Source organism: Phragmites australis, chromosome 2 (assembly GCF_958298935.1).
Source record: "Phragmites australis chromosome 2, lpPhrAust1.1, whole genome shotgun sequence".
Classification (NCBI taxonomy): Eukaryota; Viridiplantae; Streptophyta; class Magnoliopsida; order Poales; family Poaceae; genus Phragmites; species Phragmites australis.
Genome location: NC_084922.1, coordinates 14,602,079 through 14,673,348, shown reverse-complemented (window position 1 = coordinate 14,673,348; position 71,270 = coordinate 14,602,079). Strand labels below are relative to the sequence as shown.

The 71,270-nt window shown below is 46.8% G+C and overlaps 3 protein-coding genes and 1 pseudogene across 3 annotated transcripts; 3 read left to right on the top strand and 1 right to left on the bottom strand.

Moving 5' to 3' along the window:
* The first annotated feature begins 29,953 nt into the window (after positions 1-29,953).
* LOC133900515 (uncharacterized) lies at positions 29,954-45,700 on the top strand. Its single transcript, XM_062341677.1, has 2 exons — positions 29,954-30,665; positions 45,170-45,700. Exons 1-2 carry the CDS (start codon positions 29,993-29,995, stop codon positions 45,277-45,279), a joined length of 783 nt encoding a protein of 260 aa, XP_062197661.1. The 5' UTR covers positions 29,954-29,992; the 3' UTR covers positions 45,280-45,700.
* Positions 45,701-47,450: 1,750 nt separating this feature from the next.
* Positions 47,451-48,722, top strand: LOC133903159 (probable sarcosine oxidase; annotated as a pseudogene).
* Positions 48,723-52,550: 3,828 nt separating this feature from the next.
* LOC133900495 (UDP-glucuronic acid decarboxylase 2-like) lies at positions 52,551-56,745 on the top strand. Its single transcript, XM_062341656.1, has 6 exons — positions 52,551-53,258; positions 54,421-54,567; positions 55,299-55,378; positions 55,471-55,554; positions 55,655-55,729; positions 56,117-56,745. Exons 1-6 carry the CDS (start codon positions 52,670-52,672, stop codon positions 56,432-56,434), a joined length of 1,293 nt encoding a protein of 430 aa, XP_062197640.1. The 5' UTR covers positions 52,551-52,669; the 3' UTR covers positions 56,435-56,745.
* Positions 56,746-56,776: 31 nt separating this feature from the next.
* LOC133900505 (caffeoylshikimate esterase-like) lies at positions 56,777-62,456 on the bottom strand. Its single transcript, XM_062341666.1, has 8 exons — positions 62,253-62,456; positions 62,026-62,119; positions 61,835-61,867; positions 58,166-58,312; positions 57,921-58,051; positions 57,663-57,800; positions 57,443-57,541; positions 56,777-57,332 (listed from the first exon to the last, which is right to left on the bottom strand). Exons 1-8 carry the CDS (start codon positions 62,271-62,273, stop codon positions 56,955-56,957), a joined length of 1,041 nt encoding a protein of 346 aa, XP_062197650.1. The 5' UTR covers positions 62,274-62,456; the 3' UTR covers positions 56,777-56,954.
* Positions 62,457-71,270: the final 8,814 nt, after the last annotated feature.

Here is a 71,270-nt window from a genome sequence, read left to right as displayed (position 1 = left end):
ACTCGAGGCTGAGCTCTAGTCATGGTCGTAGTCGAGGTCGTGGTCGTGGTCGAGTCCCAGGACAGCACGTCAGTAAAACAGACATAACTCTCTCATACGAAGTCTGTTTTAGGCTATCTTAGACATTCTGGAAAGCTTACGACGAGGACTTTCCAATGGATATGAGCTTGACCAAATATTCCTTATGGTGTAGTTAGAGTTAAAGGAATAAGGTGTTGTGCCACTGTTTTGGACCTAGTTGGGTCTTGTAATCGTGTCGGAGTCGAAGTCCAGGTTGTGTACGCCTATTTTCATGGCTGCACAACTCTAGGTCGACCTCCTCATGTCCCCCCCTATATATACATAGTAGCCGTCGTAATTTAGGCTCGGGTTTTAGCTTAGATTATTCTGTTTTAGACAGCTTCACCGTTTATCAGTTTGGTGAACCCCAACTCGAGTACTTCATTGGTAATTAGCAATATTTTGATTGCATCTACCTATTCTTGCTTGTGTTCTCAATTTGCTTGCAGGAAAAGCCTTCTTGGCGAGGTTTATTGCGTCTTGGTATGGTTGATAACCACAGAGTAGTGGTATAGTGGTTGCGAGGGTTCTCGATTTGTTCTGTTCGAAGCCTTTGGATCATTAACGTCGAAGCTCCACCAATCGACTTACCATATTACCTTTCGGAAGATCGGGCAAACGCGCATTAGTATGTATTGTCCACATCTAATCAGGCTGCGATTCCTCCAACTCCTTTGCTCCAGGTGTCCAGCCGATGATGAAGTCAACTAAAGCTTGTGATTTTATGGTTGTACGGGCAGCAAAGGTGACACACAGTGGAGAGAGTTTGGCTACCCATTTACTAATGTGCCCGGTGGACTCGCGGTTGGAGAAGGCCTCCCTAAGGTGTATGCTGTTGGAACTATTATAGGGTGAGCTGTGAAATAATGTTTGAGTTTTATAGAGGCCATGACCACTGCATAAGCCATCTTTTCAACTTCAGAGTACCGCTCCTTCGCGCCATTGAGCGCTTCGGAGACAAAGTAGACCGATATCTACCGAAGCCCTCCATCGTCCTTCTTTTCCTGAACCAAAATGGCACTTACTGTTGATGGTGATGCAACTACATACAACATCAATCCACTTCCTAGATCTGGGCTGGCCATGGTGGTCAACTTCACCAAATAGCTCTTTAGGGATTCGAAGGCCCGTTGCTGTTCATCCCTCCATCTGAAAGGATCTACCCCTTGAAGAATTCGAATGATGGGCATGCTTTTTCTACAGATATTGTGATGAAACAATTGAGTGAAGTCATTCTTCCTACCAAATGTTGTATGTCCTTAATTGACTTTGGAGGTTTCATGTCGATGATGGTTTGAATCTTCTCTGAGTTTGCTTTGATCCCTCTTCTAGATACCAAGCATCCCAACAATTGACCCGAGCAGATGCCAAAAACACACTTTTGGGTTCAACCTCAGGCCTACCTTTCAGAGGTTGACACATTTTTCCTCCAAGTTAGGCCCATGATCTCCTTCGCATTTGCTTTGAACCACAATGTCATCCAAATATACAGCTACATTTACGGTCCAGTTGTGCTTTGAGGACATTACTTGCTAGCCTTGCGAAGGTGGCTCCTACGTTACATAGACCGAAGGGCATCCAGACATAGCAATAGGTTCAGGAGGGTCCAATGAAGCTGGTCTTTGCCTCGTCTTCTTAGGCTATCCAAACTTGATGATATCATGAGTAAGCGTCGAGAAAGCTCATGAATTCTGATCTTGTAGTGGCATCGTCCAGCTAGTCTATCCTGACCAATGGTAAGTCATCCTTTGGGCACGACTTGTTCAGATCTATGGAATCAGCGCACATGCGCCATTTGCCATTGTGCTTCTTCACTAAAACAGGGGTCGCTAGCCATTATGGGTGCATGACTCCATGAATCAACCCTGCCTCTAGCAGCTTCTTTATTTCGTCCTTTGTAGCCTCCTAACAGTCAGTGGACATCTTTCGAAGCTTCTGCTTTCTTGCTTTTATTTCCAGAGTGACATTCAAGTGATGATCTATCAGCTCTCTCAGCACCCCTAGGAGATCCTTCAGTGACCATGCAAATATGTCTTCATTGGCCATAAGGGTAGCCAATAACCCAAGCTCTTGTTCTGGCGGCAACTCTGCACCAACGTGCACACATTTATCCTCGTCCTTCGAGCACAGCTAGATTTGCTTGATGTTACCTTCGGGCCTAGCTCTTGGTGGTGGTCTATCTTGTCCGTTCGCGTTTGCCTTAAACAGTGTGTGCACCTTTGGATGACTTAGGGCGTAGCAGCATTCTATCTGGCAAGCTGTGCTTTGGTCTCCCCAAACAAATATTACACCCTCCGAGCCAGGCATGTTCATACACAGGTAGCCGTGATGCACTACCGCGTCAAACTTGGATAGCACCCCTCTTCCAAAAATGGCATTTTACTGGTAAGGGACATCAACCACATCAAATGGAATGTCTTCTGTTCGGAGTCCTCCTCCTTCGCCGAAAGATACTATGAGTGATACCCTTCCGATAGCTTCAATGGGAATCCCCCTGAAGCCTTGCAATGGGGTACCCGCCGGTCACAGATGGCTTCTAGGAATTCCCATCTGATTGAATGCTTCCACAAACAGGAGATAACGAAACTTCCTTCGTCAATTAGGACCTGGTGTATCTTGCCAGACACCTCCGTAGAGATAACAAAGGCATCCGTATGTGAGTAATCATGGACCTAAAGATCCTCCTATGAAAAGGTTATTGGTTGATGTGACCATCGAGATCTGACCATCAGTGAGCTTGTTCCCACATGATTAACTCTATGTACATATTCCCTTCGCTGCCTCTTGGACTCAAAATTGTAGAGGGCGCCCCGGAGATGGCGATAATTACACTGCGAGGTCCCTTCGCATTCTGGATGGACCTCGCTCCAGTTGGAGGGGCTTCAATAGCCATTCTTGATGAAGGCAACAATAACTCTAGAGCCTATAGCTGATGTACCAGAGGGTGGTTATATGCAGGAGTTAATCCGAAACTGGGTCCTCCCCATGGCTCAACATGGTGCACTATCCGAGGATCATGCGAAGACCCCAAACCTGAAGACCCAGACGACTATTAGCTTTGCCCTTCCTCCAGGGCCATGACATGAGGGCACAACTTGGTGGTGTGACCTGCATCTTTTCCATGTATTGCACAATACAGTGGCCTAGGCCTTCCGGAGCCGCGCCCTCAACCCCTCATTGAGTCTCCACATCTCTACTTGCCCCTTTCTAAACATTCCTCGATGTTGTGCACTCCTTGCTTATGGCCCCTCGGCTGGTGAGAGTGATGATGATGACTTATGTGTCTATCCGAGGATCTATAAGCTTCCCTCAGACGCTCTTCCTTGTCCCTTCCTTGAGGTGTCATTCTGTCGCTTGCCCTATCGTTCTTAGTTTCTAGGGTTGGCTTGTCTGTGTGCCTCTAGAGCTCGTCTTTCTTAACCCTTGAGTATTCTTCCATCTTAGTGAATAGCTCATCCACGTCCTGTACTGGCTTCCATTCCACGTCTATAACGGTATCATCACTAAGGCCATCCACTTGACATTTTACTCGTATAAAGCGTCGAGTGAACTCCTTTAGGATTTCACCTTCCTTCTACTTAACTGCGAATAGATCTTCCACAGTAACCGGAGCTGCATAGTTGCCCTAAAAATGTGATAAGAGTGCCTTCTGATGCTACTCATAGGAGAATATCATTCTTGCTGGGAGGGATGTGTACCATGAGAGAGCAATCCTCCTGATGGCGAGGACAAAAGCCTTTGCAATAGTAGCTTTGTCTCCACCCATGGACTCTATCCCGACCTCGAAGCTCATTACAAACTCCTTTGGGTCAGTTTTGTCGTTATAGAAGTGCAATCAAGGCATCTTGAACCCCGGTGGCCACGATCGCATTTGCAAACTTGTGGCTAGTAGGGAAGCTTGATCTACCATCCACGGCCAGAGCTTTGATGCTAGCTCCGGGTATTTCGACCCTGGGAGCCTCGACCAAAGCCTCGGCCCCCTCGGTCATCGCCGCTCTCTCCTATTGCGAAGGGATCTACAAGCCCCCCCCCCTCACTTTTCGTGGACGCTTATGCCTTTTCTTTCCTGGTCTTTGGTGGCATGGGACCACTACATGGTCGTGGATTCAGTTCCCATGGACAGCGCTAAATGTTGTAATCGTAATCGCAACACGATGAATAGTACAATAATTATTGATGTAATAATTGTTCCTCCCTTTTTATATGGGGTGAGTGGGGGTATTTATAGGCATACCTCGATCACTCTTGTTTTCATTACACAGTTGCCCCGAGAATATTTCTACTAATGGTGGAGAATATTCTAGGGTATCTTCAAGGGCATTATGCTCATTGTCTACATACATTGCCCTAAGTAAAATAATCTTGACACATGTCTTCGAGGTCCCACATTGGACCCTTAGCATCGGGACTGCTAGTGATCTTCCCTTGAGCCACCCCCTCATCGGGTTCCAGCTAGCTTGCGGGTCCCTCTCTAAGCTAGCCTTTGCACCATTACCAAAGGACCTCACGTCGCCTCCCTTCGATCTCAGGACTCATGCCAGATCCTTCATCCTTCGGCCCTCATCACAACCCTTCGACCTTGGGGCTTCATTATATTCTTTACCCTTCGGGCTTCGTCACACCCTTTGGCCTCAGGGCTTTGCTACGCACTTCACCCTTCGGGCTTCGTCTCACCCCTCCGTTCTCTTAGGCTTCGCCTCCAAGCTTCATTCCTTGGGTTGCTACACTTTATCAATCCTAATTCCTGCAAAACATGAAGGGATTTGTCCCTACCTTGATGTTAGTTTCTTTATTTTGTTTTTGGGATTTGACCATTTTGGCCTAAGTCAATGAACGGGAGCCCACGTGGTACCATTCCCCCAACGCCTGCACAACAAAGATGCAATTGGCCAAATCGCCAAGTGGTCCATTGAACTCGGGGAATTCGATGCCCGCTTCATGCCTCGAACAGTAATCAAGTCACAAGTACTCACCGACTTCGTGGCCAAATGGACAAAACCCAATCAACCCCAGGATGACCGCGACAATTTATTAGATGTATGGACTCTATTATTCGACGGATCGCTCACACTTCAAGCTGTTGGGGCTGGGATTATACTGATCTCTCCAATGGGAGAAAGTCTATAATATGCTTTGCAGATCAATTTTTCAGCCACGAATAACGTAGCCGAATATGAGGGTTTGCTCGTTGGACTTCGAGTAGCTTCTGCTCTTGGCATCCGTTGCCTACTTGTGAAAGAGGAATCACAGTTTGTGGTGAAGCAAGTTAGTAAGGAGTATAAAACCTTGGATAAGATTATGACAGATTACCTTGTGGAGGTCAGGACGCTGAAAAAGAAATTCGTCGAACTTGAGGTCAAGTATATCTCAAGAAAGGATAATTGACTCGCTGATAGTCTTGCACGTGCCTAGTATCCTCACGATCTCCAGGACAACCTGGGATTTTCATAGAGAAACTCTCGAAGCTATTTGTAAAATCATCAGAGGACAAAGCCGAATGAGTGATGGTCTACGAGACCTATAACTAGCTCAGGGGCTCACCAGGGACTGACGCCCCCCAAAAGGAGTCATTGGGTGTCACACCCGGTTTTAACGGCCAAAACCAGATGCAGCTTATGTGTGCCCAGGATGTTCAACACACATAATGATATCACAGGTGAAGTAACAAAAGCAACACTTTTATAGAATAAATGTTAACCTCTTACAACAATTGACATATATTGTCTTCTATGAAGATAATTGTAGCGGAACAAATACACCGGTGCCCAACAACACCGGGGGATACGCGCCTAGAACGTCACAACCTTATCTTCATAATCTTCAACATCTTCACTCACTGAGTAGCACCACACATGTCGCATGCCATAGGGAAAATAGAAAGTGTGAGCACAAGTGTGGGAAATATATGACATGCAAACTTGATTAAAGGAATAGGCTATAACAGGTAAATTTGCATAAATATCAACTATGCTATCGTAAAAAGACTTATAAAAGCAACCTATTTATCAATGTGAACCATCACTAAACTCCCAACTCCTAGGAATATGTCCACATGTTTTCCAACTACCTGAATTTCACATCAGATTCCCAAACCAACCAACTTGATACTCATCACAGGTAACCAAGAACCATCTACTGATATTTACCCATCCCAGGTAACCAACCAAAACAACTAAACCAAACCAACTAATCATGTGAGGATCCAAGTCTCTCATGACCGTGAGCATGACTGATATATCAGATTGTACACTCTGCAGAGGTTGTCCAGCTTTCCCCACGAGTCATGATTTCCTTATTGCCGTGTTGTGCAAACACTTAACGCACGTCAGCGGTGTGTCGCCTGGAGATCACTACAAAACTGTTACAAAGCATCCTCCCAAGAAGAATAAGCCCGCTAAGGTTTCACCACAGTCAAAGTGGAGTCACACCACCCAAAAGCCACCTCATGTGCCTTGTAGCTCCGGAAAGAATCACTCTTCCCTTCTGTTGGGATCGAAGTCCCAAACAAGATGGGCCTTCGGGGGTGGAACTAGCGAAGCCTCCTTATGGTGACGTGTACTGGAAGTAGAACAGTCTCGGTTACCCTTCATGTTTACACTATGGCTCTATTTATAGCCCGTACCCAGCGATCACGGACCCGGTTTACACATATTACCCCCTAACCTGCTACATTCCCGGAATATCCAGGGGCAATATAGTACAAATAAGCAGGATCCCATAATTACAACAGTGCCCATGACAATTGGGCCCACTGTCCAGCTATTTTTCCAACCGAAGGGTATCGAAGCCCTCTCCGTCCGACCTCTTGACGAGCTGCCTTCGCCACCTCCTGGCGAAGGCCTGGTCTTGTCTTCGCACCGAGTGAAGGGCGCGGGACGCAAATTGGAGCTTCGCCCGACAGTCGAGGCAGATCAGTTTTTGCATACGCCAATTCGGTTATGGAAGATGTAACCAACACAGCGGTTGTCCCGTAGTACCTCCAACTAACTTCGCAGTTGCCTTCGACTTGATATGAATTTCACTCCTGCTTTGTACAGATCTTCGTCTATAACTTTATAATTTCTTACTCTCTAAGCCATGCGCTTTTCTTCGACGTGATCTTCGATATCCCTTTGACCCCGCAGATATGTCATTATCGGAAAACGCCAGTCTTCGCTCCCAACTGATGCGACCAGTCGTGTTTGGCTGGACTTGTCATCGCAGGCCGGTTTACTTAGTTTCTGATAGAAGACATCTGGAGGCATGGGCATGTTCTGCGAAGCTGCTTTGGCTAGCTCATCTGCTTCGTTGTTATCATTCCTTGATACACTTTTCACCGTGAATCCGACGAAGTATTTTTTCCATCCTTCGCACTACTGCTCTGTACTTGATCAGCTCTGGTTCCTTTGCCTGGAATGTTTTTTCAATCTGGCTTGCTACAACCTTCGAGTTTGTTTTGACAAGTATTCTTCGAGCTCCCAAAGCCTTCGCATTGCGAAGTGCCAAGAGTACAGCTTCGTATTCCGCCGTATTGTTTGTGGATCGGAACTCCAACCTGACGACGTATCGCAGCTTCGCCCCTGACGGTGAAAATATTACTGCCGAGACTCCTGCTCCTGCAGCTCCCCAAGCTCCGTCACAGTACGCGGTCCAGATTGGTTCTGCTACTTCGTCATCCCAAGCCTCAGATGAAGGTGTCCATTCTGCCACGAAATCCGCCAGCGCTTGTGATTTTAACGATGTTCGTGCCACGAAGACAATCATGAATGGAGTTATCTCCGTTGCCCACTTCGCTATTCTTCCGATGGCTTCTTTGTTTTCGAACATGTCGCGAAGGGGTAGGGAAGTTGGCACTGTAATCTTGTGAGAAGTAAAATAGTGGCGAAGCTTGCGGGATGCCATTACAAGTGCATACTCCACTTTTTCCAACTCTGTGTATGACTTCTTCGGTCCTGCTAGTACTTCGGATACGTAATACACTGGTGCTTGCAGTAGTCTGGTATCTTCGGTTTTTTCCTGCACGAGAACAGCGCTGACTGCTGATGGGGAAGCTGCTATGTATAACAGCAAATCTGCGCCCGGATCCGGGCTGGTCAATGCTGTAAGCTTCGTCAAGTATACTTTTAACTCATCGAAAGAAGCCTGCTGCTCGGCACCCCATTTGAAAGGTTCAGAACTTCTTAACACCTTGAAGAGTGGTAGACTTCGCTCAGCGGACTTCGCAATGAACCTGTTCAATGCTGCTAGTCTTCCTGTCAAGCGTTGGGCTTGCTTTCTGTTATGTGGTGGTTTCATATCCAAAAGCGCTTGTATCTTCTGAGGATCCGCTTCTATTCCTCTCTTTGACACTAGAAACCCCAGGAGTCTTCCGGATTGCACTCCGAAGACGCATTTCTCCGGGTTTAATTTTAAACCTGCTCTTCGCAGATTATCGAATGTTTCCCGGAGGTCTTCGATGTGTTGACTTTTCCTGGTACTTTTTACTACTATGTCATCAACATAGGCCAATACATTTTGTCCCAGCTGCGGCTTTAACGTGGCTTGTACCAATCTTGTAAAGGTTGCTCCAGCATTGCGAAGTCCAAAAGGCATTCTTACGAAACAGTATGTTCCGAAGGAGGTTCTGAAACTTGTTTTTTCTTCGTCTTCCTTTGCCATCCATATTTGATGGTACCCAGCATAGGCATCGAGGAAGCTTAACATCTCGCAGCTGGCTGCGGAGTCTATAAGCTGGTCAATTCTAGGCAATGGAAAGTCATTTTTTGGGCAAGCTTTGTTTAAATCTGTGAAATCGATGCATATTCTCCATTTTCCATTGCTTTTTCTTACTAATACTGGGTTGACCAGCCATTCTGAGTGTATAACTTCGCGTATTACTCCGGCATCGAGCAATTTTTCTACTTTGACTTTTGCTGCTTCTTCTCTTTCCCCCGAAGCCTTTCTAAGCTTCTGTTTCCTTGGCTTCGCTTTGAGGTCCACATTTAACTTGTGTTGAATGATGCTTCGACTCACTCCTTGCAGGTCCCTAGGGGACCATGCGAAGATGTCGCTATTTCTGCGAAGGAACATGACAAGTTGTTGCTGATCTTCTTCCGGGGCCTCTGCCCCTATTGTAATCTTCTTATCTTCTTCATGATTTAGCAGCACTATTCTGGTAGGTCCTTCTGGTGCAGCCTTCGTGCATTTCTCTATGATTTTCCTGCTTTGCCCTGCTTCGGCCCCCGTCGAAGGGTCTTCGATGTTATGGACATTTCTTCTCCCTGGGGCTATGCCTACTTCGATTCGCCTAGCAACTCGCTGATCTCCTAACACCTTTATGACTCCTTCTGGGCCAGGCATCTTCATGCACAAATAAGCGTGGTGCGGTATTGCTCCGAATTTATTGAGGAAACCCCTCCCAAATATCGCATTGTATGGGTAATTAATGTCCACCACGTCGAAGGTAATTTCCTCTGTGCGGAAATTTGTCTATTCGCCGAATGACATTGGGATTGTTGATTTCCCCAGGGTGTTGATTGCGCTTCCGCCGAAGCCCAGCAACGGTGACCCAGCTTGTTTCAAGTCATCTCTTCGCAGCCCCATCTTATCGAAGGCATCAGCGAAGATAATGTATGCAGAACTTCCTCCATCGATCAATATCCTGTGTCCTTCGTTTCCCGAGATGTTCGCAGTAATGACTAGGGCATCTGTGTGCGGATAATCTAATACCCTCATATCCTCTTGCGAGAATGTAATGGGAATGTTAGACCATCTTGAATTGACTAACGTTGGTCCCACTCCAACGTGGTTAACCCTTCGTACGTATTCTTTTCGCTGTCTCTTGGATTCTGTTTGCTGGTTGGACCCCCCTGAAATAGCCAGCACCACATTGTACCCATTGTTTATGGTATTGACTGATTTGCTACTTTCTGGTGGTGCCTCGATTGCTAGTCTTGGTGGAGGCGGGGGTAGATCACCCCGAATGTTCAGTTGCCTAGTTTGATCAAATTGGACTGGAGGTGCGGGTGCAAATTGTGGTGCTGGAACTTGATGCCATTGGTTCGGAAACATCATGTTTTGATTGTGGTTCTGCCACCCTTCGCCTCTTGCGAAGCTTGTTGCATGGTGAACCGCTCGTGGACAATGTTTAGTCCGGTGGCCTGCTCCTTCGCCGTGCAGTTCACAGTAAAAGGTTGCTGGGTCATGCGAAGGTCGACCTCCTCTACCTCCGCGGCCTCTTCCCCTGCCCGCCAAGCCCCCTCTATTGGACGAGTTGTAGGCTTCGCACGAGCTTTGGACTGCTTTGGGCGGGCCAGGGTTGATCTGGTTGATTTTTTTTTTGGCATGGATAATCAGGACCTTCGGGTTTTCTTGGTCGCTGAGGTCTGTCTCTCGGATTGCCACCAACTGCCTCCTTATGTGGTGCATGCTTTGCTCTTGAGGCCGTAAACTCGTTTTTCCTTCGTAGATGATCTAGTTCAGATCTTGAGTATTCTTCCATCTTGTTTAGTAGCTCTTGGACGCTTGTGGGTCTTTTTCTAGTGAGCTTCCCTGCCAAAAGGCCCCCTCTGATGCCCTGTATTGCAGCATCGATGATGGTATCTTCGCTCAATCCCTTCGCCTGACATTGTATGTGTACGAATCGGCGCATATAGCTTTGTAAAGTTTATGTTGGTTGTTGCTTCAGCGCGAAGAGGTCGGTTGCGATGATGTTATCCGCCCAGTTCCCTTGGAAGTTGTTGTATAGGGCAGTGCGCAGCTGTTCCCATGAATATATGGACCCCGAGGGCAGAGCGGAGTACCACGACCTTGCTATTCCCTTGATTGCCAATACAAAAGCCTTCGCCAAGGTTACACCGTCTCCACCAGCTGACTCCACGGCTGCCTCGAAGCTCATGACAAATTCCCTCAGATCCGATTCTCCATCGAACATAACCACCCTGGGCATTTTGAATCCTATCGGCCATGGCTGATTTTGTAGGTCCATTGCTAGGGGTGACTCAGGATCTCCTGAGGAAGATCTTCGCCGAACTTCTTGCGAAGCTCGTATGAAATCTCTTGGTGGCGTCGGTCGGCGAGACATGCCTTCTGTTTGGAGTATATCGATTTCCTCCTGGATCCTTTCCAACATTTTTCTTGCTTCTTCCGCCCGCCGGCGGTACTCCGCAGCTTTCCGGGTTGCTACTAGGCCATCCAACATGCGCTTTTTGTGCGCAATCTGTCTTTCCAACTCCTCAGCTTCTAGCCTAGCATTTCGTTCTTCGTTTGTTTCTTCATCATGTTCCAACTCGGCGAAGTCGCCTAGTTCCTCCCATTCTTCGCTTCGCCCTCTTTCGCCTTCTTTTTCCGGAACATCGAAGCGAATGCGATCTATTGGCTCCATGATCGGCATTTGCTCCGCATCCACCCGTAGTGTGTCGTCATGTCGGCCATCGGTAGTTTGTTGTTACGCTGTGTCAACTTCACAATGCTGGTGTTGTGCGGCCGAAGCCCCCCCGGCTGAGGCATTTCCTGATTCTGGTACCGCCGGAGTGGTTCTATCGGCCGAAGGTCCAACTGTGGCTGTGAGTTCTAGTAGCGCCACCGCTCCTCCAGGTGGCTTCGCTTTCTTTTTCGGTGGCATGCCTTCGTGGGTTCGATCCCACGGACGGCGCCAACTGTTGGGATCGAAGTCCCATACAAGATGGGCCTTCGGGGGTGGAACTAGCGAAGCCTCCTTACGGTGACGTGTACTGGAAGTAGAACAGTCTCGGTTACCCTTCATGTTTACACTGTGGCTCTATTTATAGCCTGTACCCGGCGATCACGGACCCGGTTTACACATATTACCCCCTAACCTGCTACATTCCCGGAATATTCGGGGGCAATATAGTACAAATAAGCATGATCCCATAATTACAACAGTGCCCATGACAATTGGGCCCACTGTCCAGCTGTTTTTCCAACCGAAGGGTATCGAAGCCCTCTCCGTCCGACCTCTTGACGAGCTGCCTTCGCCGCCTCCTGGCGAAGGCCTGGTCTTGTCTTCGCACCGAGCGAAGGGCGCGGGACGCGAATTGGAGCTTCGCCTGACAGTCGAGGCAGATCAGTCTTCGCATACGCCAATTCGGTTATGGAATATGCAACCAACACAGCGGTTGTCCCGCAGCACCTCCAACTAACTTCGCAGTTGCCTTCGGGTACGGGGACGGCAGGAGATGATCCCCAACACCTTCCACTACACCACTAGTGGCTCATTCTATGCTGAGGATCCACTAATTACTAAGCTAGGCCATACCCATATAAGTCTCGTGGATGGACGATAATTCTTGGGTTGTCACTCCACGAATCGTTCCTTAGGACACGGAGCAAACACTACCACCCACCAAAGTGTTTCACACACTTGTGCCTCACGCGCCATCATCAACCAACCTTCTGCTCGACATCTCTAAGTTCCACATTGCCACACAAGTTACCATAATTCCCAACTCATAGTTGCATAGTTCATTAATCATGTTTAACTGATAACACATCCATACCCTTGTGCAAAGCTAAGCATAAACTACCTATAAACCAAATATCATCAAAACACATTAAAACACTATAGTTGGATAGGTATGATTTTAGAAACATATAGACACAAGAATCGCCTAAATCAGAGTTAAGATGAAAAGAGAACAGCTTTCGGGAGATGGATTAGACTGAAACAGAAATGCTAATTTACCGAAACTATCTTCATATGGGAAAAAGGCTTTATTGCATAATCACTGCGTCAGGCTTGACAACATCATTGTGCAGGATTCAAGAAGTGTAAGGCAGACCAGGAATCGCTAACTAGGCTAAGGAGAATGATCTGATGCTGACTTGGCATGCTATGCAAGTACCGTATTGGATTAAAGAAGTGATACACTGAGATCTAATATCGACCACCCATGATGAATCAAATGGCCAGAGGTTGCACTTCTAGATTAAGGATACTACCAGTGACTATATAACAGCGGTGGTTCGGGTTTCGTCGGAGATGACGATCGGACGCGTAGCCACTGACATCGATGTCGGGCTTTGATGACATTTCAGTGAAACGTAGGAAGCATAGCGTAGAATGCGGAAAGACTAACTCAAAGGTATGGTCGGTGTTGGAAGGGGTCATCCGAGGTAGCAGCAAAACAGCGATGACCGCTGCTAGGTTTGGTGCTGACCGCGAACAGATGCAGTAACAAAGACGCTCGCGTTCCAGGAGATTAGCTATGAAATTTGAGAAACTGTCTGAACAGAGACGTTCATATCTCTTGGGAACACAATTATACATCATGGGTTTTGGTAGATCATTCCCTGAGAGGAAGAATGAACAATGGAGATGAGATGGGTGACGGATGTGACATGCTATGGTTGGCAATCGCGTTTTGGTCATGTCGCTGCACAAACGGGGATGGGGTCCTAGGGTCACGTGGAAGACTCGATGGGACACGCCATGACGTGGTTGGTGTATTCATACGGCTTTCGAATTGATGAGGAACACAAATGCAAATCCAGTGCAAGCAGAACGCGTCCAGAAACCGGACAGCGGGCATGTCGACCTTGATTCCGGTGGTTTGGCTTCTCTACTGAATGACCTAGTTGGTGAGGGTGTGGGAAATATCATGGGTCATACGCTGGTGAGATGGCATGGCAATTTGACCTCTGGACAACCGGGAACGTCGATGCCAATCGGTGATGGTGCGGCTATCCATGACGGCAACGACCGTGGCAACATAGATCGGACTTTGGCTAGGGCTAGGGCTTATCTAGGGACTTAGTATGATGGTAAAATGGTACTAAGGGAGGAGAATAAAGAGTCCTCACCTTTCTTTGATGGTTGAGGAAGGGGGATTCGCGGAGAAGACGATGAGGTAGCGTATCACGGGTGGCGGCGGCTCCAGCAAACGGCGGCCCACGAACAGGGAAGCAACGGCATCTAGGGTTTGTGGGTGTGGAATAAGTATAGGAGAGGGTGTGCAACTCCTATTATAGAGCTATGTGAGACTAGTTGAGGTGGAGCCCAAGCCGAACATGAATCGGGTTCGAGTTCGAGTCGGTTAGGATTTTCTTTTTCGTAGCTTTCTATTCAAAGTATGATATCTTCATCGTTTAGACTCCAAATTGGACGTTTCTGGACTCTAAATTGTAGTACTCGAAAAGATCTACAACTTTGGTATTCATTAGAACTTCTAAAAATGTCATATTGATTTTCAACAATGCATCACAAGATAAACTATTTAAACTCAGACTTATCTATGCAGCACTAATTTCGGGGGCCATAACTCCTAGCTTCATTATCCAAAAGGGGACTTACATAGGTTCAAATCGAAGCTCTCGACGATACCTACAACTTTAGTATTGTCAAGATTTGCATTTGAGGCAGTTTTGAACTTCGAAACTTCATGGAAAAATGAGGTTGTCCAGGACTCCGCAAAAATTTGCAGATTTCGTGGATCCTTTGTGTTGGGCCATCTAGAAGACTTGGCTAAGAGTTTGGACTTGAGTAAGATTGAGCTCAAAGACACTTTAGGTATATCTAAGGTTTTAAAACAGAAACTTTTGCATAGAAATTTGAATAGGATTTGAATTTGAATTGAGCTTGGAGTGAATTTAAGAGAAACGAAAAATGTGGTTGAACAAGAATAGGAGTAGATAAGGAATTTGAATTCAAATTTGGGTAGAATTTAAGAAAGGTTAGAGATTGGCTTTAAACAAGAATTTGGATAAGATTTGAATTGAACTAGAGAATGATCAGGTATGATCAAGGATTGAATAGATGATAAATTCAAAGATTTTGAATTCCAACCATTAAGATCCTTAACTAGTTTACTACAAAGTTTTGTAAAACCTTTTCAAAATCTTTTTCACTTAAAACACCAAAGAAAAAAAAAGAACTCTAATGCATTTACCTAGCTCTTAACAAAACTCAGAATGCAATGCACATAAAATAATAACCTATTTTGATTGATTGTTTATGAAAATAGGTTTTAAACCTATACTACTAGTAAAGCTATTAAATAATCTTGGAAAACTTTAGAAATGTAATGCCCTAAAATTTTGGAAGGAAATTGGAAGTCGTCGTTTCCGGTTTTTTGGGTATTGAATCGCTCTCGCCGGGAAAGAAAAGAGAAGAAAGTGAGGTAAAATTACAGCAGTGCATTTCTTTTAAAATAGAGAAGCTTTAACCATGAGAGTGGGCTAAGCCAACCTGAGCTTGGGCCGGTTAGCCCAGCCCCTCCCCCAAAGGCCCATGCGCCCCCCTTCTTTTCCCCCTCCACCCCGCCAAACCCTAGCCATCCCCCTTCTTGTGCCGCCACACCCCCCCCCTTCTTGATGTTTCGGTGACCTAGATGATTTTTCATGTAGAGGTGATCAACTAGAAAGTTGTAGCTAACTTCGAAACCTAGCTACTAGTGAAATTGCAGAATTTTTGGCCACGTAGATTAGCAGATATGAAGTTTTAAATTTGGCTGTCAGATTCTGGCGAGATTCTGAACAGTAATAGATCTATTCAGTTTTTGGGCATCTTAGAGGCCAAACCAGTTTTTCAGAATAACTAGGAAGTTGTAGAGGATTTGTTAATGTTTCCAATGGTGTGTAGTATGAAATTTTTCGTTTGATATAGCTCCGGTTATGCTATTCTGAATTTTCTGCAATCGATCAATTGACAGATTTCAGTATTGAATGTTCAGAGCTCGATTAGGCCATGATAATGATATTTTCTGTAGATCAAAATTATACAAAAGTTGAAGATTGTGTTATGATCTATATGTCCACAAAATTTTAGAATTTTTTGTTGTGTATTTCTGGAGATAAACAAGTTTGGGTGGCCGCTGTCTGAAATTAACGACAGGTTTCTAGGGCTGTTTTGCTATGTCATTTAGGAGACCTTAGAGGCATGAGAAAATTGTGTCGTCTCAACGAAAGTTGTAGCCCTTGTTCTGTAGTTTCCGAAAATATATTCGTTTGCTATTATATCTGTGGTAGAAAAATAGTTACGAAAAAGATAAGTACTGCTGCTCCTGTCAAACTAAAGCGTGTGTGCTGTTTTTGGTCGATATGTCTTGATTGAGGGTTTCGGGCGTAGGAGCGCTTTGTTTTATGTATTTGCATGTTATGAGGAGTGTTGTTACTGAGTTATGGTTATGTTTAGGTGGTGGTTCTTCATCTCACACTTGAAGTTGGCCATTATCGTCGGTAGAAGGCAAGTAAACGTAGCTATGTTGTTGCTACCGTTTTGACTTGTTATTTTCATCACCTACACCTTTATTTCAGAACCATGTCAATTTAACGGTGATCTGAACTTTATGTTATGCTTTATGTTTAAGCATGTTTAATCATGGACTTATATCCATCCTTACGTTGCTACAATTCTTGTGAGCTATATTGTTATTTTACTTGAGGATGAAGTTGAAGTATTATTGGTAGTATACTGTAATGCAATTGCAGCATATTCTACCATGTGCATTTGCATTTGCATATGCATTGGAAGTTATATCGTAAAGATCACGACTGTACCGGTACACATCGTACGTTGCCCGAGGAGGGGTGCGATGTAAAAGAAGACATATCATTGCATTCATATGCATTCTTGGAGATTAATAACATTTATATGTTATTGTGGATATGAAGTTACACATGTGGTTGTGATCTTTATTTGGAGTTATTTTTTGATGTTGTTAATACTATCCTAACATGTCTTATATCTTGAGAAAACTGTATTAAATCGATGCTTAATCAACTTGTGGTTTAGATAACTTGTCAAAACAAGTTTGCTTGCTGAGATTTTATATCTCACCCTTGCATTACTCCTTCCAGGTATTTGATGCATGTCGTGAAGGGATGGGAATGTAGCAGCACGTTTTGCACTTCATGCCTATATTCTTTTTATCATTGTGCTGTAATAATAAATAAAGTTTAGTCCTTAGAGTCGTACGTTTGAAGTTTAAAGTATGGTGGTGAAGTTAAACTTAATATTTTCCTTTGGGTTCATGTTAGGATGTTTCTATCCGTTATTGCGATATTCTGCATACCTTGTTTATCAGTGTTAATGCTTCCGCGATGCTTATTTTTATAGAGGAGATGCTGCCATTTTTTTTTATTATGGCAAGTTGTAGGTTGCGTAGTTTAGTGGCATCCCAGGTTTTTGGCGGCCCTGGGGTGTTACAAGAAATTTAAGAAATCTAAAAATCAGGGTGCGACACTAGGGAACTCGTGGCTCAGCTCAAAAGCAAAGTTTCGTGGATGGACCCAATCTGCAAGTACCTTTAAGATCAAGTTGTGCTAAGTACGATGCACTAACCAAGCAAATTTTCCATCCACCCAAGATGTATACCTTGGTGGACGGCATTCTCTATTGAAGTGACGGTCACAAAGTACTCATAAAATACATCTCTCAGAAGTAGGGTAGAGAACTACTATAGAAAAATCCATGGAGGGGTGTTTGGAGCTTACCCTGATCAGAAAGTCATTTAGACAAGGTTTCTATTGAGCGAGTTAGTAAAAAAGTGTATGAGCTATCAATTTCATAGCAGATGAGTACATTAACCCGCTCAGGCCCTACAAACGACCCCCTTATCGTGGCCATTCGCAACTGGGGTGCTGGATATTTTGGGTTCTTCCCGGTAGGACCCGGGGACTTCAAGTTCCTATTCGTTGTAATTGATACCTTCATCAAGTAAATTGAAGCTGAGTCAATTGGAAAAGTTACTTCGACGGTTGCCAAGAAATTCATCTTGGAAAGCATCATGACAAAGTTTGGCATCCCAAGTAGAATCATCACCAACAATGGCACTCAATTCTCCAGCGTGGCGTTCATCTCTTACTATGCAAAACTAGGCACTATAGTCTGCTTTGCGTCAGTGGCACATTCACAAAGTAATGCAAACGGTCTAGTACTTTAAGGAATCATGATCCACATCTTCAACTGCTTATCTGCCTACGCCAAAGCCTGGGCTTTCGAGTTGCATAACGTACTCTGGGCACTTCGAATGACATTGAGTAGAGCGACTGATAAAATGTCTTTCTTCTTAGTCTATGGGGTCGAAACAATGCTGGCATGTGAACTAAAGATCAAATCTCCCTGAGTTGAAATATACGACGATAAGGATGAAATCCCGAGAAGACAGGATTGCCTCAATGTTCTTGAAAAAATGACACAATTGTTGATAAGATCAGTGTGGTACCAGCAAGCTCTCCGATGGTACCACGACCAAAACATCTGCAAAAGATCTTTTAAACTTACAGATCTGGTTCTACCACTCGTATAGATCCAAAAAAATTGCAAGAAGCTATCTCTAAGGTGGAAAGGTCCCTATAGGGTGTTCAAATCTAACTGACCAAGGTCGTATAGGTTAGCTATGAAGTATGGTCAAGTCTTTAAAAATTCTTGGAATATCGACCAACTTCGCAAAGTTCTATGTGTAAGTATTTAGGATATATTTTGTAAATATTAGTTGTGATATTATCAATATATGTCTTTTATCTATTTCGAGCCAATTTATTAAAAACTATGATATGCCATTTTTCGGGAACTTATGCCCATACGTGCACTCGGGATTCTAGACTGCCAATCTGGGAATCCTTCCCCGATAACCAGCCAGGGGCTTCACGTACATTATGACTATAAAATTTGTCATGTGCGTGATATTTCTGATAAGAAGGGAAGAAATATCTTTAGGAACAGCTAAAAACTTTATCGTGTTCCCGAGTGCCTGAGAGCTAAGACATTTTCCACTCGGAGTCTGACCTAAGGTGATCGTGGTGAACATTCATATAAGAAACCCTGAAAGATCCCTAAGCTACTCAGAAGAAACAAAGACCGAACACTTGTTTGAATTTCCCTTGCATTCACAAGAAGATTCACAATCATATAAATGCATTGCAATAGAAATTGAAACCATTCATTTAACAACATTTTGAGCTCTTTTACAATAAGCTAAGGGAAAGAAGATGACAATAAGCCCTAAAAGATCTACTCGACAAGAGGAAGGAGAGACTTCCTTGATTAGATGCTTTATCCCAAGTAGGTGATCTGAGAACTCGGAGAACCCGATTAGATGCTTTATCCTAATAGGAAACCTGAGTCTTACTCGATGATACAGTCGGGCAAAATGCTTATCTTTAATGGCCATGTACTTGATCCGTCGAAGCCTCATTTCATGTACTGATGGGGGGCTTGATGATGACTATAGGATAACTACCATATCCGGTCATCCGAGGGTTTCTCATAATTCTCAGGGCATATCTCTATCTCCGGGAAGGGTACACCTGGATGGAATGAAAACTACCCGTAGTTACCCAGGACATCATGTAAACAGGGAAGTTTATCTCCAAAAATGGGAAGAAAGACTCTAGAGGATGTACAAGACCCCTATCGATACGGAGCATGGGGCCCCTATGGAGGAGAGGTGGAATAAGTCGCACAAGCCTTTCTACAAGCCAGAAGAAACCCAAAGCTAAGAAAGAAAGTCGTCGACTAGGTTTAGATCCATTTAGGGTAGCCACATACCCTCTTATAACAGGCTCAAATCAATACAAGATAAACAAGAAGTAAGATTATCCTCAATGAGGCCCAAACCTGTAAAAAAAACCCCCGTGTGTTCTCATGTGATTCATCTACTTGAAGCATCCCCTACCTCTTCAATAAGTTTGTTAGATCGGTAGTTCACAAATCGTTAACACATTATGTGTTAGTTTGGGGTCCCTCGGGAAGTAACCCTCGATAACGGGACACAGTTTGAGTCCACACTATTCAAAGACTTCTGCGACAGCTTAGGGATCAACTTGTGCTTCGCATCAGTTGGCCATCCACAGTCCAATGGGGCGATCGAGAGGGCCAATGGAGACATCTTGACATTAGTAGCAAAACGGCTGGTAGGGCTACCTAAGGGCAAATGGGTAGAGGAATTGCCAAATGTTATGTGGTCCCTCCACACAACGGTTACCCAGCCCACGGGTTTCACACATTTTCTATTGTTGTTCGGAGATGAGGCAATGACCCTGGAGGAGGCTCAGGTTAAGTCTCTAAGAGTATTATGTGCCCATCCTGGGGACAAAGCTTTGTCGAAGGACCTTGTAGAGGAAACTCGCCTGGTGGGTCGATAAGAAGGTCATCGTTATAATCTACCGACCAAGAGACCTACTACTTCAATGTAAGATGAACCACGAAACAGTGGGGAAGCTTTAGTCAGACTGGGATGGCCCATTCATCATGACTTAATCCCAAAGACCGGGCTCATATCGCCTAGCCACTCTAGGTGGTAAAACACTGAACCACACGTAGAATACGGATTCGCTCCGCAAGTACTGGGTCTAAGGACCAACCTTTGTACACGCACTAAAGTAGATAGGATCAGTTAGGACCTTTACTTTTCCGCAAGATTGTAAAAGTAACTATCTTTGAAGCTGTACTCTTTTTCTTGCAGGGGAAGCCACACTCCGGGGTGCAAGGTTTTTAATGAGGCAACCTCCTTATGTAAACCCTAGAGGAATGAAAATGAATTTCCTAAAAAACAACATGCATTTATGCTTCATGCGATAAAAGGTGACAATATGAGGACTCACCTATGATGGATGTTTAAGGACTCACCATCTCAAAAAAAAAAAGGATGAGCCCAAGGGCCCCGAAGGGTTGGCGCCTGAGGGCTCCCCTATAACAAAACAGGGTAGTAGTCTAAGGGCTCCCTAGGGCTGATGTCTAAGAACTCGTCTATGATAAATGGAGGGTTGTCACCCACGTATGGGCTCCGCTCCTTCTAAAGCCAACCGAGCCCAAGGGATCCAAAGGACTAATGTCTAAGGATTCGCCCATGATAAACGGAGGGCCATCGCCCACATATGGGATCGACTCCTCCTAAAGCCGGCCGAGCCCAAGGGCTTGAAAGGCTAATGTCTAAGGACTCGCCCTTGATAAACGGATGGTTGTTGCCCACATATGGGCTTTGCTCCTTCTAAAGCCAATCGAGCCCAAGGGATCCAAAGGACTAATGTCTAAGGATTCGCCCATGATAAACGGAGGGCCATCGCCCACGTATGGGATCGACTCCTCCTAAAGCCGACCGAGCCCAAGGGCTCGAAAGGCAAATGTATAAGGACTCGCCCTTGATAAACGGATGGTTGTCGCCCACATATGGGCTCGACCCCTCCTAAAGCTGGCCGAGCCCAAGGGCTGATATCTAAGGACTTGCCCATGATAAATGGAGGGTTGTCGCCCATGTATGGGCTTGACTCCTCCTTACGTCGGCCGAGCCCAAGAGCTTCAAAGGGCTGATGTCTAAGGACTCACCCACAATAACAGAGGGTCGTTGCCCATGATTAGGCTCGACACCTTAGCTAGACGAGCGAGCTTAAGAGCCTCGAAGGGTAGACATCCAGGGGCTCACATGCCCACAGAGGGTAGTCGTAAAAAATGTGGACTCCAACATCTCAAAAACCATTATGGCCTAGGGGCCCCAAATGGTGATCACCTCCAGATTCCCAAGCAGAGGAAAAGGCACACGAAGGCCAACACCACGGGAGACTAATAGAACAACCTGACAACAACAAGAGGGGCCTCCGGGATCGGGAGCCTCGCTTCGGGCAAAGTAGATGAGTAGGATGAGTCATGACAAAAAATTGCCAACGCATTATTCGATAAGGTAATGTCACAACATTACGAAGAGGCTGAGGGACCGGCCAAAGATCCTGAAGGATCACCAGAGAACATCTCCCTATATCTATGGCTACGCGCCAATTGAAAGCTGAAGCCATGCCTAGCCTCAAATGGAGGCTCCGGATCAATTTCCCTGTCGGACTAGCTCCCGGAGCAAAGGGACTTAGATGATAAAGCCACAACAAAAGCACCAGACACGACTGGCCTATCTTCCTCAGTAGGCTCCTCCTTCGGAATAAGGAGCTCCACCTCTGAAAGAGGTTGTGCACCCCTGCTCTTCCTTTGAGCTTCTAGCACTAAATCATCAAAAATCATATAGAAGTCTCGAGCCACGATGTTGTAAGCATCCTAGATAGCCCTTCGCTCACGATAATAATCTTTGAAGTCTTCGTGGGGATGCTGAAGTTGAAATTTCCGCCTTATCGCATGAAGCATATAAAGACCTTTGTACTCCATGTTCAAAGGTATTGTATCCAGCACAGTCCTCTTCGAGCCGGAACCCAACGGCACAGTCTTCTTCCACCTAAAAATGGGACGAGAACCGTGGCCGGTGACACATTTGAAATGCTAAAAAGTGAAGAGGAAGATTAAGAGATATAGCCAACAAAAGTTTATTCCATTACCAAAAATTTACCTTACAAACAGACTGACAAAGACCCTAGTCATTACAAAATCAAAGAAGAGGCCCTGGCCTACGACCTATCCTAGGACCTAATAAACATAGTGGCAGAGCTAGGGTCAGAAATTCACATCTGGGCTCCACCAATGTTGACTTCTTCGCCTTGGCTTCCCTTTGCCGTGTCTCCATCACGCGACCCTTCAGGTGCAGTAGTTGCTGAGACCAAGGCACTGGTCCCAACATTCCGAGCATTGGTGAGGGCTTCAGCCCAGCCGCGAGCACACCAATACTTATCAAAGAAGGAGCGAGCGACCACTTGCACCCCACGACCTGCAGCCTTAGCAATGGCTCCCACAGGGAGCTCATAACTTGGTGCGTTGAGAGCCTTGAAATGGGAACGACCAATAGGCCACAAAACAGCCAAGGTGGCCTTGATGGATACCCTAGCGCAGAAGTCGCCAAAAGTGCATGCACCGGTCTTGAAGAGAGAGGTGACACGACCAATTAACTCGAGAACACCTCAGATGTCAGCTTTGGCTGGAAGGGGAGGAGTATCAACAAAGCCCATCTCGCGGAATAGCTGGGACACCTCATCAGAAGTGGTGTGAGCATTCTTTGTGAGATCAGAAAACTCCTCCTCTAGGATTGTCTTCTCCCACTTGAGTGCTACCTTTTCTTGCTCGAAGACAATGGTGAACTCCTCTTAGGCTACCTTCTCACACTCAAGGGACGCTTTTTCCCACTCGAGGGTGACGACGGAGGAAGCGCCTATTCTTGCTCCCTTTTAAGAGCGGCCACCAAATCGAGCTGCTTCTACTTTTCCTCTTCAAGCATCGCGTCCGAAATGTGTTGTCGCTTCTTTTCCCCTTTGAGGGCATCATCAGAAGCATGCCACCGTTTCTTCTCTTCCTCGAGGACACCTTCTGATTTAAGCCACACCTTGCACTCTTCCTCAAGGCTGGCCCGGAGATCCTTAACCTCCTCCTCGGCATGAAAACGACTAGACATGGCTTATTCAAGTTGCATCCTGATGTGGGCGATAACCATCTAAGGACCCGCACCAAAACCAACCCCATTTTACAAAATAGATGAACAAGTTAATACTAACAAAACAGCATTAAAGCAAAATATGCGAAGCTATACCTTCGTATGCTCCATAAAAAGATGGTCCATGAGGATAGCAGGGGTGTAATGTGTAGCCATCTATTCAGATGGGGTCTTCTGTCGCGAATCACCAAGCTTGAGAAGGGCCTACGTGGAGGACAACCTAGCGAAGAGGTCATTGCAGTCGAAACCTTTGAAGGCCGAGGTGTTGCCGCTTGGCTAGGGGATGCTAAGGGTCCTCATCAATGAATTGCCTTTCCCCAAGCCCAGTTTTGGAGGAGGAGCATGGCGTGGAGAGGTGCTCTCTACTAAACAGTAAAATATAAGGTCACGCATACCAAAAAGATAAAATAACACTAGAAAAAGGTACCCAAAGTGTCCTCTCTGCCCACGTCCGAATGGGCATAGACATCATGATTAGGAGTCTTTGGGATCTGCAGCGGAGCCCTCGAGGCCGCAATGAGGGGGGAGGGTGAGTCCACGGTAGCATCTTCCTCATCGCCCTCTTGTCTGCGAGGTAGGGCGGTGAGAAGTGTCGCATCGATAGGGGAGTTGGCTAGGGCCTTAGGGGCTGATGAGGTGGTCGCCGCTTCACCATTGCTGGCCGATTTTGAAGACACGCCGCTACAATTATCACCGTGGCCTTCGATGATGGGAACAACCCACCGCTTCTTTGGTCCCGGCTCGTTGCATGTTCTGAAACCGTGGCAGGGGACCTTCATGGCAGTGGCATAAGTAGAGGCATAGTTGGCAGTCACTTCCATCGTTTTCCTCCTTTGTGTAACTTCAAGAGGTAGAGAGCGGGGCTCGTAGGGCAAAGATAGGTTGTCCATGACACGGTTGAGCCGTCCCCCTTCACCCTAGTAGTTAATTCTTCATGCGCATTTCGCGTATACGGCCCGAGCAGGACCTCCGCTTCCGCCTCGACCTCCTCAGCACTCCCTGAAATGAAGAATAAACAATCAAAGCATTTAACCAAAAAGGGGATGATGAACACCTGAAGATACTCACCCAACGCCCCTTCAAGACGATATTTAAAAGCCTGAAGCACGTCCGAAGATGCTGCGGGTGACACGTCAAACTTCCAGTCGAGAGCGGGCTAACCCCAGCTGCGCAATACTCCTTAACGAGGTCGTGGAAGCCGAGATGCTTGGAAATAGTTGTGATAGTCCTGATCCTCGCACTGACATCATTTGTGACTTCCATCGATAGCTTTGTTCGGAATAGGATCTCCTTCTTGTCAAAGGACATCTTAAACCCATGGGCAATCTTGTGGTAGAACTAGAACTCGATCCAATTGTTACCCCACCGATTCTATTATGCCTTCATAGGCATCTGCACCCCCATGAAGGGAATGAAGACGACGTTGCCATATGATGTGACACGCTCCTCCCTGTCCAACACCAGCTTCTTCGGCTAGCAATGAGCATAATGTAAGAATGCAAAAGCTGGAGCACTAGGTTTCTGACCCTGTGAGCACCAGGCCCACGCAAAAACTGAGAGCTGAACAATGGCGTCCGGCATCAGTTGTGGGATTTGTAGCTTGAACCAGTTCAGCACATCGGACAGCATAGAAATCCAGGGGAAGCAGAGGCCAGCGGAAAAGAACCCGAGGAAGACGATGACCTCGCCTTCACGCAGCTGTCGTGTCATCTCCTCACGCGAAGGCAACCAGTCATCATTTTGCATCATGAATCCAACCTTTCTCCACCAGAGACTTGATGTGTTCTTCAATGCATCGACGGACCTCGAAGTACAACATCGATGGAACCTTATCGTTCACATGTTGAAGTCCAGGATTCATCATCCCGCTGAAGGGGGGAAAATGAAAAACTAAAGAGAGTGAAGGATACTCTGCCCGAAGGGTCTAGAGCAGCTTCCAAATATCGGTAAAAGCAAGGAGACATGTAACAGTAGAAAAATAAGGCAATGGGAGTGAGGAAATAATTACAACAAGGGGGAGGGGTATCGCATATATATACCCCGCACCCAAGATGCACCACCGAAAACCCCAGGGCATGTCATTGCACGTAGGGCGAATCAAGGCGCGACATACGCCCTAACACACAGGGTCCATAATGTCCATACCATGTCTGCACGATGAGAAAAGTGGGGGCCACATAACACCTCAAAATTGCCCACGTTGTTGAACATCCCCATAATGGTGTACGACACATGTACTAAGACACCCGAGATTCCATTGAAAATCACAAGCGTCGCCACTAAACTCCAAGCGACGAGTGACTATTCGCACCCTAAAACCAAACGTAACCCACCACCTATAAATACAAAACTCAACATTGTAATTACCTCACATTGGCCAAGGAGATAAACTCGCTCAACTTCCCTCCTCCTTTTTTTTGCCGTTCAAGCTCACAGAAGTCTCATCGAAGGCAGTCATGGACTGGGCGGGACTCCCATGGCCCACTCTCTAGAGCATCATCGACCTCTTTGATGAGGCAAGGGACTTCATGTCCTTCAGGACGATGTGCGTCCAATGGTGCGCTGGCATTCGTCACGAGGAGAAACCGCAATTCGTCCCATGGGTGCTCTGGAGGACAGACTCTTCAGCAAGCACGTCCTGACATTTGTGGGATGCAGACGGATGGTGGTAGTTTTTGAAGGAAGTTACCTCATTGGAGTCGACTACCAAGACAACTTCACGGTAGTCACAAACCTGCTGATGGGAGAAACCTTCGAGCTACCGCATCTACCATAGTGGACTCAAAATAGGACCCCAAAGGGCTTCTTCATGTGCCCGAAGATAGGGACTGAGCAAAGAATATTCATTATCATCTATTCATATCACAACCACTACCTCAAGACGTGCAAGCGCTTCGAAGAGGCATCATGGTGGCAAGTCGGCAGCACCAGTGGCTGGATCTTCGAGACAGCGGAGGATTTATGGGAAAGATATAGCCCGACGAGGGAAAAGACGTGTGCATCATTCACGTTAGGGGCTATGCCCTCCTCCTCCGGAGCGATGAGCTATGGGTGCCCCCGTCAAAGAATACCCGATGGGTCTTGCCACCCTGAGCACCACGCAGCTTCGTAGACCACAACATGCTTGACAACAGTCGCTGGAGATTCGGGACGTGCGTGAGTTGCCATGGAAACTTGAAGCTTCATGACAAGGTTATCGTGCAGAGTTAGGATGACACATGGTATGTGCTCCCAGGAGACAAAGACCTTGCGTGACTTCACAAGGACTCCATCTACTTCCTCGGCTGGTTCGATCACCACGGGGGAGCCCAGTACTATGTGTGGCAGTGGGACGCTACAGCGAATGTCCCGACTATCGTTATGGCAGTTCTCGCGGCATCTCAATGGCACTAGTGGCTTGGTTCACACCAAGCCTGAATTAGGACACTTCATGAGATTAGGGGTGATAGTCTATCACATATATCACGTATAGCCACTTTGTATAGGTTGCGTGAAGGATGTGTTTTGGCACTTTCAGTTGGTAGCCAAATAGCTGGTATTATCACGTGAAGGATGTATTTTGGTCTCATCGCATGATAGCGGGAGGATGTACCCTTGTTCAATATATATATCTTTTTCTTCTGAAACTTAAATTAACTTTGCCGCTTTTGGGAGTTGACTTTGGCTGGCTGAAGGAGGGATTAAGAGAAGGATACCACCCCACAGTCTAAAGATTCTCGGCTTTGGCCCCTCAAAGTCAGGACCAAAACCGCGAAGGGACCACTTTTGTGAGAATGGTACCGCATGGGCCCTCGTTCATTGACCTCGCCACAATAGTCAATCCCAAAAGCAAAGTAACGAGGCTAACATCAAGGCAGAGATGTTTTCCTTTATGTTCTGCATGAGTTAGGCTTGAGAAGGTGTAGCGAAGCTCAGGAGGCGAAGGCTGCATGTGAGGACCAAAGGGCGAAAGCAACAACGAAGCCCAAGGGAACGAAGCCCGAAGAGAGGACTGAAAGATGAAGGGGCGCGATGAGGCTTGAAGGACAAATGGTACAATGAAGCCCTGAGGAGGAAGGGATGTGGCACAAGGACCTTCGTAGATGGAGCGAAGGCTCACCTGAGAAAGAGCTTGCGGATTAGCTAGAACTTGACCAGGAGATGATCGGAGGGAGATTGCTAGTAGCCTTGACGGAGGGCTCGATGTGGGTCCCTCTAGGACACGTGTCGAGATTAGATTGCATAGGACACCGTAGGTAGACAATGACTGTAATGTCACAAGGATATTCCTTAGCGTTAAAAGAAGCATAAGTGTAATGATGATGGAAGTGGTTGAAGTATGTCTATATATACCCCTTACCTAATACAATAATACGAGAAACAGTTATTACGCTCATAGCCATAAGTATTATTCAGTGTATTACTATCATAATCCCAACAATGATGGAAAGGGATAGGAAGGGGAGCGACGTGCTTGTGTTGGTAGGAACTGGGCAGTGGGCAGCACTGGATGGGAATGATAGGGATGGAGCAAATTAAGAAAATCCCCTGTGTTTTCCTTTATTTCTTCAACTTTTTTAGAATTTGGCCTACATGTCAGTTGCAGATCAAAAGCAAAAAAAAAATAATTTAAATAGTGCTGAGTATTAATCTAAGCAAACAAACTCTAGGATTTGATGTACGGTGAACCATGGGTGAGTTGAGTTCCAGTTCATGGAAGGGTCCCACGTGCAACGGTGAAACAGAAATAAAATGATGTTAACTAATATATCATTAAGCACTAATGTCTTTATATCATTCTCATATTTTGTTATGAATTATTGCATTACAAACACTTCTTCCTGTCCCTTTTCTACATTTTTCAGTCGCCTGAATTTTTTTAACTCTCATTCACCTAAATTGACATATTGCTTAGCATAAAATTACATTGTTGTGAATGTGTAATTTTAGTATAAGTATAGTGTAATTTTAAACTACATATAAAAGTAACACATGCGAACCATTAGATGTTGATATGATGTGTGATAGGAGGTGTGTGAGATCAATTGTATTTGGAAAATTTAGGTTTATACCATAAAATACGATTTCGATATTTGCCATTGTTTTTTCAATTATTAGGCTCATGACATTGGTTGGCAAATATGTTTGGTTCATACCAACACCGGCTCATTCCATTTGTCACCATTACTGTTTTGATGATGTGGCTATCAAAAGTGCCCAAAATACTCTTCATGCTCTTATTTTCTCCCAAATCAACCAGCCTCATCTCCTCCTCCACTCTTGCGCTCTCCATGCTAGCCGTCAGACCTCTATTGTGGAGCTGATCTCCTCTTGGAGCCCGTGTCAGTGTCGATGCTAGATCTGACAAGATTACGTTGAAAGGACGCGCGACCATGATGCAAGCGAAGCACTAGGGGGACGACGAGGACCACTATGCACATATCTGAGGGATTTGGCGGGTAGTGTCGACACGGTGGGTGAAGGGATGGTGTCACCGACACGTTGGCCGAAGGCACGACGCTAGCGCGCCTGGTGTTGGCGGGGTGCTCCGCGGCGAGGCGCGTGAAGGTGTGGAGCTTGTCCTTGAGGTGGCCGTCGCCACCTGCTCTATCGTCGCACCGCCTACTGCCTCCGTAGATGGGATCTGTGCGGAGAGGAGGCAGCCCAGGTGCGCGTGGACGAGGGTGAGATGGACTGTGGTGTCAGGTGTCGATGGAGCCCCGCACGATGCGGATTTGTCAAGCCTGGCAGAGTTGGAGGCAGGTGGTGGAGCGTCAGGGGGCGGAGGCTGTGCAGGGGGTGTTAGAGGGCGGGGCAAGGAGGTTGGAGCAGAGACCGCGGGTGGAGTACGGTGAGGTGGAAGCGGAGCTTCTATTTTATTTAACCCTCTATTTTATCACTACACTCCTATTTCATTTCTGTATTTTTTCTCCATTCCTCTATTTTCTATTGATCTGTTCCAAGTAAATTTGAGATAAGATCAGCAAGATATGTTTTCTTGAAACATATGCATGAATTTGCAGCTCATCTCATTCGACATCTAAGGTACTATCATAAAAATGCTATTGATAGTTTTGTTTACAATTTTTATTAATTACTCAATGATCTAAAACTTTTAGATAAGAGTAAAATACACTTATGATCCTTAAACTTATTATGCCGTATTATCTAGGTCCATAAACTTTTAAAACGAAGATCTAGATCTCTAAATACTAAGCGTGCCACTCAAGGTAGAAGCCCTCTAATCAACATGTGTCTGCTTACGTGCCCACTTGAACATGCTAATCTAGGTGCCTAATCATGCTAATTAGTAAGATTCGGTCTTCGAGTGGTACACTTAGCAACTTTAGTGACTCAAATATGTATTTTAAGGGTATATGGATCTGAATGATACCACATGACAGAATTAAGGACCTTGGAGTATTATACTCTTTAAAAGATCAATCAACGAGTACATGTCTTTGTTAAGCGAGATTAAGCTCGGCAAACAGGTTGAAAGGTATATTTGTGACTTTGAGAGTGCCACCTTGAATAATCAATGAAATTAACAATTTTCGTACACTGTCTACCAAATGTCCAATTTTGCCCTTTTCAGCTTTTTTTGCATTTTTTTTACCACCGATATTTTTGTTAAGAAAAGATCAAGCATCCAAGCTTTCCTCTCCCCTCGGGGACGAATAATGAGATCGACGCCACCGCCATGTCCGTTCCCCAACCCAAACCCTAACCCCGATGCGTCTCCCCCACTGGCGCCGATGACCCAGCGCGCGCCGCCGCTCCGTCACCACCCGCCGCACCTCCTCCTCGCCGAGGCCGTTGCCTCCTGGCATCCCTTTCACAAGAAGCCCTGCCTCTCCAACCGCTCCACCGCTCCCGCCTCCGCCCACCTCCCTGACGCGGAGGCCCCGACCCCTGCCCCCTCGGGGGGCGGCAGCGGCGGATCCTTCCAGTGGCTCGGGCTCCGCAAGCGCCGGCGCCGCGGCGCGGGCTCGCGGTCGGTGTCCGGCCGCAGCAGCGACCGCCGGAGATCTGGCACGTGCTCCGACTTCCATTTTACGTGCGGCGCCGGTGGTGGCGGCGCCACTGACTCCAGCGGGGAGATGTGGGCGTCGGATGTCGGGGAGGTGCGGATGAGGGATGTGCCGATGGCGACGGAGTTCGGCCTGGCGCCCGTTGGTGGGGCTGGTGCGGGCGCTGGTGGGGTCAGCGCGGCAGCGGAGGCGGCCCCGGCCGATTCTGGGTATGGGAGCGAGCCTGGGTACCGGGGCGACGTGGAGCTTGGGTACGGGGATGAAATCGACGAGGAAGAGGAGGATGGGAGGCAACAAATGTTCTGGGGCGCGGTGATCGGAGGTGATGACCGTACTTGAGTTCATTTCTTTTGATACTCACCGATTTAGCTTTCAATCCCCTTGACTCCTCGTAGATCTGAGCTATTGGCATTGATGGCATCGTTACCATGTGCAGTTCTTTGAAATTGAATCTTTTATTAGAATATACTTACTTTGTAAACTTTGTGGATTGAGATTCTAGTGACTTTGGACAGTTCTTGATGGGGATCAAATGTTAGAGGTTGTTGAGTTCTTCCGTTCCTGATTTCCAAACTATGTTGTTCCTAGTTGTGGCTTGTATGCGAATGTCTATTGTTTCTCCGATTGGTTAGATCAAGATGCAATTCTTACTGGGATTAAATAACTGCAGCTGACTAATTTAGTGGAAATGCACTTGTTTAACCATACATTTTAACTATTTTGGTGGTATGGTTGAGGAAATGATTGGGTCCGATTACTGTTCTGCCTTATCATGCGAGATGATTGTTTGGTCTGGTAAAGAACATGCTTTTCTTATGCATATGACTGATGCCTCTAGGATTCTTTTGTGTTCCATATGTTCTCGTGGGATCTTTGAATTTCAGATGGAACTGTTGTAAAAAATGCATGGTATTTCAAAACATATTTCTTGTTTAATTTGGCATGTGTATGTCTGTAGTCGTATTGGTAAAGTGCACTTTAGGTCCTTTAACCTGCACGCTTTGTGTCACTTTGGTCCCTAACGTGATGGATCCCAACTAGTCCATCAACCCGTGCGCCCACACGAGCTAGCAATTATAAAATACACATGAATAGTAGAAGTGCGTGAAAACATTCCTATTTTGATCAAATTGATGGCTAAGTTGTTTTTTTTAGGATATCAAGCATATTTCTTTTTTTTCTTACAGCAAATCCTTAGAATTCCCTTTATGGTTATATGTTTTATTACTTTATAATATAGGTGAATTTGATAGAAATAATAACTCTTAGATTAATTATCAAACTCTTTATATGCTTTTACGTGTGGATTTTTAGGTGGCATTCATAAAGAAATCAGTTTATTATGTAAGGGATTTTGGCTTTGCTAGGACAAGGGATACATCCCATCTCCTCGCTAGTTAAATAACATAACTTGTTTCCTTAATGAACATAAGGAACCAGATTACGCTATTCAGTTCTAATCCTTACCTAAATTTGATTCTAGTTGCGAACTGAACCCCTACAAATAACGTTAATAATTTATTTATTTTTGAGCAAAAAATATCTGAGATTGAGCTTGTCCTACTGCAATTTAAATCTAACCTAAGTTGGTCTTATTTGGAAACTGGTAGCTTGGCAACTGCTTATGGGTTTAAGCAATGTAGCCAATATTTTATTGTGTTAATCTGATTATGTAGTTGGTTTTGATATGTTTTTCTTGTGTTGGGTACTATCATAGCAACATTAATGTATTGTTAATACTTTTTTCCCGATATTTCCATTTGTTTCAATGTTTTGGTTCCATTTATATGAATTCTCATTTAAATTGCATTTCGATTTTTGACCATTTTCTTCTGCTATTTTTTTGCAAGTAACATAAAGCATGCCTGTTCTGCTTAAGAATCGTTCTTGGAAGATTCATCTGACATAAAGGCGCACCATAGTCTTGGTTTCCTCAAGAGTCCTGCACTCCTGCCCTTTCAATTTGTCCATTTCTTTAGCTTCGGAATACCTCCTTTCCATTCTAGACCGTGCAAATTTCAGATTAAAGGGACCAAGCTATGCTACGTGCCAAAGATGTAATAGGGTAATTGTGTGGAATTGGAGGTTTAGGGCCATGACTGCTTGACTTGGGTGGCGCCGTGGTGGCAGCACAACAGAGTCCGAGCACACAGCTGAAGAAGAGGGGGAGAAAAGGAGAGATAGCTTGGCTAATTCTTGACTGCCTAACAAATGATAATGCCATGCGACCGTGCCTTATATAGATGGCCAGCCCTAACGACCAAACTTAACCTTTGTAGCATCTAATTTATTTTGAAGGAACAAATAGGAAACCGTTGGCCCCACATGACAAGTACGCGTAAATGAGTGTACTAGCTACTGCTATGGCAACTCTAGGTTTGGAAGGGTTGTTGTAACACTATTTTTTCAATGAGAAACATCACATGCATGTTATTGCATAGGCAAATAAATAGACTGTCAGCCTTTTCCCGAAAAAGCATATTTACTTTTAAGCACCTTGCTACCTGGGTAACTAATGCACTTCTAGAATTTTACGAGGCTACGAGCCAAAATTCTCTTGCTATCAGTACGGTTCGCTTACCATGCTAAAGTCATGCAACAAATGTATTTGATGATTCGGTTCATCTGCTTACCATGCTATTTTTTTGTCCTAACAGAATAAAATTAAAAAAATCCATATTGATAGGTGTTACCCAAAAAAAAAGCCCTGCCCTACTGCTGTCAGCACCTGGTTCCAAGTGCTTGTGGTACTAACTACTGGTACTAACTACCTGGTAATGTCAGAATTGTTAGGGTTATTGTAAGCTGTAATGCCATAGTTGGGACAGGCTGAGTTTACTACATGTATCTTTCTGCACATTGTTAATAAAATTTAGTTGTTTCTGAGCATTCATCCTGGAAACATGATTGCATTTTGTGGATTATTAGTTCTGTGCGCTTATATTTTAGAAAGGCAAGTTGCTGTCAAGCTTGCTTATATTTTAGAAAGGCAAGTTGCTGTCAAGCTTCCAAACCCTAGCAGTAACTGGTCAGTTACTGTTGGAGCAAGAGATCGTCTTGCCCCAGCAAGTACGGCGAGAGTTTCTTTTAAGGAGGAGACTCAAGCTTGGAGACGAAGTTTGAGAGGAAGGAACACCACAAATGTAGTGATAGTAAAAATATGGATCGGGCTAGGGGGAGTATCACAGGAAGACTTTGTGATTGTGCTTCTCCGTGCTGTGTTGAGCGTGCTCTCTTTCTTAGATGACAATGGCCCTTTATTTATAGGGTTGTGCGTAACTTAGCATACAAGTTACCGTTATGTGCAAAATATCCAGGATCTGGCTGAGTACATGGTCTTATCCTAGATAACTACTTTTTACCCTACATAGAAGAAAAATATCTAACATGGTAACTATTGTGGTGCTTGTACCCAGAGGGGTGAGCCAGTCGTCAATTGCGGCCCGGTGCCGCGCTGTCAGGGGTGTTAGGATAACCTCCATTTTACTGGGGTGTCAGGACGGCGCCCACTAGCCTAGGTACTTAATGCTGATCACTTCCTTGCAGGCAAAGGATGACCGGCATTCCTCTTCTAGCAGATCTTTCTTGAGGCCCGATGGCTTACCCTGTAGCCTTTGGGAAGCTTGCCCGAGCCCTGGAGACAGGGGCTCCGGGGGGGGGGGGGGAGGCATGGCTTCGAGAGATGGAGGCTTCATGGCTCCGGAAGATGGAGGTTTCATGGCTCTGGAAGATGGAGGCTTCGGGCCCGCAGTTCTTTCGGAGCAGGGCCTTCGGCGGTCCCTGGCTTGCTGTTGATGGCTCACGGTCACTAATATCGCTTGGCTTGCCTGGGAAGATTCGATCCACTTGATCTGAACTATCCGTTCGATGACGCTGGTGATAAGGGGCATTGAATGCGCCCTGTGAGGAAGGCGCGATTACGCCTTGTCAGGTGGACATGGGACGCGTGGGGTCTTGTGGTTGGGGGGTCGTAGGGGTCGGTTCCGCTTCCTCATGATCGTGGCCTGGCAGGCGAAGGAAGGGCATACGCTCGTTTTTCTAGGGGGGTAATCTCTCCCTTACCTTTATAAGGGGAGGGATTACCCTGAGCGGCCTTTTCGCTCGCGTCATGTTCTCGTCTGTCCTTTGCCTCCAGTTGTCCTTGCTTTACGCGTGTGGTTGTCGATTGCTGCTCTTCTTTCTTCTCCGCCGTCCAACGCCTTTCGCCGTCTTCCTGTGATCCGTATGGCTAGCTCAAGTGCCCTGGGTGGAGCAGGAACTCAGGCGGCAAGCGAAACCGCCGGTGCGGCCGCGACGGGGGGTCCTCCGGTGGCGTCGGTTCCCCCGTTGTTGATGGGGTCGCCGCCTGGGGTGGAGCTCCGCCGCGCCAGCATAAGTCATCCCCAGCAGACCACCGTGCTGGGGGTGTCTGCCATTGATGATGAGGAGCTTGATCGGATGGTTAGGGAGGGGAAGATTCCCTCTAGAGCCGTCGTTCGGCCTTCGTTGGACGAGGAGGTCCCGGAGCCTCTAGCCCACGAAGTCGTGGTGTTCAAGGCTTTCTTCAAAGCGGGCCTGGGCTTTCCGTCGACGCCCTGCTCGAGGAGGTGCTCCACCACTACTACGTGGAGCTTCCGCAGCTCCATGCCAACGCCATCGTCCGCCTGGCCACCTTCGAGTGGGCCATGCGGGCGGAGGGGTGCGAAGGGAGGGCGGACTTCTTCGTGGCCCTCCACTTCGCCAGCTGTCAGCCGAAGATGATCAAGGGCGAGGGGACGAAGAGGCCTCTCAGCTTCGGTATTGTTAATTTCCAGATACCGCCACAGTTCTGTTCCCGGCGAAGGCTATTAACGGTCGGTGGTATACCGGCTGGTTGCATTGATGGTTTTACTACAACATTGGTCTCGCATCCCCCTTTCGCTCCACAAACTGAGATATCACGTATGTCCCGGAGCCGGAGACGGGGATCACGGACGACTAGTTTGCTTCGTAGCTGGCCCTTCTCCGGAGGGTGGTTGAAAGGATGAGCATGCGTGATCTCGTGGAGGAGTTCACCATGTTGCTCATTCAGCCCCTTCAGATGGGCTGAGACTGCGCCTTCGAGCAAGGTGCGGAAGAGTTGCTGAAGGTGTACTCCGACCCCCTCCCCCCCCCGGTCAGCTTTGGTGAGTCCTCTTTGTTGTCTGATTTTTGATTCGCAGATGTGAGCTGCCTTTTTCTTTCAGAGAGCTGCCTTTCGCTGGAGCGTACGGTAGGGATCGCCGAGGTGATCCTGGGCCCAACTACTCACGCGGAGCGAGAGCGGCTGGTGGCTCTGACACGGAGTTGGGAGCGGTACAACCGCGTCTGCTTTTATCTCGGAGTGGGGGCTCAGGCGTGGCGGGATCCGTTGGAGCCTAAGGCTACCGGGAAACGAGCGCGCGCCGCTCCCGCGATCCGTGCGAAGCCGCTCCAGGCCTGGCAGCCTTCTGTCTCCGGAGGTTTGCATATTGGCTCGACGTCTGAGTCGTCCGAGGTGCCGCTGGTCCGTAGGAAGCGTTAGAGGCGGGCCGGGAGCGCGGGCGACCTGTCCGGAGGTGAGGGTCAGCTCGGCGATGGTGACCGGGGAAGGGCCTGGCCTCTCCGGACATTGCAGACCATGGCCAGAGCCGGAGAGGAGGCGTGGCTTCCGTGGAATATGATTTTAGGTTCGCCGGTTCGGACGTCGATGACGTTACGGGCCCTTCTATAAGAGGGTTTGGGGGTCTTGTTTGGGTCGTGCACCGGGATCTTGACCTTGTGTTTCATGGTATTTCGCAGCGACCGCCGAGGTGGATGTGTCTTCGACTCCTTCCTCGGAGGCTGGGGAGCTCTGGCAGGGGTCGGGGACTCCTCCGGAGGTGTCCCCGAAGGCCGCCTTGGGGGATGTGGCCTCGTCTCCGCGGAGCCCCGAGCCGGTTGGTGACTTGGCCCGGACGGCCGGTGCTGGGGGCACTGTGCCCTCCGCCGAGGCTCCCTCCGCGACAGCCGAGGGGGGCCCCGCCTTGGGGTTTTGACTTTGGATGATTTCGCGCTGTGCCCGGAGGCGTCAAGGGCCTTCGTCGTGGCCTCCTCTATTCTCCGGAGTGGAGAGGTTGAGCGATCGTTGGCCCAGTGTCCTTTGGAGGAAGTGGAGGCACGTCTGGTAACGGTGGCCCTGCAGGTCAGTGGTTTAGTCGTGACTTACCGAGTTCGGTGTCTGGTTCTGAGTAGATTATTTTGTCCTTTTCCTTTTTTTGTTGTGCCTCGTAGCAAGTAATTTTGACGAGGGCTGAGGAGATGGTGCTCCGTGAGCGTGAGGAGGGTCTCTGGCGGGAGGAGGCTTTGAAGCGGGAGCGCGTGGAGGCTGAGCCGCGGAAGGCTGCCGAAGACCTTCGGGAGGCAAGGGAGTTTGCTGATGCGGCCAATGCGGCCCGGGTGTCGGTCGAAGGTGATGTTGAGACCCTTTGGGCCGTGGTGGGCGAGGTGCGGCGAGAGCTGAAGGAGGCTTAGGCATCGGAGGGAGCACTGCGTTCGGAGTGCCAGCGGTTAGTTGCACTTGCGTCGGAGGTTGCCCGGATCACCTTCGACGTCCTGAGCGACCTTGGGGCCAGATGTCCTCTACTACCTTCCTACTTGGAGGCGTCAGCAATGCCGCTCTTCTGGCTTCGGTCTGCCGCGAAGGTCATGGTTAGAGTTGCGGAGACATACGTGAGGTCTAGCGCACGCGTGGCCGCGGCGCTCCAGCTGACCCTGCTGCACCAAGCGTGGGTTGGTCCTCTCGAAGTACTAGAGCAGCAGGTGTCGGACTCCGTGATCGAGGGTTTTCGGCCCGAAAGCACTTCCGGTGGAGATTCATGCGGCTCTGGAGAACTTCCGTCATAACTTGTGGGCAAGGCACAACCGGGGCGTGACGTTGCGCTACATGGCAGGTCAGGAGACTCCAGGTGCCTCGGGAGGTCTTCGTCCGGGTTCTTCGTCGGGAGGTCCGGCCCTTGTCCGGAGCCTGCAAGCGCACCGCGGCCCTCTGGAGGCCTCTCGCTTTGCGCCGTTGCCCCGCAGGAGCAGTCTTCGTGTGTGGATGCCCCAGAGGTGTAGCTCTGTTGCAGGCTGTCTGTTTTTTGCTTTCTTTCTTTCCGAAGGGGGTCAAAGTCTTAGTATGTTGACTACCCCCTTCTGCTTTATGTATTTGTTCTTTTTTCTTATCTAAATGGAGTCATGTCTGTCTTCTTGTGGTTCGCCTGTGTTATTCTGGAGTGTTCGTGCCTTTGAGGCTAACTGGAGTCCGATCTGTGTGTATAGGTGCGGCAGCCCGAAGCCGGAGGGGGCCTTGCTCGTATCTGGGATGATGCCTCCGAGGAGGGATCGAGTGTGTCTAGAGCATTCGGGGCAACTCCGTCTGTCCGACGGCGTGGTCATTTTGTTATGCTCTGTGATTCCGAGGGGCGCGTGGGTTCAAAGGTGGCCGCCGATGTCTTGGTCAAGGTTGAGCCGGAGGACCCCCTTGTCTCTACCCCGGATGTATGTTTTGTTACAAAGGACGACTGGTGTGCAGCTCGAATAGCCAGGGAGGTTGTCGGTTCACGCTTCTTTCAACGCTTTTTCCTCCTCCGGGATTCTGATGGAAGGGTGCTTTTGGAAATCCTTGAGCCTATGCTGGCCGAGGTGAAGGTGGAGGTGCAGGTTGCGGAGTCCCCGCCGGAAGAGCAGGAGGATGAGCTGAATTTCTCACCCTTCGACTCGTATCCCTTCCCAGCAGATCCTTCGTCTTCCCGAGGTCGATGGGGCTCCGCTTTAGGCAGTGGTTCCCTCTGTGGAGGGGATTCGCGTCGACCCTCTGTGCGCAGTTACCGGATTCAATCCTCGAAGTCCCGTGGTATTTCTAGGAGGCGTGGCGGTCGAGCGCCCTCGTCCTCCCGTAGTGTTTCGAGGAGGCATAACAAGTAAGCAAGTTTGCTAGGCATAGATTCGATGTACATCAGTTAGCTGAATGCAAACTCTTTGTATATCGTGTATGAATAAACTTGCGTTGTGTTAGCTTTGTTTTTTTTTTGGTGTTTTTATAATTTATCGCATCAATGCTTTGTTATCGTATCAACGTTTCGCCTGTGCCCCCTATCCCAGCCCCTTCGCATTTTGCGGTTTGTTAGTGGCCGCGGGTTGCGAGATCTGAGGGGTACAACGTAGCGTTAGGTGTGAGTAGGGAAGATACCGTAGGGGTGAGATGATTTTGGCACGGAGATTTTTAGTCTTCGGTGAGATTGAGGGATAGTTCTCTTTCTCCAGTAGTTTGTGGGAGTTGTACCTAGAGCGAGCATCCCTTGACCTTGATGGGGGTCATGGCTTCGTCGCCATATAGGAGGCGGAAAGGGGTGAATCCTGTGGCTCGCGTGACAGTGGTGCGGAGGGACCATAAAACCTTAGAGAGTTCCTTGACCCACATGCCTCGAGCTAGGCCGACGAGTCGGTGGTTTAAGCCGGAGAGAATGTTGTCGTTGGCCCGTTCGATAGCCCTGTTGGATTGAGGATGTTGAACTGCAGCGAAGCATAATTCGATGCCGAGGTCGTTGCAGAATTGTCTGAAAGGCTCGGAGTCGAATTGTGTGCCGTTATCGACCGTGAGTTGTCGTGGGACGTCGAAGTGGCAGATTATGTTTTTACAGAAGAATTTCTGGATATTCTTCGATGTGATCGTCGTGAGGGGTTTGGTCTCGATCCATTTGGAGAAGTACTCCAATGCTACCACCGCGTACTGAAGGTTGCCTTTGGCATGGGGGAATGGACCGATTAGGTCCATGCCCCAACGAGCCATGGGCCAGACGGGAGCGATTGGTTGTAGGGGAGCCGGGGGCCGGTGGCTTTGTCGTCCCATCCATTGGCATCCTTAGCAGGTGCGGACGAGGTCTTCTGCATCGGACATGATTGTAGGCCAGTGGAGCCCCTGTCGGAGGGCCTTGCCGGCTAGGGCGCGAGGCGGACGAGGTCTTCTGCATCGGACATGATTGTAGGCCAGTGAAGCCCCTGGCGGAGGGCCTTGCCGGCTAGGGCGCGAGGCGCCAAATGGTTGCCGCAAAGGCCCCTTCTTGTCTGGTGATGTAGCGAAGGAGGGGAGCGCAGACACCTGTTTTTGTAAAGGGCTCCTTTTATGACATGGTAGCCCCTGGTGTGATGCTGAATGCGGCGGAGCGCAATTAGGTCTTACAGCTCTTCTGTTCCACTGAGGAAGGATAAGAGGGGAGCTCTCCAATCGGTGCTTTCGATGGGGAGGATGGTGGCGGCCGTCTCGTCAAGAGTTTTAGCAGCCAGCTGGTGTAGTCTCGAGGAAGGTGCCCAACCGTGGCCGTTGTCCGTTCGTGGTATGTTGCGTATTGATATGTCGCGGAAGTGTGCTTTGGCTTTGCAAATGGCTTTCGAGGTATCTTGCTATGTCCGGATGCTGAAATTGGAAGCTTTTGTCGACGTGGCTGGCGACGATCTAAGAGTCGGTCCGGATGATGACTTTGGCTGCCCCTAATGCTCGAGCCTTCTGGAGGGCCAAGAGGGCGGTTTCGTATTCGGCTATGTTAGTTGTCTTGAAATCCAGACGAGCTGCGAACTGGACCTGCTGGCCTGTGGTGGAGATGAGGACCGCACCGGCTCCGGCGCCCATGGAGCCATATGCTCCGACGGTGTAGATAGTCCAATGTCTTGGGGAGGGGTAGTGGTGGGTTTGGCGGGCGCCGGAGTCCATTTGGCGATGAAGTTTGTAAAGATTTGGGATTTGATAGCGGTGCGGGCCACAAATCTTACCACGAAGGGGGCTAGCTCTACTGTCTATTTGTCGATACGTCCCGTCACCTCCTGGTTGCGAAACATGTCGCCAAGTGGGTAAGAGATTGGGACAGTGATGTCGTAGTCAAGAAACTAGTGCCGGAGTTTGCGTGAGGCCATCAGCAGGGCGTATGCTATTTTTTCGAGCTCGGTGTAGCGCGTCTTGGCCGCGGCTAAGGCCTCCGAGACATAGTATACGATCCTCTGAGCAGAGTGATTGTCACTCTTCTCCTCCCGCACTAGGGCGGTGCTGACAGCAGAGATAGAGATGGACAAGTATAGGAGCAGCCCTTCGCCGGAGAGGGGCATTGCGAGTGTTTTGAGGCGGGAAAGGTGGGTCTTGAGGGCCTCGAATGCCGCCTGGCACTCTGAAGTCTAGCTGAACGGTTCGGAGCCCCTCAGCGTTTTGAAGAAGGGGAGGCTATGCTCGACGGATGTGGCGAGGAAGTGGTTGAGGGCTGCGAGGTGGCCGACCAAGCGTTGTACTTCTTTTGGATTGGTGGGAGGTGACATCTCTGCGATGGCACGAATCTTGCCAGGGTTGGCCTCAATGCCTCTCCGGGAGACGAGATATCCCAGCATCTTTCCTGCCTTTGCGCCGAATACGCACTTCTCTGGGTTCAACCGTATGCCTGCAGCTCGGAGGCTATCAAATGTTTCTTGCAGGTCGCGACGTGGTTGGTTTCGAGCCGACTTTTTATCACGATATCGTCCACATAGGCTTCGACATTACAGTCCAGTTGCTGTTGCAGTACCTTATGCACTAGGCGAGAGAAGGTGGCCTCAGCATTTTGAAGATCGAAAGGCATCCGGACATAGCAGTATACCCCTTACCCCGAATGGGGTAATTATGCTAGTCTTGTTCTCATCCTTTATTGCCATCCACACCTGGTGGTACCCGGAGTAGGCGTCTAGGAAGCTTAGCAGCTTGCAGCCGGTGCTGGATTCTACTAGCTGGTCGATGCGAGGAAGGGGGTACGGGTCCCGAGGGTACACTTTGTTTAGCGATGTGAAATCGATGCACATACGCCACTTTTCGCTGTGTTTTTTGACCAGGACGGTGTTGGAGAGCCAATCAGAGTGGATTACCTCTCGGATAACACCGGCCTTTAGTAGCTTCTAGACCTCCTCTTTTGCGGCCTTTGCCCGCTCTGGGGAGTTTGCGAAGCCCCTGGTGTACGGGACGGGCCTTCGGGTCGACCTGCAGAGAGTGTTCGATAATGCGGTGACCATGCGAATGTGTCGAGGTTATCCTGTAGGACAGCCAGAAGCTGGGCTTCCTGCTCGGAGGTGAGGTCTGCCCCTATTTGGAAGGCCCGGTCGGGTTGGTCTGGATGTATGGGGACACACTTTATGTCTTCCTTTGGTTGTGGCCTCGGAGGGTCGTGGTGCCTGGGATATAGGGTCCTTGGAGCCCTCCTGGGTTACTGCATGAATGTGGCGACCAGGGAGTGGAGCAGGGTGCCCGTACTCGATGCGTCTAGCTAAGTCTTGGTCGCCATGGATAGCTATCAGTCCCTAGGGTCCGAGCATTTTCAAGTAGAGGTAATTGTGATGGGTACGGTTCCAAATTTGTTCAGGGTTCCTCGTTCCAGAATGGCATTGTAGGCGTAAGGCATGTCCACAACGTCGAAGGTGATTACTTCTGTCCGTGCTGCGGGTCCTTCGCCGAAGATGATTGGGAGTTCTATCTGGCCTAGGGCGTCGAGGGGGCCCATTGAACCTTGGAGGGGTCTGTGGCCTGGCGAGAGCCGGCTTCACAGGATTCGGAGCTGGTCGAAGGCATGTATGAATAGGAGGTCCGTCGAGCTGCCTCCGTTGACCAGTATTCTCCGGACCTTGACTTCAGCGATGTTGGTTGATATGACCAGGGTATCGGAGTGGGGAAATTTCACCCCCTCGGAGTCGTCGATGGTGAATGTCACGGGGGCGCCGATCCATTCGGGGGCCTGTCGATGGATGCTGGTTGCTCCGATGTGGTGCACCCCGCGTGCGTAGTCTCACTGCTGCCGTTTCGAAGCGCAGCCGGAGCTCCCTTCGCCGGTTATAGCGAGGACGATCTGTTTGCCCCGTGCCCCCTCGTCGTTGTATCACTTTGCGGATGGCCGGGGCGGAGAAGGTAGGGCTAGCTGCGGAGGGTTCTGCAAGGCCAGATGATCAACCCGCCGGCTAGCCGGTAGCCTGCGATCTTCGGACCGCTCTTTGGTGGCCCTCTCAGTTGAGGTGAAGGCTGCCTGCCTCCCGAGGCATTCTTCTCGGAAGGTAGTGAGGGTCCGGCAGTTGTCGGTGTTGTGTCCTCGTCCCGTGCCGTGTAGAGTGCACCAGGATTCCTCATCGGAACACCGGTTCGGAGCGTGTCCCCTAGGGTGGTTTTGGTTTGGAGCCCTGCGGCTGGGGCTGATGTTGTTGATGTTTCGGCGTTGCCGCTGCCGCCCTCTTTGGGACCCGGAGGTATGAGCCTCCTCGAAGCCCCTCTTCTATGGGGGAGAGGGGGCGTGTGACGGTCCCGCCTGCAAGTGTGACTTCTTGGGGTTGACATGGGAAGTCTCGGTAGCTCGCGAGCGTCTACGGCAAAGTTTATCCTCTGCGCGCGCATATTCCTTGAATTTGCTCATGATGACTTCCGCCGTGTGTATGGGACGTCGATTCAGCCGATCGTATATGATGGCTAGGCCCTGGGTTGCGGCATCGATGATCGAAGAATCCGATATGCCCCTAATCTGGGCTTTGGTCTTGGAGAACCTGGATGTAATCCCGGAGGGTTTTGTCTAGCTCCTGTCTGACAGTGAACAGGCTTCTGGAGATTATTGGCTCGACGAAGGTGCCTTGGAAGTTGCTGCGGAATAGGTCTCGGAGTTGGGACCAGGCGTGAATAGCGCCAGGGTCTAGTGCCCAGAACCAGCGTATGGCTACCTCTTCTAAGGCGAGAGGAAAGCATTTAGCCATGGTGGTCAGTCCAACCCCGCTAACTTCTATGGCGAGGGCGTAGGACCAGACGAACTCATCAGGGTCTGAATCGCCCTTGAACTTAGGTAGCTTTGGGGTCCGAAAGCCCTTCGGGAAGGGCGTCCTCTGCAGGTCGGCCTGCACAGGAGAGTTGTAGTCTTGCAGGGGATCCTCGCGACGTCGACTCTGGGGCTCCGGAGGCCGAACGTGCGGTGCCCTGACGTCGAAGAGTTCATCGGCCCGTAGAGCTTGGATCTGAACAGCGCCGGTCATCACGGGGGCGGCGGTGGTCGTGCAGGTAGCTTGCTGCTCGACCCGTAGGGCTGTTTGTAGTTCCTCCATATGGGTCAGGAGTGTCGCCAGGTGTGATTGACGCTCGGGTGGAATGGTGTTTTCGGCTGTCGCGTCGGTCGCGGCCCTTAGGGGTGCAGCGGGGACCCCGCCCTGCTGCTGCTGTTGCTGTTGGGTCTCCGGGGTAGGGAGCCCCTCGGTGCCGGTCGTAGCTATGGTCATGGCTGGGTCGGCGGTGGTCGTAAGGCCCTCGTTCCCCCCGGTTGGGGACTCGTCGTCGGTGCGGCCTGCGCCTGGTCGCCTGGACTGTCGCACAGGCGTGATCAGGGGGTCGGTTGCCGTCGCCGCGGCCTTGGTGGTCTTCTTCTTGGGTGGTATCCTATCTGTCTTAGCACTTCTGTGTTCGAATCCCTATGGACGGTGTGCTGTTGGAGCTAAAGATTGCCTTGCCTCAGCAAGTACAGCGATAGTTTCTTCTAAGGAAGAGACTCAAGCTTAGAGATGAAGTTTGAGAGGAAGGAACACCACAAATGTATTGATAGTAAAAATATGGACCGGGCTAGGGGGAGTATCACAAGAAGATTTTGTGATTATGCTCCTTCGTTCTGTGTTGAGCGTGCTCTCTTTCTAAGATGATCATGACCCCTTATTTATAGGGTTGTGTGTAACTTAGCGTATTAGTTATCGCTATGTGTAAAATATCTAGGATCTGACCGAGTTACATGGTCTTATCCTAGATAACTATTTTTTACCCTACATAGAAGATAAATATCTACCATGAAAACTATTGTGGTGCCTGTATCCAGAGGGGTGAGCCGGTCGCCAATCGCGGCTTGGGGCCGTGCTGTCAGGACGGCGCTTACTAGCTTAGGTACTTAATGCTGGTCACTTCCTTGCAGGCAAAGGATGACCGGTGTTCTTTTTCTGGCAGATCTTTCTTGAGGCCCGATGGCTTACTTCGTAACCTTTGGGAATCCTGCCCGAGTCCCGGAGACAAGGGCTCCGGGGGAGGTATGGTTCCGGGAGATGGAGGCTTGGGGATGTATGGCTCTGTGAGATGGAGGCTTTGGGGGGTATGGCTCCGGGAGATGGAGGCATTGGGAGTTATGGCTCCGAAATGTGGTTACTCCGAAGCCTGGAAGTCAGAAAGCGGTCTTCGGGAGGCGTGGGCCCATGGGCATGGGCTAGCTGAGCAAAGGGGCCGTCAGGGGTCTTTAACAACTATCCCCAACGGTTACCGAATATTCTAGTTATTTGTCTTTGTGCTACTGGACATTTTTGGAGATATTTGATTCTGATTTGAAGAAATTTTTTTGTTGTACCATTTTGGTTTCTATGACACATCGGAAACTGAATATATACGAACAGAAAAGAATAGGAAAACCTGCATCCTAATTAGGTCTGTTGTTTTAACGGAATCTGCGAATCAGACCTCTGCTCATCATTGGTCATCACTCTCGGCATGTGGAGTCTGTTGGGTCATGTAAAATATTCTTTCCTAAAATGATGTAGTTGCACTAAATATTTGTGATGCCGTGTTTGAATAGCGACATTCTGTAATGGATATGCAAGCAATATTGGTATTGCTAGATTAGAATTTAGGATGTTTTTGGAAATCTGTCGACCCTACTGCCAAAGTGGAATTTTCACTTGTCCTTTTGCAAAGGCCCTGGTATTGGTTCCTTCAGCTACTTGTATTGAAAATGGTTTTGGATGATGTTCCTGTTCCAATGCATGTCTTTTATCTGTATCCTCCTAGAAGCTGTGCTGACCACTGTTCTTTTTTGTCATATGCATATGCAGATATGAAGAAAATGAAAATCGTTGGTGACAGTAATTTTGGGGAGCAGAAGAGCCATCACCGCTGCAGGCGCAAGAAGCATGATGTGAGGATGTTGGATCCCTTGAGGTGAAGAGTTACAATATGTGGGTAATGCATCTATGCTACCAGCGGCAGTTCTTGAGATCAAATTCCGTGCTTCTTTGTTGCAGTATGCACTGATAAAGCAGCCCGACTAGTTACTGATGTAGCGGGACATGTACAGTTATTTCCCTACTGTCTGTAGTTTCTATGCGTTTACATTTTCTGAGGATGTTCCTGAACAATTATGTATGCGCGAAGCACATTCCAAGTTCTTGATCGTTGGTACCCTTGCTGTCGTGCTGTGACTGCTGGTTTGGCGTTTTTCCATTCCAGTATATCATTGTGAATTGGGGGTTTTCAACATCAGTTAGATGTTGTGGTCAAAACTGCCATTCGTATGAGTGTATGCGAATTGTTTGTACTATTCTCTTTTTGATGCGAATTAATGTGTATGCCAATTGTTTGTACTATTCTCCTTTTGAATTTCTGCATTCTCGTGGCTACTTCGCCTTTTGTACAAGTGTTTCTGGCTCTTCAACTGGATGCTGAACAATTGTGGTGGGGTAAGAGATGAACTGATTTGGGCCTCTTACTTTGGAAAGCAGGTCAGCTATTTCGCTCATTCTAAACGATGCTACAGCCAACAGGGTACACAAGTGAGATAGGTAATACCCCTGCAGCATGAGAAAAGAATACAACAAAACAGAAGAGACGCATGAATTAAAATTTGGGCTTTGCACTACCATGTGCGAGTACACTATGGCAAAATAGGTAAAGAATACAACAAAAATAGGAATTAAGAAGGGACACATGAAGTAAAATATACACTACAATACACGCCTCTAAGCATGAATATTTCAGGAAAATAAGGTTAAGTTTGGTCTTCTCATAAGAAATACACGCCCCTAAGCACGTAAGAGTAGTGACGCTGCCGCACATGCATGAACGGTGCAACCATGTGATTCTGCCATCTTGGTAGAACTTGACCTCGTTGATCTAGCCAGTGCAATTTTGATTATAATTTGGCCATGTCCTATCTGATTCATCTAGCCAGCTTATGGATAAAAGCTCGGTGCCTTGTAATTACGCTGATTCCAACTTTGTAATGTTGTTACTAGGTGTTATTTGTTCGTATACAAACAGCCTATCTTGCATTGGAATATTGGATCACTCCTTGATCATGGAATTTGTGTAGGTATGTGTTGAATTTGGTATGGTGAATCTGCCACGTTGGCTGCAGTGCATCAATTGATGCATATGCATGCACGAGAGATGTGTTTAGTGACTCAAATGAGCGAGTAAGGTCATGTCAGGATAGTGGAACACAACACAAGAGCAATGTATAACTTACGAACTCATACATCATATGGCCATGAGATGGTTACATATATACCTAAATGTTTTAGGACAAGATGGTGTCTAAACTTCGATGTGTATGTGTACTCGCGTGTGTATGAGTATATCGTGTACTGTGTGGTGGTGCACACGTGCTTCTTTTACTTGTAATTGAGACAATGTCATTGCAGCATTGTAAAGTTTTTTTAGACAACTATACGTACCATTCCCATAGATAGGTAAGATAGTCAAAGTTGAAGTTTCACCAATCACAAGGACTCCAGGAGCATAGTAAAATATCACTACGCTTGGCACATTCCATAAAGCACGATTGGGACCTTAAAATTATTTTCGTTTGTAAAGGTAATCACCAATCACTAGTTGCCGGCGGTGGCTAGGTAAAAAGATAAAAGTGACCCGCCTCTATTTATTTTTCTCATAAGTCATCAGATAATGACGTACGTATATAGTAAATGAAGAGGGCGGCAGACGCGGCGCGACTGGGAGGCAGCAGGTGCAGGCGGAGGTAGGGCAGCCGACGGTGGCTGGGAGGTAGGCAGGCGTGGGCAGGCGGTGAGGGGCTGGCATACGGGAGGTGGACGAGCGACGGCAGCCAGGAGTCAGGTGCTTGCTGAGGCCCGCGGGCGAAAATCAGCCCCCACCCCTGACCCGACCCGCAATCGGGGTCCTGACCTGCGACCCCTGCGGGCGAAAACCTAGCCTCACCCCACCCCCGCTGGGTGTAAAACTTGCGGGGACCCGACCTGGCTCGCCCCATTGCCGGCCCTAGCTATAGCAATTTCTAAGAGCATTACCTGCAAATTACAATTTGACAACGTCGCACGTGCTTACCAAATCACAAGCTCACCTATAAATCATGGGTAGATGCGCCTGCGCAATGCGCGTGCCCTGCTCCTGGAGCGCTTCGACCTGCTCCATCATCTTGGCTACTCGCACGGCGAGTCACGCACCATCCGCAATGCCTACCCAAAGGCGCACTACCCATTATGGTACGCCGCGCTCGTCACCTCTGGGCGGATGCCGAGGCCGACTCTGGCTGCCTTGTGCTCATCTTGGTGCCGCAGCTCTCCATGGGCCCATGTGGAAACACCGCACTCCTCTCCACCTTCAGGAACACTGGCACAGATGAGGTGGACCTGACTGCGAGGTGGGGGTGTGTGTTTTAGTCCCGGACGGGTGGGTGTGTTAAAGCAGATATTTGACCTCGTCTTGTAACTAATTCACCAAGTCTTTCTCCTTGTATTGCTGCCAAGAAGCGGCGATCGTTGTAACATGCTCAGCCATGACTCAGTTGTAAACCGACGCTATTGTTGGGCAATAATGTTGCGCCTCTGAAACGTTAAATGCAGAGCATACTCGACCACATTGGTGAGTGGGATTTCTTCTCTTCTTCGCGCTTTCTTTCAAGGTGACCGCAGTAAGCAAGCACGGCAGGTGTGCTGACGCGATCAAGGCAGTGACCATGTTCCACTGTTCTAGGCGCTCGCCGTCAAGAAGGGCGCCGTGGTCAAGGACAACACGGAGGTCATCGACATCATGAACTTGCAGAGGAAACCTTAGGTTTTTGGGCCGGAGGGTGGCATCATGGTGAAGACTAGCACGGGGGAGGAGTTCCACCGCACCAAGTGTGTGGTGATGATGGGAGCCTGGATGATTAGGCTGGTCAGGTCCGTTGCTGACATGGAGCTCCCCATCCAGCCGCTTCACATGCTGTCGCTGGAGCTCCCAGGCCTGATCAAGGCAACTACGATGGAGGGCCGTCGTGCGACCCAGACAGCCATGACTGGGTCTCCAGCGATGGCAACGTCGCCGATCAGGTGTCCCCGCGAGTAGTTCTTGCCCGACCACGTGAAGACCACCAGTGGGCTGGTCCTCTGGCAATCGTGCATGTACTCCATGACGCCGGATAAGGACTTCATGATCGACTTCCTGGGTAGGGAGTTTGGGGAGGACGTGGTGGTAGGGGCTGGGTTCTCCGGGCATGGGTTCAAGATGGGTCCGACGGTGGGCATGATCCTGGCGGAGATGGCCATCGACTGCGAGGCGAGGACTATGGTCGAGGCCGACGTGGAGCTCGACCACTTCAGGATCAACCGGTTCAACGACAACCCCATGGGAAACGCCAAGGATTGTTGAGATGATCATGGATGTGATCATGTGTTGTCCTACTATTTTTCTTTGTGATTCTTGTCGTAGATGCATTGAAATAGCTTGAAATAAGAGTGATGTTAATTTAGTGTTGGAATACATTGTCAGATAAGCACTGTAGCGGATTTGGCAATTATGCTGTAATCACCCGATAGGACCAGATCCTATTGATTGTATTAGATAAGGATAGTTTATACTTTCCTTGATTACCTCATCTGTAATTAGTCTTTGGTTGTATCCTATAATCCCTCCTATGTACACTACAAATATGGACTGGCATCAATGGAAAATCATCATTGCATGCATTCCTCTCCTGTAAACATGCTTTCTTAGTATCATCCGAAATTTCGATCCTTCTCTCTCCTTTGCTCACCGCCTCTCTGTCTGCCATGGCCAACAATGCACGACCCCCACCAAATCCTTCCGCCATCTCTTTGAGTGTCTCCAACATCAAGTCCTACATCCCATTTGTTCTTGTCCTCACTCCGCCAAATTACACCAAATGGCGTGAGCTTTTCTTAGTATTCCTTGGTCATCTTTCTCTCACCAAACATGTCTAGCTCGCTGACAAACCCACCAACGATGACGACTGGGATGTCAACGATCTCTCGGTCATTTCTTGGATCTATGCCACAATCTCTGAAGAGATACTCAACATTGTGCTCACTCCCGGCGCCAGCGCCTACATCCTTTGGACCAATGTTGAAGGTCTCTTCCGCAACAACAAAACCACCCAGGTCCTGTACCTCGACGCCGAGTTTCGCAACATTGCGCAAGGTGACATGTCCATGATGGCCTATTGTTAGAAACTAAAAATCCTTTGCTGACTCCCTTGGTGATCTTCGACGGCACCCTTGTGCTAACAATTCTTTGAGGCCTTAATGAAAAGTTCTTAACCATTTGGAGCATCATATCTAGCCAATCACCGCTGTCATCCTTCCTCGAGACACGGTCACTGCTCCAGTTAGAAGAGGCCAGCTTCGTCAATGATTCATCATCCCTAGCCACCGTGCTCTACTCCGGCACCAACAACTCCAAGCCTTCAACGGGAAACGCACGCTCCAACACGTCCACAGGCCACCGCAGTAAGAACTACCGCAACAAGTTCAAGGGCAACTCTTATGACAACAATTCCAATGGCTCTGCCTTGACTCCATCCATGCCGCTGCCATTCTTCAACCCTTGGACTAGGACATTCCAGATGTGGCCCGGTATAGACACCATGCCACCAGCGGCGCGCCTCGACATCCTCAGCCCCTGCCCTAGAGCACTTGTCAATGCTATGGATACTCCTATAGTGCATCCGGCAACTCCTACCTGGGACCAAGCAACGCTGATCAATGCAATGAACACCATGTCACTCTAGCAACCTAGCACAGAGTGGTACATGGATTCCGGCACTTCTGCCCATCTCACCTCTGACCCAAGTACCTTAACATCTTTCCAACCCATTTCTAATTCTTCACAGTGAGTCATTATCAGTGATGGCTCCCTTCACCCCATCACAGGTCATGGCTTTACACAAGTTTCTACACATTTTTCCTCTCTCTCTCTCTCTCTCTCTCTCTCTCAACAATGTCCTCATCCCTCCATGCATTATTAAAAAATCTTGTGTTGGTTCATCAATTTACCACTGACAATCAGTGTTCTATTGAATTTGAATCCTTTGGCCTTTCTGTAAAGGATCTGCGCACTGAGAGGGTGATTCTCAGGTGCAATAGTATCGTCCCCCTTTATCCTCTTCGATAGCACCACCTTCCACAAAGGATTCATGCTCTCTCAACAACCACTTCATCCTCCATGATACGGCATCAACGTCTAGGTCATATGGGCCATCAAGCTTTGCGTCAGATTGCTCCTCTTTTAGGAAATTCATGTATTAATGATAATGCCTCTACCCTTTGCCATGCATGTCAATTGTTTCATCATGTAAGACTGCCCTTTGATTCCTCAAACTCACAAACAAATAAGCTATTTGCCCTGTTGCATTGCGAATTATGGACATCACCCGTGCTCAACGTTCTTGGTTATAAAAACTACCTTATCATCTTGGATGATTTCAGTCATTTTCTCTAGATATTCCCTAAAAACAGAAATATGACACATAATACACTCACTCATTTTTGTGCTTATGTATCGGCTCAATTCAGCACAATTGTTCAGAACATCCAATGTGACAATGGCAAGGAGTTTGACAACAATGCTGCTCGATCCTTCTTCCTAGCATAAGGAATTCATCTTCGACTCTCTTGCCCTCACACATCTCCACAAAATGGCGAAGCAGAATGAGTAATCCGTTCCACAAATGACATCGTTCGCTCCCTTCTGTTTCAAGCACATATGCCCCCTTAGTATTGGGTAGAATCCCTTCATACTGCCACCTATTTTCTCAATATCCATCCCACAAAACCCTTATGCTTCAACACACCTCACTACACTCTCTATGGCACACACCCCACATACACTTATTTATGTGTGTTTGGTAGCCGTTGCTACCCAAACCTCTCCGCTACTGCCTCTCATAAGTTAGCTCCTCGCTTAGCCGAGTACGTCCTCTTGGGGTATCCTCCTTACCACAAAGGCTACCATTACTTAGATCTCTCCACCAACCGAGTAATTATCTCTTGTCATGTTATCTTTGACGAAGACAATTTTCCCTTTGCAACTTGCACTCTTGTACCTACTCCGTACTGTTTTGCCAACTTTTTAAAAACAAATATTAATTTTGTAATTTCCTATAAATTAATATTATTAAAAAAATCTCACATTTTCTTGTCAATTTTGCCAAAGGCTCGGTGATCAATGTTTTTTTTTGTTGTTACACTTTTGGCTCCCTCAGAAGAATCTTGACCTACTTTGTTGAGCCAACCACACATATGACCAAGCTAGCAGAAAAAAAAGATATATCACAGGTGTAGCTGAATAAATTGATAATTTGTCACTTAAAAGATTAATTTTTTAATTATGATGTCACTTATGTCAAGAAAATATTAGACTATATGAGCCTATGACTATGGATTAAAGTGGCAAATAAGCGAATTCACTTCTTGGCGATGGCAAAAAAAATCAATTGGATGAATCAAACGATTGCGTAACTTGTTCAAAGTCAAAGTGTGGCAAGATACTGCCCAGGGCGAAGCTAGAGTGCAGTAACCAAACATGCACTTAAAACTCTCATCTTGATGATCATCATGGGCGTAGTGCATATTGGTCGTATAAGGCGAAAAAAATTCATCAAAGCTATAATGTCATGCATGGTCTTGGCACGGCTACTCATACACACACAAATCTTTTTTAATGAGGTTCCACTACTTGGAAAGATACATGGTGATTAATATGTGTGAGTTTCCTTATCACTGGAGGATGAATGCAATAGAGTTGCAAATGCACATAAAGATCTACAATATTGTGGGTGAAGTGAATTTGTTTTTCTTTTTTCTTTAAAAAGAGAAGTGGCTCAACAGTCGGCACTATCTACTTCCTCATTAAGATTCTGTTGCGGGTGAAGGAATTTGTTTGAAATCTGTTTGATTCGTTGAGATTCTGTTGATACTTGGCTGAAATTTGGTTGAATCTAGCTGTATTTTTTAAGCTTCTTTGACGCTTACCGGAAACTTTGTTAAAACCCAGTTGGGTTTTTAGAACTCTGTTGAGAGTTGAAACTCTCTTTCAGTTTAGGTGAGGTCGTGCGGAACAAGTGGCGGAGGTTGTGAAGAAGGTTCACAAGGCGCCTTGCAGCACCGGCAAATCTACCATCTCTACCGTCCATTCATCAAGCGGACGTCCAGAGATCACTTTAAAGCACAACTCCCTTGAGCTCCCGCGGCATATAAACCAAACCCTTCTTTGTTGCTGGCTCCTCCATATTTACAGACAGATCCCTAGATTCTCAGAAGCCCGAGCCGAAATTTATACATCCAGGCCCTTCGCCGGAGATGGCGTCGGAGCTGACGTACCGCGGCGGGGCGGCCCCTGGCCCCGCCTCCGACGGAGGAGAGTACTCCCCTAAGCCCTCCAAGCCGCTCTCCTGGCTCTCCCGCGCCGCCCGCTACGCCGCCGCCGAGCACCGCCCCCTCTTCGCCCTCGCCGGCATGCTCTTCGCCGCCGCCCTCTTTACCTTCTCCCCCTCCACCTCATCACCGTCCTACCCCGCCGCGTCCACCACCGGCTTCAACCACCTCGCCGTCGCCGGGGCCGGGCACCCGTCGTTTGGCGCGTCCGTCGGCGGCAAGGTGCCCCTGGGGCTGCGGCGGCGCGCGCTGCGCGTGCTCGTGACGGGCGGCGCCGGGTTCGTGGGGAGCCACCTGGTGGACCGGCTGGTGGAGCGCGGCGACAGCGTGATCGTGGTGGACAACTTCTTCACGGGGCGCAAGGGCAACATCGCGCACCACCTCCGAAACCCCAGGTTCGAGGTGATCCGGCACGACGTCGTCGAACCCATACTGCTCGAGGTCGACCAGATCTACCACCTCGCCTGCCCCGCCAGTCCCGTGCACTACAAGTACAACCCCATCAAGACCATCATATCCTTGCTCAGTTGCTTTGAATCTGAATTCTCCACCAAGTTTGCCTTTTCTTTTCACCCCTTCCTTTTTGTAGTTGGTTGATTGATGATTGTGGTTCCACTGCTTTTGCTAAGGTGCTTGATTTGACTCTCTCTTTTTGTTGAATTTTGATTGTTCAGGATGAATTTCGTGGATTCGATTGTTTTTTTGGACCGGAACGCTACGTTTTCAATTAGATGATGAATAACAATAGAATGTTGCGTGGATACTGTTGATATTTGGTTGGAAATGTGTTTATTACTTTCCGTCATCTTTAAATCAGTGTTTATTTTCTTACCTACAAAATGCTTTAGAGTGAGTTTGGTTCGGCTTATTCTGTCTTCGGTTTTTCTGCCAGATGTGGAACCAAATAGTCTAGCGGTTGAGCTGCTTTCAGAAAAGCTAGTTTTTGAGAAAATAAATTAAAAGCTAAGAAACTGATTGAGATAGCTTTTCTAATTTTTTGGTATATTGAGAAACTAAAATTTTGAGCAAAAGCCAATAGCAAAAGGCTAATAGTTAGAAACCAGAAGCTAAAAAATAACTTTTCAGCCAAAAGCTAACAAAACCTTAGCCTAAAGCTAAGAAAATCTTAGCCTAACCAAACATGACCTTAGTTGGATTGCTCAAGTGGAAGCTCTTTGGATCTGGTGATCTGTTTTGATAAAAATGTTTGCTTCATGTTGTTCTAACGTGCAGTAGCAGATCAGGCCACCAAGTAGGGCTCTTCTTCCTCCTCTCTTCGTCTTCCATGCCCAAAAAGGGGGGCTTGGGGGCTCCAAGTGCGCCCCGTGCTAACGTGTAATAGGAGTAAAGGTCAAAGCTGCGTTCGGACCTAGTTGAGCTATATATTTTTCTCAACTTTGACAAAGTTTGGATTGTAGTTGCAAAAATCGTACGCCCAGATCGCTGCCCATTTCTTTCTAATCAATGTTTGTGTATCTATCACTTAACTTCATTTCCATATGTCTTCTTTTCTAACTTCTAGTGCTAATGCTTAGTTGAGTTCAAGCCTAAGTTCCTAGGTACCAAACCAGGACCTCAAATAGTCAAAACGTCAAAGAAGGAAGCCGTTTGATATGCTAATGCTTGCTGTATCTTTTCAATATGTTATTGTGAACCTTAACTTTTGAGATGGCACAAGACAAATGTGGTTGGGACGCTGAACATGCTTGGATTGGCCAAGAGGATTGGGGCAAGGTTCCTACTCACAAGCACCAGTGAGGTCTATGGTGATCCCCTCCAGCACCCTCAGGTGGAGACTTATTGGGGCAATGTCAATCCCATTGGTAACAATTCTTCCTCGCAATATTCTGTTTTGCTAATTTCTTGATGCAACAATTCATTCAAACAGATCGATTGAGTTGATCATGTGAGAGTAGTACAGGAATATCCTCATTGCTGGCATTAATTTCTTGTCATTCAATCATGAACACTTAGTGTACTATAGAAAACATAAAAGCTATGTTTTGATTCAAAAGATTTATGTATCTTTTTTTTAAAAAAGATTACCTTTTCTTCAGCAGAAAAATCTCCAAATAAGCCATTAATAGATGCCACTACTATTTGCACATTGGTTGTGAAGCTACTGCCTCTATGAACTGTTGAGCAAAGAGGTGTCTGGTTGGAATTGAAAATTCTGGGAGTTGTGGTTGTGGAATCGTAATGTGGTTGGCATCCATGCTTTGTATCTTTCTTGTGGAAGTGGACACTTTTGGTTGGTAGAATTAGTTCCAAGTGGGATGGCTGCTAGGTGGATCCCTCCCTAATGAAGGAAGAATAGGACAAAACCACACTAGGTCAGCTTAGTTTAGCCAAACTAGTGCAACCAATAATCATGAGAGGAATCAAGCAACAGAAGAGAAGCGCCGACAATTTTGTTGATCTTGACAGGAACAACTGATCCTGTCCTCATAACAGCCCCTTTTGTATTTCTTTACATACTGTTTGATTTTATGTATTCTAGGTTTCCCTTGTTTACAAAGGCATTTTCTAATGCAAATATTTCTTTTACTGATAGGTGTCCGGAGCTGCTATGATGAAGGCAAGCGCACAGCTGAAACATTAACCATGGACTACCATCGTGGTGCCAACCTTGAGGTTTTTGTGCTATTCAAATGCTTGAGATCAACAGAATTCGGATTAATTTTTGTGGGTGATAGTATAACCATGGTAATTTGTGTTGTACTTAGGTAAGGATTGCCCGGATCTTTAACACATATGGTCCTCGCATGTGCATTGATGATGGCCGTGTTGTCAGCAATTTTGTTGCTCAGGTAGCCACTAGTTGCAGCCTCCTCTTTTGGAACCTTAATGTATATGCAGTTTATTTTTGTTTGATACTGAAATGCTTCTCATGCAATTATGGGTATTCAGGCACTGAGGAAGGAGCCTTTGACTGTATATGGTGATGGCAAGCAGACTAGGAGCTTTCAATATGTCTCTGATTTGGTGGGTCCCTCTATCATCCTAAAAGAAACATTTGAACAAATCTGTCAACCAAAATTCCTTGAGTCCTGTCATTTACACTTTTATGTCATATTAGTGGCCTAACTTATTTGCATAGACTCTTCAGCATACAAGAGAACTATCTGCACAATGTTGGCATCTCACATGTTAATAGCATCCTTGAAATGATTCATATGCTGTATGCCCCATGCTTGTTGCTCTGAGATGGATTGCATATTTGTGATCTGCTGAAGATCAGTATGTTAGTGGTTTCTCGCTAAGACAAACCGTGGTTGACGATGAGGATATGTCATAGTTCTACTGTCTAATTTCACTGATTATGTGGGTGATATACTTCTGCATCCTATACTGATGTGATACTTTTCGCAGGTGGAAGGGCTGATGAAGCTGATGGAAGGGGAGCACATTGGACCATTTAACCTGGGTAATCCCGGCGAGTTCACCATGCTGGAGCTGGCTAAGGTGGTCCAGGACACCATTGACCCAGAAGCACACATTGAGTTCCGTCCAAACACTGCAGATGATCCACACAAGCGCAAGCCCGACATCACTCGCGCCAAAGAGCTCCTTGGCTGGGAGCCCAAGGTTCCTCTACACGAGGGCCTTCCCCTCATGGTCACTGACTTCCGCACACGTATCTTCGGGGACCAGGAAGAATCCACTGAGGCAGCTGGTGGCCTCTCTTAATCCGCAAGTCCTCAACATGTCAAAGCGACACATCTGTTCAATTTGTATGATCACTTGATACAAAAATGGGAGGAAGAAAGCATAAGATTTGGACAGTTTTGGTGGTATGCTCTTTGGCTTCTCTACACTATACGGACAAAAGGTCATGGCTATATACACAGTTCTTAGGGAAATATTGGAATGTTGCTAAGATATCTTGGCATTGCTGTAATGTTATTATTTCCTTTTTAGCTGTAACATTCAATAATAGGATTGTTGACGGATAATTTGTGATGGTAATAATATATTGAGGTCATAGCGTTATAAGCTTAGATACGCTTCAGCATGAGTGTCAAACTGCAATGGAACAAAAGATTTATTTACAGAGTAAATGTTCACTGCAGTGGAGGGAAGCGAATGATTGATCACATATCACTCGACAATGCTTACAACTTCTATATTACACATCGCCACTTCCTTATTCGCCATTGTTGAAGCAGGTGCACATCTGATCGGGGCTGGTAATTCTATCTTTCACATCCTACATTTCAGAGTGGTGATGAGTCCGGCCAGTGAGCCCGCAGAGGAAGCCACGACGCCGCCGCTGTGGACGGCCTTGAACCTGTCCTTCACCGTCAGCACCGTTGTCGCCGTCGATGAACTTGCCAGGCGCCACCACGATCAGCTTCCTGAGGCGGTCCTCCAGCGTCCAGCTGCGGCTGCGCTCGTTGAGCCAGGCGACGATGTCGGCGAAGATGGCCTCCACGTTCTCGTCGGGCTCGCCGGCGGTGAGGCCGTGCCACATCCCCGTGTAGAGCTTGATGGTCTTGTCCGTGCTGGCCGCGTGCTCGTACAGCGCGCGGCTCACCTCCGGGTCGGTCACCGTGACGGCCTCGCCGTGCAGGACGAAGAACGGCAGCTTCACATGCGCAGAGTTCAGAGCCAGCGTTGAGTTGTAATTGACAGGATTTGCCATTGGATCTGAACCGTAACCTTACAAACTGATGCCTGACTGTGTTGAAAGCGTACCTGCGACAAGCTGTCTTCTATGTACATGCTGGTCCTGAGCATCTCCAGCGCAGTCTTGAGCCGTGGCTTGTCCTGGTAGATCAGCTTGTTCCTCCTGATCTGCTTTCCATGGCAGAAGCAACCAGGTCAGCTTGAGCTGCTTTGCGTTTGCCGGACACGCCGGGCCGTCCGCTTGACGGGCTTCTGAAGAAGAAGAAGAAAGAGTTGGGGTTTGACGGACCTTTTCGCGCTTGACGGGGTCCTTGAAGGCGGCGTCGATGACGTCCTTGGTGGGGACGATCTTCCACTTGGGGATCACGTCCTCCACCTGCGTCAGGAGCGCGATCACCAGCTGGCGCGGCTTCACCTTCTCCGATATCTGAATTTCGTTTTCACCAAAAAAAAACACAACATGATCAGTTTTCAGCTCAGACTTCAGACAATGACGAAAGATTCAGGCAAGCAGTAGCAATGTAGCGTCGTGTCTCTCTTGGCGTACCTTGCACATCGGCGCGACGAGGACGGCGCCGTCCCAGAAGGCGGGGTCCTTCCTGTGCAGCAGCAGCGCCACGGCGCCGCCCATGGACTCGCCGTACAGGAACCGGCTCTTGCTCCGGTACTCCTCAAGGTCTGCAAGCATGAGACGTCCCATGTAAGCCTTCTGCCATGATGCGTGCATGCTACAGCTGAAGAACTGAACGAGGCACGGTGCGTGCGTGCATGGAGACAATGGCCCTCACGTGCCGCAGATGGACTTGAAGAAGCGGTGGCAGTCGTCGACGAGGCGGCGGAAGCTGAGGATGTAGCAGCGGGCGCCCATGGACTTGCCGTGCCCCTCGTAGTCCATTCCGAACACGCCGTACCCCGCCGCCGCCAGCCGGACGCCGCACGCTGCATTCAACGACCATCCGTGCATTAGGATCATTTGATCGCGACACCGCTCGCCATTCCGTCCGAACGTAGACATTCTTCTTTCTCTTTCCTGCCCGCGTTGCAACGCAGCGCTCGTGCATCCAAAGACAGTAACAATGGTATGTTGCAAATGCATGGATCGATTACATAGGGAACGTGCAGGTTTAATTTTCCATACGGAAATTCTTCAAGGACGAACAGTAACTCAACTGAGCCTAACATTCGACTGGAAAGTTCGTCCAAGTTCATAGAAAATCAAGCCAAATGAACTCGACGGCAGCATTATGCAAAATTTGAACTGAATTCTGACCCTAAGCATTCAAAAAAAAAAAACTTTTACAAGGCTAATTTGACGTTGCTGAAAAATTCAAGTATTTTTTTAAGAGGCCGCTGCCGCTGCAGCTGCAATGCAGGGGAGCCCAAAACTAGTCCAAACTCCAAACATGGTAAGTGGGCAGCAGCACGGTGGTGAGTGGTGGTGGTAGTAGTAATAGTAAGGCCTAAGTTAATGACGCCATTAATAATCCACTATAAATGAGCCCGGCCAAGTATCGAGAACTGTCCTATGTTTGATCCGTGCACGCACAATGTGCAAGGTATTTTTACGGGTAAATAAAATTTATTGAGATTACCGGTACGATTTATTAGATATACCAGATACAATTTAAAGAAATTTAAATAAAATTCTAATAAACATGATAAATTTCTGTACCGAAATCCACCATTAACCTGGTAAACTGGATTTTTCACCGGTTTTCGACTGGTTTTTTCCCTGCCTGTGTGCATCCATTCATCCATCCCTCATTCCCTGCAACCTGCACGCAATGAAGGCTCGGCGCCATCAAGCCCTACCCCCACCGCTCCTAAGCTTATAGATGCTCGTCCACAGCTCTAAATGTCTAAGATTATCTCCAACAATATTCTTTTCATTTTGTCTCCTTTTCGATTCATTTTTCCGTTCTCATTTCTTTTATTTTCTCTTATCTCCAACAACTTCTCTTCAAGGGGAATTGCGAAGGAAAATGAGAGAGAATCCTGTCCTGAAAGAAATAATCTTGAGAATTCCTTTGTGACACGAATCGTGAAGGAAAACTGTTAAAATAATAAAGGAAACGAGAATCTCTTCGTAACGAGAATCTAGACTCTGAAGGAAAACCCTTAACCATACTCTAATCAATCGCCGCTCGCTACCATGTTCATACGACTTGGTTGATTCAGCCTCATATGGTGCGAAGCCAAGGAAATATTGCCGCGGTTGGTGCGGCAGCTGACCCGTAGTAGAGGTGTCCCTCGCCGGCGGCGGGGAAAGGGACTCCGATCCGATTCTAACTACGGCGAGAGAGGAACCGAGTGCGGTTTTGGAGTCTGGATCTTGACAAGGACTGGCCAGTCCTGGTTCTGGTTGCACGAACAGATTGCTAGCTATGAAATGCGTCTGCTTTGCATAAGTAGGCGGTGCCTCATCAACAGCGTCTACCAAATGGTGAGAATCCTTGCTTGATGTATACTCGCTCATCATCCATGGACCATGATGCATTCAGTCACGGATTACACTGCTACTTTTGAGCTAAGAGCTCGCGGTGTTAGACGTGTACACAGGGGCGGATCCAGCGACCCCCAACAATTTTTTTGGAAGGAGTAGAGAGAAAGAAGACGAGGAAGAGAAAGAAGATGAGGGAGGGACAGAGATGGATGAGCCTCCAACCAAACTCCTCTATATTCGTCACTGCGTGTATATGGCACTGAACCCAAACGGGAAAGGTTCCTTGAGCTGAAACTAGCAATCAGAACAGCTGCCAAGTCAATATATACCTCCTTTGTAAATAAATGGTACTCTCTCCAATCTCAAATATAAACCATTTAAGTTTGTGCTAAATTATTATTTTTATCTTTGACCGTGTCAATAGCTAAATAGCCATATATATTGACAATATAAGATTGATATTACGAGATTCATAATGAAAAATATATTTATAATATATAACTCTTTCTAATTGAAATAAGATATTTTTATAGATATTAATGATCAAAGTGTAATATTGGAGATCGTGTTGATGTCTCAATACACTTGTATTTGGAATATGAGGGAGTAGTACTTCTATTGTTGTTATTTTGGTTTCTCAATGTACTACGTATGTTTTAGAATGGTACCGATGTCTTGCAGATCAGCACTTTACACTACTTTTAGGGTGTGTTTGGTAGCTGGTCGAGCGCTCGGCCAGGCCGAGCAGATGTAACTCTGCGTGTTCGGTTGCCTAGTCGAGTGCTTGAGCCAGGCTTCGATCATGCAGCTGGAGCACTCGGGCTAGGCTTGCTGGAAACAAGAATGAGAACCGTTTCTGGCGAGTCAGGCCCGGCGGATGCAACAACCGGAGTGTACTTACGTATGTTTTCTCATTTAACTCTCGATATCTAGTAGTAAAAGAGTGGTCTAAATATTCTAAACATTTTCATGTGAAAACTAGAGCACCAGTAACCCATTTTAATTGATTTGATCCAAAAAGACTAAGCCAATATTTAATAAAAGTTCTCCAAAGAAGCCTCCGTTTATAACTTCTAGCAATTTTTTTTGCCTCAAATAAATTTCCAAATATCAAGGAAATTTACTAATATTTTTATCATATGATGTACTAATTATAAAAATATTTTCAACCTAGGTTATTTAGTGAAAAAGTGAGTTTCTTTCCTCAAATAAATTCCAAAAATCTGGGGAAATTCACTAATATTCTTATCATGTGATCTACTAATTTATAAAAATGTTTCTAACCTAGGTTATTTGGTGAAAAAGTGAGTTTTTTTAATGCTCCATTTATATGCATTTTTACCATTTCATGTGATATTCTCCTTTTAATTTAATTTGAATTAAAACAAATTTAAATATACACAAATTCATCCAAATACTGCACAATTAATTTGTGCATGTTTTAATTTGTTTGAACCTCATGAAACATATACTCATACGGGCAACAAAAACAATTTATTCTCAGTCAGGTTAAACATATACAACCAACTAAACAGAACCAATTACATTTTCCCAATCTGGCTAAACTCAGCTGGCTAGACTGAACCATAAGAACAACTAAACGGGCTCTTATTGGCTGGCGGTGGCCAGGAGGGCAAGATTTTCCAAGGCAGGCATCTTCTTTAATTCCTAATAAAAAGAGAGAGAATACCATGCTTTTTTTTAAAACAATGGAGAATATCATACTTTTTATGACTACAGTTCGTTCGAGTTCTGTACATGCATGCCTTTTCTTTTATTTATCCACTTACATGGGGCACGTACATTTGGTGGATACAGAGTTCCCCTTTTGTTTTTAATTTGTTCGACAAGTGCCAAAGAGGATACTAGAAAAGGTTGGCAAGATAAAGGGGGCAAACCGATAATCTCTTCAACCGCTAGATGTTTACTGTTTCTGTCAATTCTTTTTTAAGACACATTAAAAAGGAAGCAAACAAATTAAACACGATAAGCTGGATCAAGTGGTTGGCAGGTGTTACCTTTCATGAAGCCACTGCATTCCATGCCGTAACCTGAAGCAAGCAAGCAACACGAACGAACACAATGAACAACAAGAGCAGCGCAAATCAACGAAAAGAGAAAGAAAACCTCAACTCAATGTTGCTTTCGAGTCCAGCAAGAACTGATCAGACGTGTTGTGCGGCAGGATGCGATGATGGCGCGTACGTACCGTGGCAGAGGAAGACGAGCGCCTTGGGCGACGTGGCGACGGGCAGCCAGCCGCAGGTGAAGAGCTGCACCCCTCTCGAGTTCCTCACGTACTCCTGCTCATGGCGGCGGTCGACGCGACGCGCAGGGAAGAAACCACCCCCAGAAAAGAAGGAGGGCAGTAAGAAGACAAGAAAACCAAGGAGGAACTCGGCGACCAGCGCAATGTGCGGAGCCAACTCCGCTCACCTCATGGTACTCGACCTCCATGTCTGCTCCACGGCCGCCGCCGACGAGACGAGGAACCGCAGCCCGCGTCAGGTAAGTGGCAGGCGGGGCGAGGCAAGCGTCGTGGTTCGGTTTGTGAAGCTTGGGGTGGGCACGGGCACGGGCACGGGGAGGGAAGGATTTGACGCGTTTGGTTCGGACGCGGCTGCAGTTTGCGGGCGAGGGAGACGACTGACGAGTCGGTAGCGGACGTACCACTTCCTTACCCTTTGGGATGCCCTCCAATCGCTGAGGAGATGCATTTATACTCGACCGGTTGTCAGGTTTCAAAAAATGCGTCGAAAATCGCTCGAATATTGCGAATATCGGTCGATCCGGTGGGATAAAAATTTGAAATGAGACTGGTTTTCGTATTTGAATTCAAAAAATTCAAATTAGATTTGAACAAATAAAAAAATTCCGTAAAAACCTAGAGACAATTCTAAAAGTATGTGAAAAATATTTTTAAAAAATATCATTTCCATCAGGAAATGTGTTCTTAAACATTGATAGTTCAAAAAAAGACCGAAAAATAGAAAAGACCAAAACAGACCGAATACACAGTGCAAACGACCCGTTTCGGCCCATCTCTAAGGGATAAGGGCAGGATAATTTCCCCCTATGTATGATATATACATGGCGTAGATGGTATGATTAAACAAAACTTAGTAAATCTCATACCATTTGTTTCTATTTTATTCTGATTTTTGTGATTTTTTATGATTTTTTTATTTTCCTTAAACTTCAATGAAATTTGAGAAAGGCGCTCGGTAAATCGGTAAATTCAACCGGTTTTCAACAAAATCGTTCGAAATACAGTTAATGCGGAAAATTGGGTCGGTTTTTGGTACAATTCAATCATTTTTTATTCAAATCAAGCGATTACCAAATATCAATTCGATCGGATTTTTTCTCCGATTTACAAATTTGATCGAGTGAATTTTAAGTGAATTCTCATCGAATTTTGAACGATTTTCATGGTAGATGGATTTTGTAAACCCTTCCGGTTGGTGGTGATTTCATTCCTCCCTCTTGGTCATAATCGTAATCGCACAAGAGTAGACGATGAGATTGTTTCATAATCTGGAGGAGACAGCACCTACCTTAATCGTAATCGGTGGGAGTGTGAGATGGTCGCAGTTTCCCCCCAGGAACTTGCTGGTGGCAAGCCACTGAGTTGTCCCATTCGTCTGACATTTGGTTTCCTAGCTGGTCAAAGGAGGCTAGAGTTCAGTTTCACGGTGGGTGAGTTCCTAGTTGATCTTTCTTTTTTGAGATCTGACGACCGTTTGAACTGGGTCAGTAAAAATAGTTGTGGTACGCTACACACCGCGCTTCTGTTCGCCACCTCCGATATCTGTTGGGCCACGGCAATTTCCCGCGAAGGTCCGGCCTGGCATTCGTTGAGCCATGCATGCCTCCGCTAGCTCTTGCACACTACTGCCTATGTATATAGGCCACTCATGTACCAACGAGCTGACACCACCGCCAGCGACGTTAGCCATGAACGACAATGTCGATCGCCTCTGCCGCAGAGCCCACTTCATCGGGACAAAATGAGTCACAGTCGTCTGGCTCTTTTGCAGGTACAGATCGCCGGTGTTCTTCGGCCAAAAGGATTGTCAATGCAGTGGTGCGGCATCGGCCCAAGCCATGGACAGGACCATTACCACCTCCGAGGACGCTTGGTGATGCCAGGGTTAAAGATCTACGTTCAAGAGGAATTGGGTTTCATTCGGAGCCTTCATTTGCGAAAGCGCCGCCGGGAGTCATCGGAGACAGACGCAACGTTCGAGCTGTGGCAGTCGCCATGGCGATGGGTCAGTTGGAGACGACAGTGGAGCCGTTGCTTCAAAATTCAAACGATGCGACAGTCTCTGGCTTAGCTCCTGCATGCGGTAACTCGCAACGGCTCAGGATTAGCTGGTACTGTGAATAGGGCTGACCCAGAGAAATCGGCTCAGTCGAATTCGATCGATGGGGGTTTGGTATCAATGGGCCGTCTGTTTCAGATATCACGGAGTGCGTTATTGCCCGCCGGAGGGTCTAGCGTTTTTGTTCGCAAAAACTGGGACTAGAAACGCTAAAACCAACGCTAATTCCTTTTTTTTTAACCACAAGTCGGAAGTACAAACACATATTATACTTATACTCATACACCCATATAAATGGGTCATAGCATATATTTAAAGAAGATTAAAAGTATAACCTCATGTAACGTAAAGACATGCTTTCATAACCAAACGCATCTACATATACATGCACTACTTCTTTTGAGATTAAATCTTAAGAAAATAGGAACTCCTATATAAAGTCTTAGACTCAAACTAAAATGGACGATTTCACCCTAATAATCTTAACCAACTAAGCTAAGTAAAGTTGACGAAACCAACGCCAATTGCTCTCACCACTTAGCTCGTACGTAGACGTCATGTGTGCTGCGAAGTGCAACGTTCGTGGTGATCGGATTCTGACCAAGATGGGTCAGGTGGGCTGCGGTGGATCTGGTGTGGTACCATCTTATGGAGGTGGTCGTGCGGCCGAGAACCAAAGCAACGACGATGGTGGTCATGGTTTTGATATGCCACCGCCGTCCGGAGGTGGCCGCAGATAGGGGCAAGGTAGTGGCAGAGGGTCCATGCCACCAAGACAAGGATACTATAATTACAATGGTGGGTATGCCAGACAGGGTGGTGCTGGCGGCGGTGGTTACATTGACAATGGATACAATCCTGGATACTATGGTGGAGCTCGGGACCGGCGACAGTAGTCACTACATAAGAAAACATCAAAGTAGACATATCATTAGTGACGATCAATTAGAATCTGTAACTGATATATGATTATTGACGGGTTCAGTGATGACCCGTCACTAATGTGTGGCTTGAGTTAGGACCCGGTCAAAATCCGTCACTAATAAGGTGTAATTAGTGATGGTAAGGGAATAATTCATCACTAAAGATAGTAGTGACAGGTCACATAAAAGTCCACCACTAATATAATTAGTGACGGTTAGAGAGGGTACATGTCACTAAATATAGCCCCAGACGGTTAATTCATTGCCGGAGCCACTTGTTAGTGACGGGTAAATGAGGAATCTGTCACTAATGTAAAAGTAATTAGTGATGGGGTTGAGACCAGCGCCATTAGTGATGGGTTACGAGGACACCTATCATTAATAATGTAGTCATTAGTGATGGGTGTCTTTATCACCCATCACTAATAAGTGATGTTTACTATACTGAGCAACACAACTAGATAGTGTCTGTCCGTCGGCTGCTTAGCAAATGAATGATTTTTTTGCGATTCTATTAAAGACCAATCAAATCTTGGTGATTTAAAGTTGGGATTGTCCCATAACATTTGAAGGTTTGCCTCCCCTCTCCTCCTCTTGCTCATATATGGTGGCTTATAGGGTTTGAGTTGGAATCAATAATTTTGCTCTTTCTTCCAAATCTTGATACATGTGGATTGTCCCCTTGATCTTTGAAGGTTTGCATCCCCTTTCCTCCTCCTCTTGCTCCTATTTTCTAGAATGTAGGGTTTGAGTAGAATCTTGATATGTTTATGGTACAATTATAGTGCTATTATATTCTTAAAAGTGAAATTATGTTGCTATTATGGTGATATTAGGTGCAAATCTTGATATGTTTATGATACAATTATGTTAATTACATTCCTAAAAGTGAGCCTAGTTTGCGTAATCTACGTCTCCCATTCGGGAATGTTTGATTATAAATATGACTTGATAACTCATCATATTTATAAGAAGATGCTCTGAATTGTTTAGGAACTTTGGATAGTTTGAGGATATGTGATATGATTAGTAGGTTTTTGTGCTCTTATATGGCTCTAGAAAGAATTTCGGTATCATCTCTCTATTGTTCTCTGGATACACACCCTCTTAGCTCATTGTTGAGACGTGTATTTGGAGAACAACGGAGAGATGCTGCCAACATTTTCTCTAGAACCATAGAAGAGTATAGAAACCTACTCGGGCATCCTCGGATGAAATTAGGACCTATCTTTGCCTATGAAAGTAGCTAGCTAGGATCCTTCGCCTTAGATAAGAAATTGGATTAATTTAGTTAAATTTAGTTAGAATTTTTATACTTATTCAAGTGTATGTACTTTGTCGTTTCAATTAATAATGACTATTTTTTTTAATTTGTAGATGACTGGCCGAAGTTGGATGTACCTTAATTGCCGTATTTTTAACGAGTATATGAGCGGGGTGAAGTCTTTCATGAGAGCTGTAGTGGAGAATATGGGAAGGTCGGGGTAAAACGGTAATGTGGTGTCCATGTTATGATTGTAAGAATGAGAAGAAGTTCCCAAAACCTGACAATGTATATGATCACTTGTTAAGGCGTGGATTCAAAGAGAGATATCACATTTCGAACAAACACGACGAGGAATGCCTTAATGAAGAGGAAATGTATTAGGTCCTCCCTGACGACAGTATGGATCAAGAACTACCGCCAGCCGGTGATATGGATAATTATCTCAGGGACGTAAACATATTAGTATTTAATGATGACTACATAGATTTGGTGGAGAATATAAACCAAATGGTGTGCGATGCTGAGGGGCATGATAAGTATAGTGATGGTGAGTTGTCAAGTTCTAAAACTGGTGCGAAACTCAAAGACACTATTTTATCCTGACTGTAAGGAGAAATACACGCTGATGTTTGTGGTGCTTACGCTTTTGCAATTGAAGGCAACCTATCGTTGGTATGATCGGACTTTCAAAGCATTGTTGTATTTGCTAAATGACATGCTACTAAAGGGGAACAAGGTGCCTAAGACCATCTACGTCGCGAAGATAACTTGTCCTTTGGGATTGGAAATATAAAAAATACATGCATATAAGGAGGATTGTGTCATGTCTCGTGGAAAGTATGCAAACCTGGATCAATGTGCTATTTGTGAAAACCATCAATACAAGCGTAGAAATGACGGTGGTGACATGGAGGAAGGCAGCAAGAGAAAAGGGACTCCTAGGAAGGTGATATGGTATTTTTCTATAATTCCCCGTTTGAAGCGTTTGTTCACGAACGAAAAGGAGTCCCAATTGCTGTGGCACAAGGAGGGTTGTAAGAATGACACAATGATATGGCACCCTGTAGATTCAACTCAGTGGTAAATCATTGATTACACATTTGGTTGGTTCGCTGAAGAATTAAAAAATAGTAGGTTTCCTATAAGCACAGATGGCATAAAACCATTCGGTAACATGAGTACCTCACATAACACCTACTATGTTGTACTGTCTATCTACAAATTTCACCTTGGCTTTGTAAAAAACAAAAATACATTATGTTGCCAACCTTAATTCTTGGTTTGAGGCAACCTAGCAATGACATAGATATATACCTTAGGCCTTTGGTGGATGATCTTCAAACACTCTGGCCTGAAGGTGTTGAAGTTTGGGATTAGTACAAGTGAGAATATTTCACCCTACATGCCATGTTATTCATCACCATCAATGATCTACCAGCACTTGGTAACTTGTCAAGGCAGAGTAAAAGAAAAGGTGAAGCTTGCCCTCAATGCTTAGATGTAACTGAGAGTATGTAGTTGCTCAATGCTTAGTTGCTCCCTGAATCAATTTTTTTTGAACAAAAAAAGCAAAAAAATTTGGTCCAACCAGGCACACCCCTCCCCCGATCTCACAAGTCACGTAATTTTTCTCGCGTGTGTGGTTCGTGGCACTCGAACACAGGACCTCTCAGCTCACGCGAAACATCCTTAACATCTCACCACAGAAGTACTAGTGATAACAATTGGATATGCTTTCCTTTTGATCCTTGTTTTCTGAAACATTATTATGATTATTTGGTCATTTAAATGATCTCAAATTAAAAAGTTTTCAACTACAAATTAGTATATCTCGTTAAGGGGTACAATTTTCATATAAAGTTTGTCATCATCTGACTTCGTATGAAAAAATTATAATTTTTTTAAGATAAGCGATCATCCATTATCACTGCCAGTTCGTAACATGGACCAGCAATGATGCTTATCAATACCGGTCCATGGCTAGAACTAGCAGTGATAGTCAAGTTTTACCGTCGGTTCATAAGGAGGACTAACAATGATACTATCACTGTCATTTCATGGCTAGAACCGGCAGTGATAGTCAATTATCACTGGTGGTTCTTTTCGAATAGACTTTTAGTATTGGTCTTTGATACGAACCAGTAGTGATACACCATCACTTTCAGCTTGTAAGGAACCGTAGTAATGGATTGACATATAAGACCTATTTTGTAGTAGTGTAGCTGTCTTCTAAACTTTTTCTGCAAAATAATCAACAAAGTAGAGTGAGTACGAAGGTACTCGCAAGTCTTACTCGTATGAGCATATATATTTTCGACTATAAGGATAATACATTTGGATAAATTAGCAAAGAATATGCCATAAAGTTAAGTTGAATTATGCGAAAGGCACTTTAATGACATAAACATGTGAGTACCTACATATCCTAAGATTTGGACTATCCTAGGCTGACCATAAGAACATAACCATAACCAACATATCAATATGGTTATCTCAACATAGAGCATAACTGAAACACCTCACCTTCTCCCACAGATGACCACCATACCACCAATACTAAATGGAATTCTACGATGGCATCTAATAAACATTAAGCTTGCTCATAACTATGAGTGCGGTAATTAAAATTGATTTTACACCCCCACAGGAGAGTATATCTTTACCCACACGACACAAGACCATTCTCCATACAACCCGTCGGTTGCAAGTGATGATTCCCATGACAACCATTCACGTACTCACCCCGAACATTTGTTCCCATGCCCAAGTCTATGGAGGTCACCTAGGTGTACTCTTGGAGTAACCTTAGGTGCCTCTTACAAGTCCTCTCGCTCACATAATAGGCACATGAGTCAAATAAACGTGGCCACTTATGATACTTGGCTCATCCTTACCCTATTTGGATATGTGGTAGTACTGAAACGTGCTTAATTAAATAGTGCTAACGAATGTGCTTAAACGATGCAAACGGTCTATGGCATTCGAACCCCTCTCCTGACCTGCCCTTAACACCGCCCACATCTTGTTTCATTCTCACAACTCATTTTCCCAACAATAGTTTTATCGTGAAAAGTAATTTAGCCCTATAGTTCACGAACGATGGAACATTTCACCACTTGACTTCTACCAGTAACTTATGCATTGCTATACATTTCAGATAAATTTTAAGTTAGACATTAACATGGTTATCCCCAGGTTACAAGGATGTAGATCATCACTAACAAGATAGGGGTAAATGCAACAAGATAGGTGATACCCGATTTCCAAATATTGACTCACTAAACATGCATATACGACACATAGCAATATCTAACAAAATTGACCAGCAACTCACCAAAATATAAGAGGAATATGCATCGATGCTTGACTTGGTGCTCAGTTACGCAAACAAGATCAACCACGATTTCGCCTCAAGGAAACCCATTATACTCTGGTTTGTTGATCACTAAAAGAGTGAAAATGAATCACAATAAGCATGATATAATGCTATAAAGTATGATTTACGATGCATGACCATGAACAAGATGCAACGTGACATCTCATGAAAACATTTGTAAAAGAATGTTTAAATGATTGAGCTAGAAGGTATCTAAACATCACATGGGATAAACTAAGCTCACTAGGTTTTGGGTGTCTGGTGGTCAGACCGAGTGAGGGTCGAGCAGAGGAGAAAATGGTATTAAGTAGCTATGATGGTCTGACCGAACCCATGGCAGTCAGACTGTAGGGTCTGGCGGTCAGACTGGCGAAGTGGTGTTCTGACTCCTGATTATGGAGTCTGATTCCAAAAACTAGCCAACCAAGTCCAACCAGGCGATCAAACTGGCCCAGGTAGCGGTCAAAACGACCTAGGTGGTGATCAAACCACTAGGCCTGGCTAGCAGCACCATGGTGTGATCACCGGCAAAGGCTCCGATGATGTCTTCGACCAAGGGTGGTACCAAAACACTCTATAAGTGTAACAAAGTTCATATTTGGTGGTTTGGGCGACATGTATGGGGCCAAAAGCTTAGGCCCCATGGATCAACATCCATGGCTAGGTGGAGCTCGGTTCTATGGCTATGGGGAGTGAGGGAACTTGCGGGAAAGAGGGGGAAGGGGTTGTGGAGTTCCACCTTGGTGCGGGGAAGCTTTCTAGAGGGTTGGTAGCCTTTGGGGAAGCTTCAATGTGGAGATGAACGTGGAAGAAAAGCTTGAGGCTTGCTCCGATGAGGGGGGTGCATGGGGATGAGCTCGGGGACGACGTGGGGAACTCGCGAGCGACTTTCTCCTTTAATCTTCGGCTTCCGTTGAGCTTGAGGTGGAGGAATGGTGAGGGACCTCTCCTTGCCCTCTCTCTCTCTCTCTCTCTCTCTCTTGGGTGGGGAAGAAAATGAATGAGTGAGGGAGAGAGAAGAGTGGTGATCGATTGGTTTTAAGTGGGGGTTCTAAGCTCTAGCAGTCAGATCACGGGTAGGCTGGTCAGACCATGGGTTGGGCCCACATGCAGAAAGTTCTCCCTCCTTTTTCTCTTTTCTACCAATTCTTTTTCCTTCCTTCCTAAATGGTTTTGGGCTATCTAAACTACTTCAAAACAGTTCCCCACTCATAGGTATATGGTGGAAACATCAAGTTGCTTAACGACGTAGCACAAAACATTTTGAATACTCAAAACAAAATCCAAAAACATTAAACATAATGCCATGATGCATATGCGTGCTTTATGATTAGGTATGGATTTTGGGGTGTGACAATAAGCTTAGCTATGCTTAGCATACCGATAGAAGTCGAGCAGTGGATGTCTCCATCATTCACGAGTTGTAGGACTTGTAATATAATCTTTGCATGAAAGTTAAGTCAATGTGGTAAAGTGGTGTTGGATTACGAGACTTGAGCTGATTAAGCACCGTTCAATGTTTGCCTATGCCCAACACTTATTGTACTTACCACATATCCC

Bases quoted from the DNA above. Each gene is read 5' to 3' on its own strand.
- LOC133900505 (XM_062341666.1), bottom strand. From the start codon at position 62,273: ATGGAGGTCGAGTACCATGAG. The intron at 58,313-61,834 runs GTAACACCTGCC...CGTTGAATGCAG, and splicing joins ATGCAGTGGCTTCATGAAAG to CGTGCGGCGTCCGGCTGGCG. The intron at 57,333-57,442 runs GTACGCTTTCAA...GCGCATGTGAAG, and splicing joins TAGAAGACAGCTTGTCGCAG to CTGCCGTTCTTCGTCCTGCA.
- LOC133900515 (XM_062341677.1), top strand. From the start codon at position 29,993: ATGAGATCGACGCCACCGCCATGTCCGTTCCCCAACCCAAACCCTAAC. The intron at 30,666-45,169 runs GTGATGACCGTA...ATGCATATGCAG, and splicing joins CTGGGGCGCGGTGATCGGAG to ATATGAAGAAAATGAAAATC.
- LOC133900495 (XM_062341656.1), top strand. From the start codon at position 52,670: ATGGCGTCGGAGCTGACGTACCGCGGCGGGGCGGCCCCTGGCCCCGCC. The intron at 53,259-54,420 runs TATCCTTGCTCA...TGAGATGGCACA, and splicing joins CAACCCCATCAAGACCATCA to AGACAAATGTGGTTGGGACG. The intron at 54,568-55,298 runs GTAACAATTCTT...TTTTACTGATAG, and splicing joins GGGCAATGTCAATCCCATTG to GTGTCCGGAGCTGCTATGAT.